At 36.5% G+C, this 72089-nt stretch overlaps 2 protein-coding genes and 1 non-coding gene across 4 annotated transcripts; 1 reads left to right on the forward strand and 2 right to left on the reverse strand.

Annotated features, from left to right (window-relative positions):
* Positions 1-5099: 5099 nt before the first annotated feature.
* Positions 5100-8171, reverse strand: LOC110889345 (putative serine carboxypeptidase-like 23). The gene is made up of 9 exons (XM_022136861.2): positions 7740-8171; positions 7421-7528; positions 7249-7344; positions 6908-7000; positions 6722-6810; positions 6246-6616; positions 5836-5928; positions 5510-5618; positions 5100-5426 (listed from the first exon to the last, which is right to left on the reverse strand). Exons 1-9 carry the CDS (start codon positions 8149-8151, stop codon positions 5295-5297), a joined length of 1503 nt encoding a protein of 500 aa, XP_021992553.1. The 5' UTR covers positions 8152-8171; the 3' UTR covers positions 5100-5294.
* Positions 8172-14628: 6457 nt separating this feature from the next.
* On the reverse strand, positions 14629-19074 carry LOC110889343 (polyadenylate-binding protein RBP47). 2 transcript variants are annotated; one of them, XM_022136860.2, is made up of 6 exons: positions 18567-19074; positions 17415-17907; positions 15989-16062; positions 15786-15916; positions 15570-15666; positions 14629-14927 (listed from the first exon to the last, which is right to left on the reverse strand). In XM_022136860.2, exons 1-6 carry the CDS (start codon positions 18885-18887, stop codon positions 14754-14756), a joined length of 1290 nt encoding a protein of 429 aa, XP_021992552.1. In that variant the 5' UTR covers positions 18888-19074; the 3' UTR covers positions 14629-14753. The 2 variants fall into 2 exon arrangements, with proteins under 2 accessions (XP_021992552.1, XP_021992551.1); XM_022136859.2 differs by having other exon boundaries at positions 17415-17910.
* A 29387-nt stretch (positions 19075-48461) lies between these two features.
* Positions 48462-48568, forward strand: LOC118485276. The gene has a single exon (XR_004875581.1). It is a non-coding gene; the product is annotated as a small nucleolar RNA R71 (small nucleolar RNA).
* The last annotated feature ends 23521 nt before the right edge of the window (positions 48569-72089 follow it).

The following is a 72089-nucleotide window of genomic DNA, read 5'->3' on the forward strand; positions in this document are numbered from 1 at the left end:
AAAGTCGGCAGTAAGACTTATAGTTTCTTAAAAATACCCCAAAATTCCCTCCCAAAAAAAGTAAAACAACTAGACAGTTCTGCGTCAAACCATGTTGTCAAAGAGTTTATGCAAACGTCCAAGTTTGATTCACACCAACCCCCAACAACAACCTTCGAACACCTTGTCCTTCTCGCCCTTCCCTCAAATCTTCCAAGGATCTGTCTATCCCAAGGATATACCCATATCCATTTTGGTGCCATACGACTAGCCCTAACCTTCCACGGAAGAAAAAGACTATCAACGCTCTCTCGTATCACCCTCGTCGATACTAGAATCGTAGAGTACCAGCACGCTTGCATCGGTACTATCCAAACCACATTAAACACCAGAACCTTCTTTGTCACCTTCTATCCCAACTTCAATATGCCCCTCAATTATCCTTCACTGTTAACAGCCCTAAAAGCCCAAATCGAGATAGTGGTACACCACAAGTCAACACTTTTCAGGCTACTTTTCACTACCAGATGGCATATTGTGTCCAAAATCACTATTTGGACATCATGGTTCCCATATCGCAGGATATCTCTGGCGAGGTTCCACTCATAGACATCGACTCCAATGCCACACCAACCTGCACCTATGTTCCCAAACAGTTATCTAGAGAAAAGCATTAAAAACTTTTACCTAAAAAATGGATAACCAACTACGAACAAATCCACCATGCACCGATTAGACAACAACAACCCCCGTCTTTGTCTGCCATCAGGATGGACTACTTAAGGTTCGTTTGCAAAAGAAGATCAAAGATAAGTTTTATCCTGTTCGATGTATGCGACTGCCAGGAATGCATGGATGACGCATATTAACTTGAGCATGAAGAAGAGACCAAAAAAGAAATGGAAGAAAGGATCCTAAAACGCCCTAAAGAAAAGATACAAAGCCGGAGATGCAAATGTTGGTATTCTCGGAGAACCGTCAGGAAAGTTTGACTACTATGTCTTGTATGGTGACTTAAAACCAAAACCAAAACCTAAACAGCTGAAACCATCCCCACCAAAGCATTCATCTACCTAGTTAGACGGATGCTTTATGCTTGGAACAACACTTCCAACCCCCAACCCCTAGCTCCCTAGAATACCAAGTTGAATTCCCGGCCTTAACCTCTTTTGAACATACACAACAAAAAAACCAACCACAGATCAGAAATCCAACCACTATTGGTGTAAATGATGTTCCAGATTCAATAACAGCTGCTGAAACCACTCTAAACTGGCAAAGTGAAAATGTTGTTGCACAAAACAAAGCTCTCAACACCATCATAACCCAACAGAACAATATCAAGAAAGCCCATGAAGACCTAACAAGCAGAGTACAAGGTCTAGAAGATATCATCTATGAGATCAAGGCCAAAATCCTGGAACGGCATAATGAACTTCTCCAACTAGTACACAACTTTCTAGGGCCGCAAAGCCCACAAGGCCTTTAGCAAAAAGAAGCTGAGATGAAATTCCTCAAAGCACAGCTTACAAGATTAGAGGGACAACATAAACAGCAAAGGGCCTCCACCATTGTTGATGACCCATGGTGACTGCCATCAGCTTCGTTTGTACAAGCGTCCTTTGATCCTCAACCATTACCAACCTCACTATTCCTACAAATCTCTCCATCCTTAAGTCTTTGGTAAAAAGAACAAGCAAAAATCAAAGCAAAAGCAAGAAAAGCTCCTCCTACAAGAAACACATCCTCTGAAAGTATCAACAAGATATTTTCCTTATGCAGAGAAAGAAGACGTTCTGAAAACAAGCCAAACCCTGATGAGCTCCAGAAATATTGCCAATCAAGGAAGAAAATCACACCTCCTCTTTCTTGAAATTCTTAACCCAAGGAAACAAAGCCAATACAAATAAAGAAAGAATCCCCAGCCAGTTGGCTAATCCAGAAATTGATTAGGAATCAATTGTTGGAAACGAAGGCGATATAGCGCCGAAAAAATACAAAAGAAAAAGGTTTGCTTCCCAAGAACTTTGAAGAAGAAAACAAAAATACCAAACTTACGAGCCAAGACAAAGTAAATATGCATGGTAAGGTCCACCTCCTGAACGAGATAGAAGACACAAGAAAGCACCTCTACCAGTTTCCAAAGTTCACCTTCTCACAAGCACATATGCCCATTTTTGACACAGGGTCAGCAACCTCCATCCTAAACCCAGCTATTCTCCCAAAAGAAAAGAATACTGGAGGGCCCATAGCCCAACGATTTTTTACAGCCAATGCAAAACTTTTATGATAAATAAAATAAGTGTCCCAATACACTTACAGCTATTCCCAACTTGCACAGTCAAACACACGTTCTTAGGATCAGATTCTCATGGAAAAGTCCTGCTACTAGGTACAAAAAGTTCACAAATCCATGGGTTTCATTTCCAAGACTCTTTTGCTTAGACATCTCATAAATCAGTTCGATAGATCCATAAATGCCATGTTGGTGTCCTCACTCGTGAAGCTTTTTAGATAGAGATAGGCTTATTCCATCCCACCCTAAACCTGCAAACAGGATGCTGAGAGCTGAAAGGAAGCAAGAGATTGGCTTCTCTCACATCTCCATGGTGGTACAGAAACTCTGTGCTCATGTTCATCATCTCCTTCAACATTGAAATTGATAACGCCGCCACCAACCATGATCTTCGATCGACCCACTTTCCATCCCCGTCAAGCATTATCTTCATTTCATGTCCAAAGGTTTTGTTTTTTTTTTGTTTTTTGTTTTTTGTCAACATTCTTTGATTTTAGCTTGTTCTTTTTTTTTTTACCAAACTTAAGGATGGAAAGGTCTGTAGGAACGGTGTAGTGGGTAAAGGTTGGGGATCAAAGGTTGTTCTTACAAACGGTGCAGGTGACAATCTCCATGGATCATCAACAAAGGTGGGGACCATTTGTTGTTTGTACCATCTTTCTAGGTGTGTAAGTTGCGCTTTAATAAATTTCATCTCAACTTTTTTTGTGGCAGGCCTTGTGGAATTTGTGACCCAGAGTGTTATGTAATAGTTGGATTTGTTCATTATGAAGTTCAATGATTTTAGTTTTATCTTCATTGATGAAACCTTCTAAGGCATGTACTCTACTTGCTAGGACTTCATAATCTTTCGTGATACTCTTTTGCTGAGCTATGATAGTCTTGAGCGCTTCATTCTGAGCAACAACTTTTTCATTTTGCTAGTTTAGTGTGTCTTCAACAATTGTAACTGAACTTGTAGCACCATTAGGACCAATGGTGGTAGGGTTTTTGATTTTGCAGTTGTGTTTGGTTGTTTGTTGGGTGTGTTCGCAGATAGTTAATGGAGGGAATTCAGTTTGGTATTCTTGGGAAATAGTAGCTGGGGTGAAGGTAAAGCAACCATCTGGTTAGGTAGGAGGGTGTTTTGGTGGAAAGGGTTGACAATGTATTGGTTTTGTCTTTGGTGGTGAGTCACCATACAGGAATAGTAGTCAAACTTTCCTGATGGTTCACAAAAAGACCAATGTTGAATCATGTATATCAACGTCGTACTCTACCAGATATGCATCGTCTAGGCATACCTGACAATTGTATACGTCAAACGGGCAGTGGGTCGGATCTTCTAACGGTTGAATCATGTTGATCTTAGAGAAAACTTCTCGTCGACTTGTCTTCCAAACCTGGCCTCAACAAGTCCATCTTGGTAGCGGACAAAGTCGGGGGTCCGGTTATTGGTGGATCTGTTCATAGTTGGCTATCCATTTTTTAAGGAAAAGCTTTATGAGTTCATCTATGGATAACTGTTTAGGAATATATGTGCATGTTGGTGTAGCGTTTGCATCAACATCAATGAGCAACACGTCACCAGTGTTGTCCTGTGATTCGTAGACCTTGATGTCCAAAGAGTGATTTTAGACACGATATGCCATCTGGTAATGAAAGGTAGCCTGAATAGTGTTAACCTAAGGGGTACCTCCGATCTAGATTTGGGCTTTCAGTGTTGTTAATAGTGAAGGACATTGAGGGGCATATTGAAGTTAGAGTAGAAGGTGACAAAGATGGTTCTGGCGTTTAACGTGGTTTGAATCGTACCAATACAGGCGTATTGGTACTCCACAAATCTAGTATCGATGAGGGCGATACAAGAGAACAATGGTAGTCCTTTTCTTTCATAGAAGGTTAGGGCTAATCTTATGGCACCGAAGTGGATATGGGTTCCTTGGAAGATCTGAGGGGAGAGAGAGGACAAGGGGTTCGAAGGTTGTGACGAGGAGTCGGTATGAATCAAACTTGGAGGTTTGCACGAACTCTTTAACTGTTGGGTTAGACACAAGACTACTAATTGTTTTACTTTTTTTAAAGAATGATTTTTGGGGTTTTGAAAAGACACTATAAGGATTAATTATGGGCATACTAGTGAAGGGATTTTAGAATCATCACATAAATAATAGATCTCATATAACTGGTCGATTTTGGACGTGGAAGACATTTTACTATTGGAATTAGGACAAGAAAGACTGATCCGGGTTCATAATTGGGTTTAGACTTCTTACGACTCTTATCTCTTCAAGCTCGTACAATTGAGACTTTATCACGACCCCTTGTCAACTTACCACTCACACAACAAGCTACTTTTAGACTCAATAAGAAAGTCAGTGTGTCGGACCAGTCCATCATGACCTTGTAAGGTTGATTTTCCGATGTCAACGATCCGCGCAAAGTCGGCAGTCACACAGCATACTAATCCGAACCTTAGAAAGGGATAACAGGAGCGTTGTGGCTCTGATACCAGATAGGAGAGGGGGTTATGGCTAATCCGTAAAAGACCAGTAAGACTTAATATTTTTGTTACTACGATTACATGCATGTAGATTAGTAGCGGAAGTTTCTTAAAGGGGTTCTAAATTGTCATATCTAATATTCAAATATATTTTGAAATCCTACACCACTCTTTTACATAATTCATATGTTCGAATTGTTGGATAAAGTTTCGGGTTTGACTGAAGCGAGTAATGAAGCTGTTGGTATGGTTGTTCATCATACATGGTTTTCGTAAATGATATGAGATTAAATAGTCGAATATTGGATCGTAGAGTTGCTTTGATACTATGTCAATGGAAAAAAAAAAAAAAAAGTAGTCTCCCTTGTAATTATTTGGTTACAATAACAAGAGTGCCCTATTGATGCTTTACTTTTACTTCAAAACAATAAATAGCTTTAGTTCATGGATTGAAACATTGAATTTGCAACAGTAAAAAAATCTATTACTTGTTCGTTCATGATGATTGTTTTTAGTCGCGATTTGCCAAGAACTATTTTAGTCGCGATTTGCCAAGAACATCTTTAACAAAGCAAAGGCTTGACGTGGTTGAAAACGAGGTACCTCATGACCCGCGCCTCGAACTGTAGCAAACGTTAAACCATCATAAACTACCTTGTACCCCGCTACCTGAAACAACCAAAACCCAAAATCTTAACTTGTTTAATATCTAAAGTATTGTACGAAGGATGTTTTTAGGCGAGAAACATTACTTGTTTGGTAGAGTCTGTCCAGAATCGCCATGGTTTGACCACTTTAAGATTCATGGCATCGATAGAATATCGTGTGCCCGAGACTGGAACAACCGCGTCCACATCTCCGCTGTAAAAAATGTGTCATGTAAGTTTTCGACGTAACCAAGGGGTCACAAGGTCAATGTACCCTTTGGTTGTAGAATTAGCTATATGTAAAGTGAGGGATATTTTTTAATGTAAACATTAGCTAGTCGTATACACAGGTTGACGCATCATTGTGTCACATGATTATAATTAACTTTTTTTTGGTCATTTAATTGTTAAAGAGTATGGCTTGAATGTACCTATAAAGAAGTATTCGAAGACCCGAAGCAATTAGCCTTTTGTATATCGGAAACATAGTTGACGGGCTATCCTTCCACTTGGCAATGAGTTTGCTGCAACAAAACAACTTATAAATCAACTTCTTAACCAAGACTAAATGATTTTGTCCAAGAAAATGGGCTGGCCCGACGGTCCAAATAATGTTTTGACCCAAACCCAAGCAAATCACCCATAGAAGTGAGAAATGGGTCGTGTACACAGGTTGACGGGTCAAACCCAAAATCGTATTAGCCACATGACCCCAACACAACGTGATTGTCACTGGTTGACACTTATACTACCCATTTAACCCAAAATGTACTTTTTTTAATGTTTGGTGGTAAAAGGAATTATAACCTTTTAAATACGGGTCAAATACGAATGATGGTACCTGCAAGTCGACCATGGATAAGATAACTTGGTGATGTTAGCATGGAAAGCGTTTTGAACATCGGCAAGATTGAGATATTTTTCGACGTATTCTCCTTCACATGGATCAACTACACTGTGGCGCTTCCTCCTAGTCGTTAATCCAGCAGGCAATGGCGTGCAAGTTGGGCCGTAGATGTTGTAGAAATCAATATCCCCAATGTCTTCTCCGAGTTCTTCCTCTAAGCTGTTGCAGTAGTCGCTGTTAACGGCGTTACTACTGCAGTTTTGACTTAATTTGGTATAAATTTCATCTGAAATTAAGGCATGGCTCCATAGATAATCATTGAACCCTTTGTTATCCGTGTCCTCATTCATTATTCCATTGCCAATCTATATATATAACCACAATGGAAAATATTAACATATTAAACATGTCCATTTTGATACTAAAGCAATTATTTCATGTTTTTTCAAACCATAGTTGTTGCTATTTACCATAATACCCTTGAGGTTAATGATTGAACTAGAGTGACCCTTCATGTTTTTCTTGGTAATCACATCAGCTAGCTCTGGGATATAAAATCCTGTAACATAAATGTACTTTTTATATTTCATATTTTATGTTACAAATACATTTTAAATAACCGTTTGAAGTTGCTTGTTCTAAACAGTAATCTATACCTGCATAGCTTTCACCTATTATGAACAAGTCGTGATTCTTGTAACGCGGGAATCGTATGAACCAATTCACCAAGAAAGCGTATGAGTCCTCGGCTGCGGTTTTGTTGAAAAGCACCGTATGATAAACCAAAAACAAGATTATAATCTATGATAAAAGTGTCAATTTCAACTCATTTACTAACTAAAAATGATTAGAAAAAATTAAAAAAAAAAAAAAAAAGTTGGTTCAAATGTATTGCCTTACTAATGAAGCAATAGATAGAAAACCATGATTAACTTTTTCTATTTCTTTATAAAAAGGGAAAGATATATGTGTATGTAATAATGAAAAGGGAGCCAACCAGTCCTTTTATCCCCTGACAAGTCATAATCAGTGCTTGTGTTGGAGTAAGAGAATCCAACTCCCGCCGGTGATTCCAAGAATAATATATTCGCGACTGGGTAACACGTCAAAACAGATATAAGTAAATCGTCCTTTTATATAGAATGGTCGTTCGATACAAAGAAATAAACCTTTGTTCCATGAGAATCTTCGTGAATAAAGTGTTTTGCCATCAGGGTTAACACCAAACGGTCCAATCTCGAGCATTGCACCAACCCCGAGAGAGGAACAACCGGGTCCTGTCTCGATATGCAAATGCATTAATAAGTAATGTGTTATATATAATTATAAAACTAAAAAGCAAGTTTAGTTTTGTGGTAAAACGATTTAGGATGTTGTATGCATACAGTAACGTCAACTTTTAACTCGTTAAAAACGCTCTTTTAAAAAAAAATTACTAGTTTAATTATCTCGTTAAACCAAAGGAAAGGCGAAGAATTGCAAAAATACCTCCATTAAGCCAAAGCACAAGTGGTTTAGAAGATGGTTCATCAAGAGCTTCAACAAAATAGTAGAAAAGGCTTCTACCATTCAAGCTATCAACATTGATATATCCCGAATATTGTTTGAATTTCGACTCTTTCGATAATGGCTGCCCCGGAAGCCCTCCATGTATGTAATCATCTTCCATTTTCCTCCCACCATTGTCAGTTTTCATCTCACTGAAGCCCATTTCACTCATCTTTTCCTCATCATTAACTATATTAACTTGGGCCCGGTTTCTTGAACGACGGAATGCCATAAGCGTTTCCGCTTGGTTGGCCCGCGAGCCATGGATGTGACACTCGCATGTTGTGACCGTTACAAGAATAAGTAGAAGAAGTTCAAGTCTTGTAACCAACAATGCGTGTCCCCTCTCCATTTCTCAAGTGACAAATGAGAGGTAGGTACTTGTATTTATTGACAAAATTTTGTATATTTTGTTTGCTAACGGAAACGATGTCGTTTGGTTGTGTAGTGTGCAAAAGAGTCGTGCTTTTTATGTCTTGAAACACGACATACATGAATGCATAGAAGGGTTTGGTTGCATATTCCAATGATGATAAGGTTTTAATAAAATTACAAATAAATTTAGTGTAAAAAGTGATGAACATTATTTATTGGTGGGGTTGATTTATCATTCACATGGAGACCTTTTGGAAGGGAGCCTATGCACAAATTTGTCATGAGTGGTTATTCCAAACTTCAAATATATTTGAATATTCGTGTATCGATGTTGTAAATTTTAAAAGGATAACTTTTTGGTATTTTGTACAAAAATGTACGTATGAATGTGTACGCATTATTTGTATATATTAATTTGTTGCATCTCATGTACGAGGAAAGGGTAGAATTGATTGTCACAAATATATCTATACTTGATAATGAACATTTTATTGTATAATTTTAGTTAAGTGTGAAAATTGATATGTTATTTATGATAATAATGTGACGATTGTTAAAACACATTAGAAGGATTTTCTTGTCTTTTAAAACCACATAGAAACTGCATTGGAATGATGTAGTATTCATAACGAATCAAAATAAGGTGCACTGGAATGATGTAGTATTCATAATGAATCAAAGGTTCGCTTAAGAGTATATATGATGATACTATAAAAATAGCAGTGTCCAACAAGCGAAAAAAGCAACATAAATTTGGCTCAAATATAACGATACGAGTTGAGCTAGCTTGCTGTCAATATTTAGTCTGATCTAGAAGCTAGCTCATATCCAACTCGTGTTTCGATGAGTTTCATTATTTTAAATTTTGATGACTTTGTTTTAAGGTACAATCCTTAAATAATAAATCAACACTACAAGTTAAGCCAAGTATGAAAATTTATGTGACTAAGTCAACAAGCAAGTTGTCATTTGCTCGAATGTTCATACCACCAAGTAGTTAGTTAACTAGTTTAATACCCGTCTGTTGGACGGCTTACGCTAACAACGTAACAAACAAAGCTAATATATATTGAAAGTGTTTGGGAACGCTTCTCCTTTTCTTCTTTTCCATGTCCTTTTTTGAAAAGGTTGCAACCGTCTAACTTTTTCTTTTCTTCTTTTCAAACCACTAAAACTCATTCTCAAAACCCATTATCCAAACACTACAAAAAAGAGCTCAAAATAAGGAATCCCAAACACCCACATTAAGTGGACACAAGTCTAAACAACATTATAAACAAAAGCACCATTTTTATTTTTAATTTATAAAAGGAAAACGAACGTGAATAGTGTACAACCACACAACAATATAAAATAAAAGTGATAGAGTGAAAAAACATGAAATGATGTCATTTTAATGCAAAAGTAAACGGTAGACAACAATGTGGGAAAGTTTTGTAACAGTCAAACATGGTTTACTCCCTCAATTTTTTCGGCTTTTGGATCGTCCTCTTTAACCTCAAAGATGGCCTTTTTTGACTTGTTGACTTGATGCATGGTGCCCATTTGTCAAAGTATCAACACTAATATATGGTAGTAAGGGGGCAACATGTGGCATGGTTTAAATGTTCTTATGTGATAATATATCCCACCGTGCCAAGATAAGTTCACCCTTGATGAAGCATTCTCAAAAGTCTTTATACGAGGGTATTTAAATACATGGCAAATATAGGATGAGTTGTAAAAAGGACAAATGTGCTTCTGAATTTACACAAATGATTGGTTTTCTAATCTTACCAAAATCTAGGCCGTTAAGCAATGCTAACCCTGCATGGAAATAAAAATGGAATCAGATGTGAATTTAGTGGGTGATTATGATATAAAGTTGAAGAATTTGGAGTTGCAGATTGACTCGCAAGCCATTTTGGTATTAAGTATACTTTTTTTATTAGTGCAACTTTTATATAAGACTATTAAGTATACATATAACTTTTAATGTTTTTGTTATTACATTAGAAAATATGTAGATAGAGCGTGTCTTTTAAAAAAAGTTATTTACTTTTGAAGGTTTTTGAATTTTCTTAATAAAATGGTTCTTTACTTGCAAATACCACTAACTCAACTAATTTAGGAGAAAATGGGTGTAGTGGGTATGCTTCTAGCAACCTCTAAATAACTAACTCGGTTAATAAGGACCAGTTGAGTAAACATAACTCTACCATCATGTCAGCATTCTTAGTGTTTAAAATCTCGATCATCTTGCATGAAAGACAAAAAATGGAATGTTAAAAAAATTATGCAAAATTATCAATATTGTCGATATCTCAGCCCTGTCACAGTGTGTCTTTATTTATATGAAAGATAAACTTTACCTGTTGCTCATCGTGCATTGGATTTAACCTGTTTATCTTACATGGAAACCAAAAAAAAGTAAAAGAATTGATTACTACTTAATAATATAAATTAAACAATAAGTAATAGGGTCATTTACCTAGTCAAGTTTATATGTTGATGTTAACCCCGACTGGTCCATAAAAAACTAATTTTCAACTATGAGACTGTCTTTCTAAAAAATAAAATAAACATAAAAATACACATCCTACAAGAAAACAAAATTCATTGTTGATTACATTTAATGAAGTAGGTTAGTAGAATATTTAATAAAATAAATTACCTTGGCAAGTTAGTTTGTGGTTTCATTCGGATCTACTTTTGCTCCATGTAAATGTATCCATTTCCACTTATCCTTTGCTATTTTTGTTCCATGTCACTCGGATGAGATGAAAAAAAAGCATAACTATATTACAACAATGAAACATGTACGTCTCCATCTCTACTGTTTAATTTATCTTACCTTGGCTTTAGTAATCGTCAACTTCGAAAATGTACTTCACTTCTATAAGTTGAAGTGCTCCGCAAGTTCTGTTGAGAAAAAATATTTTTTTTAAAACACTATTCGCGTATTATATAGATATGCTAAAGGGCAGTTGCAACCCCAACTTCCCTCGTTGCCCCATTTTGTTCCTGCTAGTGTTAGTCTGAAACTTATGAAAAGAAATATAAATATTCTGCATGTCTAAACTTTTACCCGTAGTGTTAAAAGTAAAACAAACATTTTCCAGTATTGTTAAAGTAGAACAAACCTTTTGTTCTTTCTTGATCAGGCTGATGTGTTGGTCCTGCTTGGCTACAAAAGCTTTTTTAGAAAGCTAAAATGTGATACATCAAGTGGAGGGGTTTCAATTATATAATAAAATCAATAAAATAAAAATACACTCATGCATGCATGCAACTCTAAAATCGTATAATTTGATGCATTGGTATTGTAAAATTACATAAAAAATGTCACCTCTTCGCTAATCTCTCTCAAACTGAGATTTGTAGGGCTGAAACATTGGCCGTAATAAAGGATCTCAACGCTTGGGAGTGTTTCTCTGATCGGACTAACTATAAGCCAGTCCTGCTTGGCTTCAGAATCATTGTTAGAAAGCGGAAATGGAAAGTTTCTTAAGTTGCTAATACAATATATATAATATGTATTTTGTCACTTTTGGATCATACACTTAAATTCCGCACCATGTAGAAAATCAGAGTTACCTTGCATGCAAACTCTGCTATTAAAAATAGGTACTGCATAGCACGAAATATGTCTTGTGAGAAATCTGCAGTGTTTGTCTTGGTTATGTGACCAACAAAATGAAATACGTTTTCATGCTCCCTACGTATTTTATACACATTATGCTTGGAAGTTACATAGACCGCTATCCCCACTACTTGCTGAAAAGTTGGGCTAACCACCCATTAGGAGATAACCACCAAAGTTGTGGAGATAATGGATAGGAAAATGTGGAGCTAACCACCCATTAAGGAAACCGCTAATAACCGCTCTGAACCGCCACAATAGCGGTTAATTTTGTGAGTTTAAGTGGCTGAGATTTAATCTCAGCATGAACCGACGGTGGAGATTGATTTCAAAGGTAACTTCCACTTAATGGGTTCCATATATATATATAATGTCAAAAAAAAAAAATTAATGTCAAAAGTAAAAGCTAATTAAGAAAAAGTTCCATGCCATAACCCAACGATTTTCATACTTTAATTTGTATTAAACCTTAAAAATTGGGTGCTCCTTTTTCTTTTAGTAAGTGTTAACTAGATCTAAGTTAAAAACATATTTTTTAAGTGTTAAGCCTATTTTTGGTTTAAAGCAATCACAAACTTTAACCGATCTAAACGGTCAAAAAGATGGCCTACCATACAACCAACGGTCCACAATTGTTGTTCCTTTAGTGAACACAAACCCATTCCTTTTGACCATCTCTATTTTCAAATTTAAACCACTCAAAACGAATCACATCTCCAAATACTTGTCTATGAACCAAAACTATAGATCTATCTAGCTCGGTTTCACAAGTATTACATGTAACTAGTCGTACTTTAGAGTATGCGTTTGGTTGATCTGAACCCGACCTGACTTCAAACCAAAACATGCTACCAACCAAATTCTTAAATATTTATGAAGGGAACAAAAAGATAACTTTACATAGTTTTAAGACCATGTGTAGTGGTTAACACCCCACTCTTGGACATTTTACGTCATGTGTCAGCCCAGTCAGCAATAGGACATTATGAGGCGTTTTCTAGAATGGGTGTAGTGGGGATGTGGGCATTATGAGGCATTATGTTTGTAATAAAATTAAATAAAAAAATCAAAAAATTTGATTGGTTTTACAAAAAGGAAAATGAAGATGATTGGACACAAGAAATGAAGTTGGGCGTGGAAAATAAAACGCCTAAACCAAATTTTGCCAAAAAAACGCCCCGGGGACCGACGTCGGGCGTGGTTGGGCATTATTGGGAAAAAATGCCTACTTTTTTTATCACATTTTTTTTTACTTTTTAAACCAACTTCTCCCACAATTATTAAACCATAACTTTTTCATACATTGATTAAAAAAAAACTAACCATAAAAACGAGCATTTTATTCTCTTTAATTTGAGTATAATATTGCTATAGTTTTTCCTTTTAATTATAAAAAAAGAGTAAACTTTCGCTTTGCTCTCTGTGGTTTGGTCACTTTAACGGTTTTGCCTCAAACCTTTCAAAATAGCCATTTTACTCCCTGATCTTTGAAGGTCTTCATGATTTTGCTCTCAATCCCTAACTCCATCCAAATTGTTTATTAACTGAAAGGGTATTTTGGTAATTTCAAATATAAAACTGAGGGTATTTTAGTAAAACTATAAATAAAAGATTATATTATATATATAATAACAATACAGATTCATCTTCTTTCTCTTAAGATACAGATTCATCTTCATCTCCATCGCTGCCACACATTCCAAACCCTACCACCACTACGGCATTGCCCCGTCAATTATACAGCATTCCACCACTACGCCACACATTCCAAACCCTACCCCCATTCCATTTTCAAATGTGTAGCCGCACACCACAAACCCCCGCTCGTCTTCTCTGCCGGCGACCGGAGAAGTTCCGGCCGGCCACCGGCCTTCTTGTTTCTCCAACACACCAACCCCGCACAACCATCCCTTCCCCTCACCTACTTTCCTCTGACGATACACCCCCAACTTCCCCTGCAACCCCCTTTGCCCCGTCTTACACACACCACAGCGAGAGAGAGAGAGAGAGAGAGAGAGAGACGCGAAAGAGAGATGCCGGCGACGTCACCTGCTTTTCTCTGATGATACACCCCCAACTGCCGCTGATTTTCGATGATGATGATGTTGCCGTTGATTGTTGAGGACGATGATGATTTACTGATACTGTTGGTGTCGACGGCGAAGGAAGCCCCCGGTGGCAGCCTCTCAACTGGATCTTGGGTTTCGAACCAAGGTTGTGGTGGTGGCCAGATCTGTGGAGTTTGCGATGGTGGTTGAGGACTGGTGGTGATGGCGGTGGCGGGCTGGTGGTAATGGTGATAGCGGTTTGGTGGAAATGGCAGTGGTGGTAGTCGATTAGCAGCAGAGGGAGGGGATAGGTTGCAGGTGACGAATGGTGATGTACTGGTGGTTTGATTTTCTTTTCTGAATGAAGAATGGGTTTGATGATACATAACAGACAAAAATAGATTTATCAATAAACAAATTGATTTTAGGAATTAATAACAAATATTTTAATACTTACATTTATAAAATTACTGAAATGCCCTTTTACTTAACGAATACTTTGGAAGGAGTTAGGGGCGGGAAGCAAAATCATGAAGGCCTTCAAAGATCAGAGAGTAAAATGGCTATTTTGAAAGGTTTGGGGCAAAACCGTTAAAGTGACCAAACCACAGGAAGCAAAACGGAAGTTTACTCAAAAAAAAATTAACATGTGTGTTCTCCACCGTATCCACCCCTAGTATAAACAAACATACACAGCAAATTACGCAGTGTGTGTAGTAGCATATAAACACATCTATGTATATGTATGTTCTGTGTTCATATGTATATCAGTATTACGTATATGTAGAGAAAGGACCCATCAAAATTCCAGTTGCATTCATAGATATTTATATCCCATAAAGAAACATAATATGTCTTTAAAATCTCAGCATATGGTGTTCAGATTCAATTTAAATACCAGCAGTAAGATCAGCTAACAGACTGCTGATGGTTGTCATACCCATTTGATCCATAAGCTGATCCATCTGCACCTCCATACATACCTCCATCCTGGTTCTGTTGCCCACCCCCGCCATAACCGCCACCACCATAACCGCTGCCATAACCTTGCTTCGCATAGTAGTTTCCGTTCCCGCCCATCCTCTGGAATAAAACAATACACAAGCATATAAAAATGATCAGATGAAGTAAAATAATTATCTTGATATATCTTGCAAGTTAATCAGCATCAACTGTAGGGTCGAGCAGAAAACCAAAAAAAAAACAATTTAACTGAACCACACAAAAAAAATGAAAAAATAAAAAACTGAACCGAAATTTACGATTCGGTTACGGTTTTGCATTTTATGAAAACCGAACCAAACCAAATAACCAAAAAAATCATTTTTTAATGTTTGTTAAATATTGATTTAGGAATTATTAATTTTATCCATTGCCTACAAGAAATAACAAAATTTAACATAAAAGCTAAATGATTTCCAAAGTATTATAAAAGAAAATGTCTTAAAAAACTTCAGAGAAACATAAAAATAGATTAGATGGTTAGGTTTATGTGAACAATATTAATTAAAAATGTTAAATATAATAACTTAATTGTCAATATCTAAGAAAGAAATTTTATTTTTAAACCTTACGTAATTTTGTTTCGAAAACCGAACCACTGCTAAAACCAATAAAAAAAAAAAAAAAAACCGAACCGAATCGTGCAAACCCCTTCAACTGTATTTTACATGATGATAGTCAACTGAAAAGTCAAAACTGAGTCAACAAAAGCGAAGAAATTACCTGTCTGTTAGCAGGAGTTTTACCCCATGATATACGAACCGTCTGTTTCCCAATCACCGTGCCATGCATGTTCTGAATTGCATCCTCGGCGCTGCTTCTATAATATCAAAATTCGAACGATAAATGAGCTCATTTTTAACAAAATCAATACTTCAAAATATGAGGTAAAAAAAAAAAAAAAGATAACATATATTTTGGACACTGTAAAGACTGTACCTGCTCGCAAATTGCACGAAACCACATCCTTTTCCAACTGGTATTTTAACAGACAAAATCTCACCACATTGGGAAAAAGTTTGCCTCAGGTCGTCATCGGTGACTTCAGAGTCGAGTCCTCCCACAAAAATCTATGCAACAATAAGGCGTGTTAGTAAAGCTGTTAGCGGTTCAAGTTATATAACGAAAAACCAGCAACTCACTGTCGTGTTTGAAGAATCGCCATCAGACTGAACAGCACCGAATGAATCATGTCCCCCGGGGGTCAATAGAACAGCTACAACATACGACAAAGATTACATTTATATGTATATGAATGAATAGTGTGGATATAAAAAGATGAGAAGGTGTGTGAAATTCAAAGCCAAAAGTGGCAAAATGAGTGGTTGATTAACAGGTCAAATAGGGGAGAAAAATAGTATTCATCATATCCAACAAAAATGATGGCAATCCATAATATGGGAGAAAAATAAATATACGTGGCAATCATGACTCGAAGGCCAAAGCAGATAACATGGATAAAGCTCGAGTAAATAGTTGTTTTGTGTTAAGATTATTTCCACACAACTCATGGTAAATGGTAAGTTCAATCGTTTATATAAGAGAAATTAGTAAATTGGAACATTCAAATATCAATAACTTTTTAAACCTATGATATATTTATAGTTCATGCCTGCCGGTTGTTTTCTCTTTGCAGTAAGTCAATAAACAACTTCTTGAACCAACGAGTCACAAACGCCCAACCCCTGACCCGTTTGATCCAACTTTTAGAAAACCCTTTGGACCCGTACCCAGTTTGACCTCAACACTTTTTAACTCGTTACCCAACCCACCATTTTTTTGCCATTACTCAATACATTGCACAGTGTCGCAATCTTCCAAGTAAATAATACACATTTGCGTATAATAAGGTTTAAAAAAACGGAAACGAGTTTCGAGGCATTTTCTCTTTGCCTCACGAGGCGTAAGCCTCGAGGCGGAATTAAAAAATAAATATAAAAATTATATACCTTATAAAAATAATAATACTAACTAAATTCATCATCAAAAACACTCATAAAAAAGACATAAATTGCTTGAAATTGACACAAAAAGCCAAAAACATCAGAAACCCCTGAGGCGCAGCGCCTCAGCCCCTCTGGGGCGCACGTACAATAGAAACCCCATGAGGCGCGCCTCAGAATCGTTTTTTGGGTGTTACGCTTTGAGGCACGCCTCAACCGTTTTCTAAAACCATGGCGTATATAGAGGCTATGTAGCACAAAATTAGTCACAAGTATAGGTGCCAAAATAGGTGGCTCGAACAGGTCAAAAAGTGAAGCCTAATGCAGGTCAAGTCTTGAGTTGGTGAGAAAAACTTTTTATATAAAAAATAAGGACTCTTATGAATAAATAGTGCAATTAAAATCTAATCTTATGAATAAATAGTGCAATTTATATAATCTAATCTTTTGAATAAACGGCTTAGGAGGTTTTACACATTGAAAAAAAAAAAAAACATTCTATCCATTAACCTATTTTAATCACATTACCTATTTAAGAAGCTGTTAAGAGACATAACGTAATCCGACCGATTCATAAGTAAATAAGTTGAAATCAAAAACAAAAAAGGGGACCAGAAAGACATACCTTGAGACGGATATTGTTGCTGACTATACTGTTGTTGCATAGGTGGCTTCTTGGGTGTTGCAACGCCAACACGCATGGGCCTGCTTGAACAATATTGTCCGTTCATCTCACTCATAGCCCGTGTTCTCTCACTCTCATCACCAAATCTAACAAACCCATAACCTTTTGAACACCCAGTATTCGAATCAAAAACAACTTTCGCACCTTTAACAGATGGATATCTACCAGCAAATGTCTCATACAACATTGCATCCGTCACATCTGGCGCCAAATCTCCTATAAATATAGATAAATCTGAACCAGTGTCTGCACGTTTTTCACCCGAACTAAAGCTTGCCCAGTTCAACCGAAATACTTGATCTGTGTTTGGCATCATGCTCCCGTTGTAGGTTTGAAGAACTTTCTCAGCAGCTTCGTGTGTATGAAACTCGATGAAACCATAACGCTCTGATTGGCCCGTTTGCTTGTTCCGTATCAGCTTTATAGATGCCACCTGCTAATTTCATGATATCAAAACTTAAATTCAAAGAAAAACATTACAATTATTATTAAAGTAAAATCATAATTACAAATTAGAATAACAAAATCCGATCCGATTCGAATAACAAATTAGAATTTCGAATATCCAAATCGGATCTTTACCCAAAATCGGGTCCTTATCCAAACCGAATCCGTATTCAGTTTAAAAAATGTCAAAACCGCATTACCCAATTCGAATAATTACATATAAAATCGAAGATTCGAAACAGCATTAAATTAACTAAATAACATCAAAATACATACATAGAAACTATGTGTTACATATAAAATCGAAGATTCGAATAAACCAAATAATTACATATAAAATCGAAGATTCGAAACAGCATTAAATTAACTAAATTACATCAAAATACATACAAACTATGTGTTACATAATAAATCAAATTACAGGTGTTATAGATAAATTAAATAAAAAGATTGAATAAACTAAAATACTAATTTTGGCATAATGAAAACATCCCCTAAACAAGACTGAAAAACTGTACTATTTTATTTCTCAATTTACAACAAACGAAATATTCCACATATAACAACAAAAGTACATATATTCACAATAATAGAAACAACAACAACAAGAAGAAGAATCAAAAGTCAAAAAGTCAAAACCCTAACCTCGCCAGTTTGAGCAAAACACGACTGCAAATAAGTCTCATCCATCCAGTGTTGCAGATCACCAACCCAAACCGTCTTATTATCTTCACTCGTGGGTTGAAGATGACCACCTTTTTGTTGCGTATGTTGCAATTGTTGTTGATACTGCTGCTGGTAATACGGCATGTAGTGTGGCGGTGGTTGTTGGTACATCATTGCAGGATACTGCTGCATCGCTAGCCATTGTTGTTGTTGGTATTGCTGCATCGCTAGCCATTGTTGTTGTTGAAGTTGTTGCTGTTGTGGTGTTAACTCGTTGTTGTTGCCGTTTGTTGGTTGCATCTTGTGATGTTTTGTGTGTTGAGATTGGTTCTTTTGTATGTGGGTGTTGCGGTTCTTGTTATGGGATTCGGTGATGGTGGTGTGGGAGGAGGAAGACGGCGGAGGGTGGCCGGAGAGAGGAGACGACGGAGGGGTTTGTGAAGAGATGGATAACGAGAAAGAGAGATGAAAGACGGCTTACGAATGGTGAAATAGTATGTGAAAGGTTGTATTAGAGACCTTTTATTTATTTTGTATGTGGATTTTAAGTCCTTGTAGTTTTATAAAATGTAATCATAACCTAAATTGTATAAAATCTATCCTTTTTAAGGTTGGACGGTATGGGGACTCTCCCACCCCGACGTCGTGCCCCCTCTCCATTTCCCTCACTTCGTCGATGTGCCTCCTTCGTCGAGATCGTCGAGGGTGTGATGAATTCGACGGGCCTCCCCTCTCTCACACTCATATACATACAACATACACATATATTTTAGGCTCATCCCTCATTTCCTTACTTCCATCCTCTTTGCCCCATCCTTACACCCGATCTACGTGACGGATCATCCTCCAAGGATGGACCTCTATCATACCACATAACCTAATACTTTTAATGTAACATGTTCTTTTAATGTTAAATTAAATTAAATTTAGATGCGAAAAGGATTTTCAATCTCATTTTTAACCCTTTGGTTTTCTCACCTTTTTATTCTTTAAAAAAATGCAAGAACACACTATTTGTTTTTAATAATGTGTGTTAGAAAAGTTACAATTATAAAATTTTGGTTGATTTTATTGTGACAAACATAACACTGTTTTGTGGTATTCCTTTGATGAAGTGTGACTTATGTAGAAATAATATCTCTAACATTGTGGTTACTACGAATTTTGAAGTTTTCCTTAATTAGTTTTATTGAGCTTATTGATATAGCATACCTTCTACGAACTTCGCTTATAATTAAGTTAATGTACATACGATCGTCATAAATACTATTCTAAGTATATCTATTATAGTTTCATCTCAATATATTTGTATAAAGGTATCTTGGTTATCTCGTTTCACAACCAAAAAGTGTTCCTTGGTGATCAAATTGTTTAATTTTGAAAATAGAGATATCATCTTTTATTTTAACATGTTAAAAATGATAACACAACGTCTGTGTGATTTAATTTAATTGACAGACAATATAAGATCGATATTTAATATAAGGAAATAAGGAATAAGCTTTCAAATCAATATTTTACAACATATAATTATAAGCTATTCTAGGGTCTTGACGTGTAAGACCATATCAACAAAATTAAAAGCACATAAACTGCAACATCACTATTGTCGGTCTAAATTGATCATCAATTGCTAAACTATATAATGAGCACAAGCGCACCCAATTTACAAGATCAAAAAGACGTGTTGTATAAATCATTGTAACGTCCCTTATATATGTATCGTATAAATCATCATATCTACGAACTTATATAAATTTTACATGTCAAACTCTCAGTTAAAATCCAAGTTTCATGTTTTAAATAATAATAGTTATGTTATTTTAAGTAATTGAAAATATGATCTAGAGCACTAACTAGAGTTATGAGATGAAGTTTCTAGTATATTAAAGTCTTATTAAAAAGTAGATACAACTAAAACCAAAAGTATAAAAGAACATTTAATACATTAAACACATAACTATCATAAAAAAAAGGCATTTATTTATTTCATATTGTTTTCAAAAGCCCTAACAAGCTTTAACTTTAGAAACTACCCAAACTCCAAAATAAAAGTTAAACCTCCAATATTCACACAATCTTTCTTATTTTTCAATCAATGCTTATTACTTTCAAAAAGCTTATGTTAAACAGATAAAAAGCTACCGAATCAACTTTACAAAAGTACAAGGGAAAATCTTGCCAAAGTAAGATAACACAAAGGGGCGAAAATGTAAATATGAATACAAGAAAAGGGGTTGTTGGATCTGGGAAATTGCCCTAGTGTTTTCCTGCTGCATTGTTTTTCACGAGGATTAATTACAGCCGTTGGATTAAACGATCGGTGATTTTTGGCAATCAACCGTACCTATTGAAGGACTTATGTCTGATTAGCCGACAGCTACGTGTTGTGGGGCCCAGACTCATAGATCTTGATCTGACTTTTAATAATCCTGAAATAGGAATCATGACCGTTGATTGATACATCGACGGCTAGGAGATAGATCAAGGGGAATATTAAATAAGGTCACCGCGTCGCATGTGATCAAGATTAGAGGTGTGGCATCTTCAAGGCGGTTTAAAAAATAAAAACAAACTTTTGAGCTTTTAAATTTCAAAGGTGTTTGGAACTTTGTTTGGATTGGATTCCTAATAATTTGTTTTTAGTGATATTTGTTATAAGTTTAACTAAAAGTGGATTGATTTAAAATTTGTGTTTTGTTAAGTATTTAAAACTAAAATCAGGGGTGAATGGATTAGAGTAATTAAACGTGTTGAAAGTCAAATATGCTGTTTGAAATATAAATTAAAAAATTACACAAGACATATTATTTGTAAAATTTGTTAGTCAATGTTGAATGGACGCGTCTTCTTTACACTTAGGAAGTTGGAAACAAAATTGATAAGAAAAGACTTGTAATTCATATCATAATGAAGGTATGTAATGAAAGAGGATCAAATAAAAAGTTTATTTTGGTTAGAAAAAAAGTTTATTTTGGTTAGAAAGAATAGGAAATATTTGGCAAAATTTAAAATAAAGTGAAAGTTATTTTAGTTAATTTTATCTAATCTTCCCCCTTCTACTCTCTATAACTTCAAAACCCACCATCTTCAACCTTTTCTTCACTTTCTATCTCAATAATCACTACATTATAGTGCGATTTTCGTCACCATCATCAATCAATGATTTAAACATACAATCAACGTTTTCTTCAACTTTTTTGCAGAAACACGGTTTAATTTCATACAATATCTCTTTTTTTTCCTGTGATTTTGAAGCGAATCACTCGATTCGTTCAATTCGATCGCTGATAAGTGTTTCTAACATTCAAATTTCGTCAATCGTTGAAGCAATCTGAAGAATCAGCTTCGATCTATGTAAGAAATTTTTTAATTGCATTTTTACGATCTGGGTTTTTGAATTGAGTCATTGCGTTTTACAAAGTAATGAAAAAACACCGTTTTTTGTATTTTCAGTCCATTGGCTTTTAGAAACAACATATTTTATTGTGTTTTTAGTCCATTGCGTTTTAGGTAAAACACATTTTTATGTGTTTTCAGTGCATTGCGTTTTAGAAAGAACACTTTCTTTTGTGTTTTTAGGCTATTGCGTTTTAGAAAAAGACATTTTTATGTGTTTTTTGATCCATTGCGTTTTAGAAAAACATATTTTGAAATGGAAGAGGATCAAATAAAAAGTTTATTTTGGTTAGAAAAAAAGTTTATTTTGGTTAGAAAGAATAGGAAATATTTGGCAAAATTTAAAATAAAGTGAAAGTTATTTTAGTTAATTTTATCTAATCTTCCCCCTTCTACTCTCTATAACTTCAAAACCCACCATCTTCAACCTTTTCTTCACTTTCTATCTCAATAATCACTACATTATAGTGCGATTTTCGTCACCATCATCAATCAATGATTCAAACATCCAATTAACGTGTTCTTCAATTTTTTTGCAGAAACACGGTTTAATTTCATACAATATCTCTTTTTTTCCTGTGATTTTGAAGCGAATCACTCGATTCGTTCAATTCGATCGCTGATAAGTGTTTCTAACATTCAAATTTCGTCAATCGTTGAAGCAATCTGAAGAAATCAGCTTCGATCTATGTAAGAAAATTTTTAATTGCATTTTTACGATCTGGGTTTTTGAATTGAGTCATTGCGTTTTACAAAGTAATGAAAAAACACCGTTTTTTGTATTTTCAGTCCATTGGCTTTTAGAAACAACACATTTTATTGTGTTTTTAGTCCATTGCGTTTTAAGTAAAACACATTTTTATGTGTTTTCAGTGCATTGCGTTTTAGAAAGAACACTTTCTTTTGTGTTTTTAGGCTATTGCGTTTTAGAAAAAGACATTTTTATGTGTTTTTTTATCCATTGCGTTTTAGAAAAACATATTTTGAAGTGTTTTTTAGTCCATTGCGTTTGAGGTAAAACACATTTTTATGTGTTTTTAGTCCATTGCGTTTTAGAAAGAACACTTTCTTTTGTGTTTTTAGGCCATTGCGTTTTTAAAAAAAAAACATTTTTATGTGGTTTTGGTCCATTGCGTTTTAGAAAAACACATTTTGAAGTGTTTTTAGTCCATTGCGTTTTAGGTAAAACACATTTTTATGTGTTTTCAGTCCATTGCGTTTTAGAAAGAACATATTCTTTTTTGTTTTTAGGCCATTGCGTTTCAGAAATAAAATATTTCTTTATGTTTTCTGGCCATTGCGTTTTAGAAATAAGACATTTCTTTGTGTTTTTTGTCCATTGCGTTTTAGAAAAAAGTCATTTTTACGCTTTTTGTCCATTGCGTTTTACGCAACTGGGTTTTCGAAAATTTTTTTCGAAAATATAACAATAGTATACTCGTTTTAAAGATAAAATAACGTTCATTTTTTGGTGCAATTTTTATAAAAGAATAATGTCGTATGAAAGAGTTATTAACATTTAAAAAAAAATGGGGGGGGGGGGGAAGATTGGATTTGGATGAGAGAGAAACTATTGCACTGGATTGACTAGAATGATCCTACACAAACTCACGCGCCTCTTTTTTTTTTCTTCAATTTCACTCATTTAATCTTAGCGGTTGATTAAATCAATTGATGGTCAAGATTACTTCCTAGCCTTCCTAGCAAAAAAAAACTTCATGACCTTGTATGTAATAGTAAAAACTAAGTTTTCCAAACTAAGAGTAGTTACCGTGAATAATAATGAATGTATGTAATAGTAAAAACTAAGAGTTTTCCAAACTAAGAGTTTTCCAAACTAAGAGTATTTACCAGTGAAACTGAGGTATCTTTAAAAGGCTAAGCGCATGTTGCAAAGAACGTAAATAGGCTGGAAGCTGCCCGGTAATTGATTAGTGGAATTTGCAACTCCATGCAAGAAGCCTAGTGGTCTTTGATGTAATTATTTGTTATTCGATCCACCTGTGGATCTTTTATACACTTTGGTCTGTATATTATTTTGAACTTTCGAACAATTGTATTTTGTAATGATTATTTTATACTCCCAAGACTTCCACTTGTGTTAATTGTGAATATCTATATCAATTTGTCACGCATAAACCCTAAGTCCGGGCCCACCGGGAAATCAGAGTGTGACAGGTTGGTATCAGAGCCAACATTTGAGTGAATTAGACACTAACCTTTTGTGTCTAAATTCAAATATCACATTAACATAATCCTTAGACTTTCCCGAGTCTAGGCATTAACCTGGGACCATTCATATCTATTTAAGTTATGTTATTCATTTTGATGTTTAACAAGTAACTATGCCGCCAAGAATTAGAGGAAGAGGAAAAGGCCCCATGCGGGGAGGACCATCAAGACAAATACCATCCCAATCCCATAGTTCGGATCACCCGCAATACTCGGACGAGTCACACTCGTCATAGCCACCAAGACATTCTGTCTCACACCATTCCTCACACACTCACCACTCACACCATTCTCATCACTCTCGTTCCTATTCTCACCATGACTCATTTGACCCTAACCAGTTTATAAACTCACCACCCCTAGTAAAAAACCAGCAGGACAATGATTCTGATTCGAGATGCCGCCATCAGGATCCAATTTGCATCCTATTGAATTGTCGAGTGATACTACATCTTATGCAAGTTCACCTTATTAGGGTCCCGATGAATGGGACTAATACTTTAACAGTTTACTTTTGTTAACACACCGCCATACCCACATCCGCAAACACCGCCTCCTCCACAAAAGGACGAGCAAGCGGAGCAGCAACCTAAACCACCACCACAATCGAGGAAGCCTCGCAGTGGTGCAGGTATATCTGTACATGTCGGGCAATGGTCGGGATCGCTTCTACCTTTGCCTCCAACTTATCATACTATACAAGAGGACCCACAAATTGGTGGACCCTCTAATACTGAACCTGTTGTTGAGCCACCTCAACAACCACCTGTGGGTTTTGATAACCATATTCCTACATATCCAGATATGACTGGATATGATACATCTTACACGGAAGCCCCTATGGATTTCAATTATCCGGCTCCGTCGTACGACCCCTATTTACAGGCGGTTGTTCATAATGCCCTTTATCCGTCACCTTTTCCTCCTGCTTATCCAAATATTGGATATCCTAATTCTGGATACCAGTATCTGGTTGTTCCACAACCACAACCACCGCAACAACTTGAGGCTATTAATCAAGCCTTAGAACGAGTGGAACAGATTCAGCGACATGCTAAAAAGAATGAAAGGAGAACAAGCCAGATCTTCAAGAAACTTTCCAAAATCATCAAAGGAAAGAAGGATGAATGAAGATTGTATTTTTATCTTTTATTATAATTTAAATTCCAAAAGTGCATGCTGGACATGTCATTATTGTATTTCCTTTCAAAAGTCCCTATGAGGACCACTATTGGAATTTCTCATTTTAATCATAAATTTGAATTATCATATATATATATATATATATATGTATTTAATTTTTCAAGCGATCGTCTCGATCTTAATTCGAACTTTATCGATCTGCGTGAAATTCAACAAAAACTTCTTAATGGTTTGATTAGCCATATGGCAAGCCTACATTATTGGCAATGATACTGGTACTGTGACAATGAGGAATCACACTTACCAAAGAGGTGGAGGACATATGTCCAAACCTTATTCCTATAGTCGAATGAGACTACGGATAATGATATATATATATATATATATATTATCAAACCATTAAGACAAAGTTCAATTATTATTCTTATATTAAGATTCAATATAATGTTAATATTTCTGGGAGCGTGGCAATGAGGAATCACACTGACTGAAAGGTGGAGGACATATGTCCAAACCTTATAGCCTATATGATCGAATGAGATCATGGCTAATAATATTAATATCATCAAATTTGATGATCATTCAATTTTAACATTCAATGTAATGTTAAAATGATTTGTCTATGAGCAATATTTATTTATTGAATGTAACAATGGAAGTTGTGACCATATGGCACACTGTCCAAAAAGGGTGGAGGACATATGTCTAAACCCTATAGCCATATGATCGAATGAGATCGCGGCTCATAATGTTATCAATCATTTAGACATAACTTCAACGATCATTTTCATTTAACATTCAATGTAATGTTAAAATTATAATAAGGTAGTGTGACAATGTGGAAGCACACTGACCGGAATAGGTGGAGGACATATGTCCAAGCCTTATAGCCTTTATGATCTAATGAGACTGCGGCTAATATTTAAACTTATTTAACATTCAATGTAATGATTAAATCATATTTAGCCAGTTGTGACAATGTGCACACTGGCCGAAAAGGTGGAGGATATATATCCAAACCTTATAGCCCTTATGATCCAATGAGATCACGGCTAATATCATTATCAAGTCATCAAATTCGATGACCATTTTTATTATTATATTCAAATATATTACACTGAGCAATGATCTATTATTGGCATGTAGTCCAAAGTTACTATATATGGCGAACCAAAATTCTGGTGGAGCCGATAGTGGGCGTGCTAACATTGGACACGCTACTCGCGAAGTGTATGTGTGTGTGTGTGTGTGTGTGTAATTTGTTTACTTGAAAAAAATGATCAACTAAAATAGATAGACTAAAATACCTATCGATGCATAATTACTAGTATGCTTAATTTTTAGTTGTAATTTTTAATCGATGCATGTATATATATATATATATATATATATATATATATATAAAGAGTAAGTCGCAATGCTCGACATTTTTGATCAATCTGTTTGTGTGATTGTTTGTATTAGTTCTTATTCTATGATGTTAATACCTGATAAATGTTTCCAATTCAGATGTCGAACGAAGTAAATCAGGAAAACCGGAATAACGATAATAATGGGAACCAAGTGAATAAAAGTGTCATCGAACATATAGTGGCATAAGGAATTATAGATGCTATGCCATATATTATCAAGACTATTAAGGAAGCAGGAAATAATAATTCTGTAATTGGAAGTAAACGTCAAATCACTGAACCAAGTTGTTGGATCGTCGTTGACCCTGAATGAGTCGATCAGAAGAGTCGTTTATCCAATTCAAAGGCGGAATCAGTGAATTAGATGCTCAAACTAAATATAATGCTTCACTTTATTGATTTTGACAAAGTTTACAACCTGGAAGCAATTTTGCAGCACTTCGTTACAGAATCAGAACCGTACCAAATGAACTAACACATGCACTATATATAGAGTTCCAGGTTCGCTTATGCGTACATGCCCTTCAAGCGAACCTGAATGACTAATAGTGGTTCGCTTATGTGGTTATGCACATAAGAGCGGACCTGTAGTGTTGGTGTGGTTCGCTTATATGGACAATGTCCATATAAGCGGACCTCAATACTAAATCACCATTTCTCATTTCTCGAACCTCGTGCACACAATATTCTATCCTATCCTAATCTAATACATGATACAAGACGAAGTCAATAGACGTAGTGCACCAACAGACTCCCCCTCGGATATTGACGAAGTCTTCAGTGACCATTCTCTGTTATGCCACCTCTTCAGTCTTGATCATCTTGCCATCTTGCTCAGATTGTAACAATGTAAGCACCTTTCAATCTTTCTCTTTAATCATCTTTCTCTCTTTGACTTTTTCACCAAGATCTCATCATTAGCTTTATCATCAACTTTTTCATTGTCAGCTGGCTCCCCCTCTCGTCCAGCTTCCGTGCTTTTAGGATCGACACCTAGCTTTCCAGATACAAGCTCTTCCAGGAACGATACCTGACTCTTTGTATGCTTTCGTTTTCGTTGAGCTCGTCTTCAGACTCCCCCTAAGACTCGGCTTTCGGGATCGTAGTCTGGATTTTTCCTGTAATCACTCATACAAATAATAAGTAACATCATTTTAAAATCATCAATCAGTAACCGTAATCTGGCACTATACAACTTTCTAAAACACTCCCCCTATCAACAATATTTCTGATTTTGACATTGTTAAAGAATCCAACTCCCCCACAGATTATCATTTAAGTTCAAATTAATGACCTTGAAGATATTTCACAAACTGTTTTTGAACTTTTATAGAAATTTCAAGTTTCAAATTAATGAACTTGTTTTATTTTCAGAAACACAATCAGCTTACTTAGATTTTGAAACTCAGCAACTCAGACATCGGTTTATCGAAAATAAAGCAGAAATCAAAATCTTTTTGTATTTTCTGAAAATATAAAGCAGTAAAGAAATATGTACAAACATATTTACAGACAATATTTTTGTTTGAGTATGCGACAGAGGATCATATCAGTTTTTGACAAATTACTAGTACCGTTGAGCTTAGTTACACATTAAGAATTAAACAATTCACTTAGATTGTCGATATACTGATCCACTTAAATTTTCATACAAATTTCAACTAATTCAGGATACGATTTAGATGTTTTTAAGAACTTAAACTCATTCATGTGTCCCACCTCTTGAATATACTCCCGTATCCAGAATCCCAGATATTCAGTCTTACAGGTGAGTATACCACAGATGATATCTGTAAGGGGTTAAATGCGAGGGCCGTGAGAGCTCAGGTCGATACTTCCGTATACGCAGAGAGATGATGGCTTCGACTTTTCGGTGTGTCCCCTTTAGAGGATCTTTTGATTACAACAGCAGTGACTATCAATTTTATTGTTTCATCAGCTTGCTGATGGCGATGCTGTGTTTCAAGCATTTTTGCAGAAAGTATTATTCGGGGACTAGGTCAGTACTTCCATACAACAGAAGTCCCGAAATAATACCCCAGATATCACTGAGTATAAAGACCTAGTATCTCAGAATATGGGACCTTTCAAACGAGATTTCAGGGGTTACCTATATATCCAAGTAGTGTTCCCCACGAAATAAGCAAGTGTTTGAATTTAGGTTTATATCCCGAAAAAGTTTACTATGTGTATAAAAACCTATCGGCATATCATCAGTGAGACTGTTTAACGCTTATTAATTCTTTACAATTCTTTAGCATACTGTAACTGTCTACTGATGTACTATCATTTCCTCTTTTTACGCAAAACTCAATTTTTTTTTAATTTTATCATGTTTTTGGCTTTTTCAAATTTTCTAATGTTTTTGTATTTTCTGACAATTTTTCTCCCCCTAAAATGCAAAACCATTAAAAGAAATTTGACAAACCGACACTGATAGCTTTGTCTCGCCATCCATGTTCTACTAACTGTGCACTGAATCATAGTAAAATCAGTAATTACCCCTGTTAGTGCACTACATCTGTTGATTACGTCTAGGTGTCTAGGATCAGGTCTTATGTCGTATTGTATAGTATAGGGCACAAAATACGAGAAAACATGAGTCTGTATGTGATTTATAGTCTAGGATCGCTCATAGGGTCATAGAGTTCTTAGACCGCTTATTTGACTAGTGTGGGTCGCTTATGTGTACATGTCTGGACCGCTCATATGGACATGTGACACATGAGCGGACCCAGCAGCCTATATAAAGGGGTCTTAAGGGCGATCCTCATAACGGGTATCCAAATTCCACGCCGAAGCTCTGCCGGTGTGACGATCGAGCTGTAAAACGTTTGATATCAATAAAACAAGCAGTTAGAAAGGAGAACAAGCTACTTCTACTTGCATTTCTTATTATTCCGCATCTGAAACGCAAGAGATAACCTCTGAACGACTCGTTCGGGTCTGCAAACGATCCTACAACCCCCATGATTTACAACACATTGATTTTGCCCGTTAGAAAAACCGTTTTTCAATTTGTGACAGTAATCATGCTTGTTCAGCCGTGAGGGTTTCGGCATAGTCCATCAGCACTTATTCTAACAAAATTAACCACAACCATCACAAACATCAACCACACGAACAAACAACAAACAAACAAACAACAAACATCACAAATTGTTCAAATTTTCACAAAACAACACACAAACTCCCTGTTTGACCAAATCAGAGTTCATCTTCTTCCTACTCTAGTGCCAGGCTACTCTTATTTGCATTCTGACAATCTTCTGCACCATTGAGTACCTGCACATTCAAGCTTTATCAAATTCGCAAACAATTTGACACAAACAAAATTTCAATCAATAAAGATGCCGATTCATGCTTCGCGATAAAGGAAGCTCCGGCAATTCCAACCGTTTAATCAAACATTGTGTCCACCCAAGCCTCATCAGCCTTGGGTGTAACCTTGACTCTAGCAACCTGAATCTTAAAGTTTTCAGCCTTGAGTGGTGGAAAATTTTCATCATAGGCAATCGAAATTGAATCCTCAGCTTTCTTCACCTTAGAAAATGAACTTTCTATTTCTGTTTTCGATTTCCAGATTTGTTTTTGTTTCTCATTTTTAACCAAATCAACATGTTTCTTAACACTCCATGCTTGACCATTTGGTGTTCCACGTTTGTAAACATGTGAATCTTTTTGAACACTTTGGTTTTGAACAACAACTTTTGGTTTCCAAACCTCTTGGGGTTTTGTCATATCAACTGATGTTTTCCAACTTTGTGTTGTTCTGAACCTGGGTGTGTGAGAATTCCAGATTTGTCTTGAATCGAACCTATTCTGGTTAGATTTCCAATTTTGATTCGAAGCAAACTTGTTTGTGTTGTACCTCCAAGTTTGTTTTGAATCAAATCTGGTTAACCTTTGTCTCACATTCTCAGATTTTTGTTTCCCAGCATCAATCTTCATTTGATCAACATCCACAGGTTTTAGATTTGGACACTTGCGTGCAAGATGTCCTTTTTGATCACATTTGAAACATGTTCTCATGGACACATCTTTGACCTGTGGTTGTTGCTTTCTCTTTTGTGCTTCAAATTCAGCATTAGACTGTCTCATTTTGAGTTCTTTTTCTTTTGCTAAACTATCTCCTTGAACAAAACTCATTTTTTCTTGATAATTTGGCGTCACATTTTTCTTCCAATTTTGTTTCCTTTTATAACCCAACCCAGCCTTCATGTTTTTCTTTTTGACACCCGGTTTGTTATAAAAAGTTTTGTGACCTTTACCAGCAAACTTTGAAATCTCAGATTTTTCAATCTCAACCATTTTGAAAACCTGATCAACCTTTTCTGAAATCACATTCTGAATCGGGAATACAACATCTAAGAACAATTTGTCTGATCCAGTCATGGTATAAACCAATCCCTTTGAATCATCATTCAAATTTTTCTTGGATTCTGTGTTTTTCAGATATCCATCATGAAAGTTTCCCTCATCTTCGTCCCGTGAGTCAGTTTTACCAGTATCACCCGACTTTTCTTGAAAAACACTTTCAACAACCTTACCTACCACCTCTGAATCACTGATATCATCAGATTTGGTGTAAATCACATCGATGTTGTCGGGTAACTGGTCAACCATGTTGATTACTTTTTCCACCTTTTCGCCATCATAGAATGTATAATTATTCTCCAACGGTGGTGGAACTTGATGGTATTCAGACCCTATTCCCTTTTTATTCTTTTCAGACTCTTTCTCATCGGGTGTGATGTTGAAAATACGTTCCAGAATATATGAAGATGAATGATAGCTTTGCAATTTATTGACCAACTTTTCTTTGTCTGCCAATTCTTGTTTAAGCTTAGCAACATCATCAATATATTGGTTTACCACTCTTTGTTTATCTTCAAATCTAGCTTCAAGAAATTTAGTGTTTCTTTGACAAGCACATAATCTATCATCTAGACTTTTGACTTTACTTTTTAAAGTTTCATATGCTTCTTTTACAGTTTCATATGACAATTTCATTACATCATATTCTTTTTGCAACTCTTGAATTTTGATGTCTTTTGGAACACATTCGTTGCAAACAGCTGAACACTTTTCTTTTAAAACCTTGTTTTCTATTTCAAGATCATCACATTTTTGTTTTAATTTTTCATTTTCTTGTTTCAAAAACTTTTCAATTTCACTCATCTCATGACATTTTTCTTTGAAAATTTTATTTATTTGAGTAAATTCAATATCTCTGTTGTTGAGTTTTTCATCTTTCTCAATACAAGCACTGCACGTTTCCATGCATTTCTTGCATTGCTGTTCAACTTCATTATCAATTTTATCAGAAGTATCAGTTTGAATAATTACCTCAATGACTGGTACTTTGGTTTCCTCAGTCTTCTGAATCTGATCTTCTTCAACGACTTGCACTTTGTCTTCAACACCTTCCTCGGCTTTCTTTTCAACCTTCTTCACTTCACTCACCACCTTCTCACTTTCAGTCACAATCTCTTCGACTGTCATCTTCTTTTTCTTCTCCAGACTAGCAAAAATTACTTTCTGAATGCCTTCTTCAACTTGCTGTTTGTACCTTGGATTCTCTCTAAGGCCTTTGCACCAAACATCCACAGTAGGAATAGCAGCAACTAGTGCATCAAGGTCAACTGTCTTTGGATCAACAGTTGGGTTTCCCTGAGGATCAACATAGCATCCTTTATCTTTGCTCCACCTACCTGCCCATGTTGCTTCTCTGTAAGCATTATACACATCATCCAATCTCATACGAGCATGTCTTTCTTCTCGAGTCAGTGTTACTTCAGCCACCATTGCTTTAGCTTCTACTTCAGCAACCTCTTCGTCATGTTGACTCCAATCATAACCTTCATCATCATAGATGATTAAACCAGGTGATTTTGCCTCTATCAACCCCTCTTTCCAATCAAGATTTTGAACCATAGATTCATAATCACCATCTATATTATCCATATTTTGATCACAAAATGACAAAGCAGCTCTCTTTTCTTTGGATGATACTCCATCAATTTGCTTTCTGATTGGCTGATCAGTATTCTTGTGATATATTGCCTTTTTGTAATAATCCTCACGAAACGGATTTACACTTTCATCAGCTTTGTTGTTTGGACATTCTCTTTTAAAGTGACCTCTTTCCTTACATTTGAAGCAAGTTACTTTGTTCTTGTCAAAACCCATCTTCGTTTCAGGTCCTTCCAAACATCTTCTACCAGTGATCTCCATGAATCGTTGTGCTCTTCGAATGACACTTGCCATGCACCAACGAATATCCATGAGTTCCATTTCTTCTGGATCCACCTGATCGTAATCCTCTTTTGTCATGTTAGGATTTCCGATCTTTCCTGCGATTAATCCTTCGTAAGATACCAGAATGGAGGCTAAGAAACTCATATGCTGTTGAGCAAATTCATTGTTTAGCAATGGAGAGTTTTTCCAATCGGAGTTGGAATTTGCAGTTGATGATCCAGATGCAGATGATGCATGATATCCCGAATCATAACTTGAAGATGTATTCTTTGATGTGTCACTGGTCTTTTCTGCAGTAAAACCCGTTTTGATTCTTGGAGACTCATTGATTCTTGAAGACTCATTGTTTTGTAACAACCCTCTTCGATAGTACAACCCAACATTTTGTTGATAATTTGAACTTGACATCTTGTTTTGTTTTTGAATCAACAGATCATGCCCCTCTATCTTCTCTATCAATTGATCCAACGTCAATTTGTCAAAATTAGCATCATTTTTCAACACAATCACATATGTTTTCCAATCATCTTCATGAGGTAAAGCTTCAACCAGTTTATCTACCATCTCTTCTCTTTCTTTGTTAATTTCGAATCTCTCCAACTCAATCTTTAAGTGACAAAAATGTTCAATCATTTGACGAACTGTTTCATTCTTCATGCAGCTAAACATGTCAAACTCCTTTTTCAACAACGAAATTTTGTTTTTCTTGATATCTTTCCCTCCTTCAGCTTTCACTTTTAATGCTTCCCAAATTGACTTAGATGTTTCACCATACTGAAGCAATGAGAAAATATCCTCTCTGATAGATTGTTGAAGTAGAGTTTTCATTCTTAGTTCTGCTGAATGCTCTTTCTTATCATCTGCTGTGAAATCTTTTAGTGTGATCAACTCACGTCTTTCATTTCTTGGTTTTACATATCCCAAAGTTAAACAAATCCAGCTATCGTACGCATATGCTTGCACCCAATTTTCAAATCTTTCAAACCACCAATGATAGTCTTCGATATTCATGAGCTTATGTGGTTTTGGTGATTTCCTTACACGTTATCGTAACTCAAACTTTCCGATATCACTTTCGTAGCATTCTTTGGTGTAATTGGTGTATCTTCTGAAGTGAACGCGTTATAGAACGTGTTGTAAAACTCTTCACCATAGTCCGACATCTTTACTCACCTGGAAATCAATGACCTGGAAGCAAACAAACAAACTGAATCAGTTAAAACAGTCTCAAGTAATTTTGAAATACACTAATACTCGATTGTCGTGAAATAATCTTGACACTTGGATGAAATCAGATTGAACGAATGAGCGAAAACAAATTGGTCAAATAAGCGGACCACGTTGACAAATGAGCGGATCAAATGAATTGACAAATAAGCGAACCAATCAAGTTGACCGAATACGCGAACCCATCAATGTATGAATAAGCGAACCAAACAAGTTCAATCGAGCGGACCAGTTAATATTCGTAAAAGCGGACCAGATGTTGTCTGCTCGAGCGGACCAGACTTGTTCGATTCGAGCGGATCTACCTGAAAAGCGGACCTACTGTGCCATACAAGCGGACCAGTTTGTACGTTCGAGCGGACCACAGGAGCGGATCTATGTGTTTTCAAGCTGACCTAGGCAGTTTTTGGAGCGGACAAGAATCAAAGCCACAAAAGCAGACCAAACATATTATCGATTAACCGTAAAAGCGGACCTACATTCGAAGTGTATTTTGACCATTTTTAATCCGAATTTTAACTCGCAACTTTCAAGGGTTCGTTATTGTCCACTAATACACGTCCTGTGAAAAATTCGTCCGATTTTAACCGTGGAAACTTGTCCAATTCGAAAAAGAAGGTGTAGAAGATAGAAAACGGATCAAATTTGAGCTGAACTCTTCCTCCTGTGCTCTGATACCACTTGTTGGATCGTCGTTGACCCTGAATGAATCGATCAGAAGAGTCGTTTATCCAATTCAAAGGCGGAATCAGTGAATTAGATGCTCAAACTAAATATAATGCTTCACTTTATTGATTTTGACAAAGTTTACAACCTGGAAGCAATTTTGCAGCACTTCGTTACAGAATCAGAACCGTACCAAATGAACTAACACATGCACTATATATAGAGTTCCAGGTTCGCTTATGCGTACATGCCCTTCGAGCGAACCTGAATGACTAATAGTGGTTCGCTTATGTGGTTATGCACATAAGAGCGGACCTGTAGTGTTGGTGTGGTTCGCTTATATGGACAATGTCCATATAAGCGGACCTCAATACTAAATCACCATTTCTCGTTTCTCGAACCTCGTGCACACAATATTCTATCATATCCTAATCTAATACATGATACAAGACGAAGTCAATAGACGTAGTGCACCAACACAAGTCATAACGTGAACGAAAATCACGGACCACTGATCCAAGCTCCAATTCCAAAGAGAAGGAGAACCATGTCATATGGTTGTTCTTATAAAGAATTCTTGGCCTGCGAACCAATAGAATTCTCCGGCAACGAAGGAGCCATTTCAGCCTTGCGCTGGATAGAAAAGACAGAAGCAGTCATAAAAATAAGTAAATGCACATATGAAGATCAGATTATGTTTGCTTCTAATCTTTTTAAGAATGCAACCTTAGAGTGGTGGAATACCATTCTCCAGTCTATAGTAAGCGACAAAGTTTATAATATGGAATGGACTAACTTTAAAGAGATAGTTGAAAGGAAATTATGTCCTCCTCATGAAAAGGAACAAATTGCCAATAAGTTCCTAAATCTTAAAATGACTGAAATAGACTGTAGGGAGTACACTACCATATTCTTTATATATGCTAGGATAGTACAAACCTTAGCCTCACTTGAGCTAGTGTTAATCTCCCATTACATCTGGAGATTAATTAGTGAGATCAGACATGTAGTCAAGGCAGCTAGGCCACAAACAATAGAAGAAGTGGTAGAACTAGCCAACACCTTGACTGATGAATTGGTACGTACACAAGAGGAAAACAGAGAAAGAACCTAGTTCAAAGGCTTACCCAAGAATTTCGTTCTGGTAATTCTTACCGTGGGAAAGGTACAGGTTCTTCCTCTTCACCCAACTGCAAGTATTGCAAAAGGAAGCACTCAGGAAGGTGCTACATATACTACAACTTCTGTAAAATGTCTGGACACAAGGAAGAAGACTGGAGGAAGAAAACTAGCTCTAGCAACAACCAGCAAAGCCAAGGCAACTGAAGGACCCAAGAAGAATGCCAGGGCATTCGTTCTGACAACTGAGGAAGCCAAGATGATTCCGGATGTGATTGCTGGTACGTTTTTATTTAATGATGTTTTTGCTAAAGTATTATTTGACTCTGGTGCAAACCATAGTTTTGTCAATACTTCTTTCTACGAACTTCTCAACCAACCATTAACTAAACTTCAACAAGACTGTCTAGTGGAGACGGCAAATGGAGATTCTATTAAGATAAGTGAAATCTTGCAAGCAACAAGAATAGAAATTCTGAACCATAATTTTTCTGCTACTCTCTTTCCAATGAATCTAGCCGGATTCGATGTCATATTAGGAATGGATTGGTTGGTAGCCAATCATGCCAGTATTTTATGTGATCAAAAGTCTGTGCAAGTAAGTACACCAAGCGGTGAAAAGATCACAATTAAAGGAGATAAGCCAACCAGGTCAACAAAATTCATCTCTGTGATGAAAGCTGCAAGTTATGCAAGGAAAGGAGGAATAGTGTATATGATTTCAGTAATCATCAACACTAAAGGAAAAGAATTAAAAGATATTCCTGTAGTATCTAAATTCTCAGACGTTTTTCCAGAAGAATTATCTGGATTACCGCCAGATCGAGAGGTTGAATTTAGAATTCACCTAATACCAAGGACGGCACCGATTGCTAAAGCACCATACTGACTAGCACCAACGGAAATGCAGGAACTGAAGAAACAGTTGGACGAACTACTTGAAAAAGGTTTTATACAACCTAGTTCATCGCCATAGGGAGCACCGATGTTGTTTGTCAAAAAGAAGGACGGATCAATGTGTATGTGTATTGATTACCGAGAATTGAATAAGGTTACGATTAAAAATCGATACTCACTACCGAGAATCGATGATCTATTCGATCAACTTCAAGGAGCTCGATTCTTTTCTAAGATCGACTTACCCTCAGGATATCATCAATTAAAAGTACAGGAAGAGGACATTCCTAAAACTGCTTTCAGAACAAGGTACGATCATTATGAATTTACAGTCATGCCATATGGTTTAACCAATGCCCAGCTGCATTTATGGACATGATGAACATGATATGTAAATCATACCTTTATAAATTCATAATTGTCTTTATAGATGATATTCTAATTTACTCTAAGAGTAAAGAAGATCATGCGGAGCATCTGCATACACTTCTGACATTGTTGAGAAAAGAAAGCTTTATGCTAAATTCTCAAAATGCTAATTCTGGTTACAAGTAGTGCAATTCCTTGGACATCTGGTTAATAATGAAGGAATTCATGTGGATCCCACAAAGATCGAGGCGATTACCAATTGGAAAGTCCCTGAATCACCAACGGAAGTAAGAAGTTTTCTTGGAAAGGCATGATATTATAGAGTTTCATTCAAGATTTCTCTAGAATAGCCATTCCATTAACCAAACTGACCTGCAAATTAGTTAAGTTTGAATTGGGACCAAAACAAGAGGAAGCCTGTAGGATTTTAAAACAAAGGTTAACCAACGCACTTATACTCGCGTTACCAGAAGGAACTGAAGACTTTATAGTCTATTATGACGCGTCTAAGTTAGGATACGGATGTGTACTGATGCAACGCCAAAAGGTTATAGCTTATGCTTCTAGACAACTTAAGAAACATGAAGAGGATTATACGTCCCATGATCTAGAGTTAGGAGCTATAATTTTTGCCCTTAAGATTTGTAGACACTATCTTATGGTAGTAAGTTTGTTGTCTTCACAGATCATAAAAGTTTAAGATATGTTTTTGGAAAAAAAGGGAATTAAATATGAGACATAGACGATGGATGGAGGTTCTTAGTTATTATGATTGTGATATCCAGTATCATGCAGGAAAAGCTAATGTAGTAGCTGATGCTTTAAGTCGAAAGTATCATGAAAAGCCAAAACGAATACGCTCTCTCAGATTAAATCTGCAGATAGATATAAATGAGCAAATTAGAAAGATACAAGAAACAACAATCAAGGACGATGCTGAAGGTTTAAAAGGAATGATTAAGGAATTAGAAAAAGGAACAGATGGAATTTGGAGATTCCATAAGAAAAGGATCTGGATACCTATTCAAGGAAACCTAAGAAACCAAATATTAGAAGAAGCCCATAAGTCTAAATATACGATACATCCCGGTAGTGATAAGATGTATCAAGACTTAAGAAAGAATTTCTGGTGGATAGGAATGAAAAAGGATATAGCAAACTATGTTGCTAAATGTCTAACCTGTTTACAGGTTAAAGCTGAACATCAGAAACCTTCAAGGTTGTTACAACAATTAGAGATGCCAATTTGGAAATGGGAATTGATAACAATGGACTTTGTTACCAAATTACCCAAGACACGAAAAGGTAATGATACAATTTGGGTGATTGTAGACAGATTAACCAAATCTGCTCATTACTTACCTATGAAGGAAACTTTTAGTATGGAACAGTTAGCCAAGTTATATGTAAATGAAATAGTTTCATTACATGGAATCCCTTTATCTATTGTATCTGATAGAGATAGCCGTTCTACATCTCATTTTTGTACAAGTTTCCAAAAAGCAATGGGAACCAGGTTAAATCAAAGCACAGCTTATCATCCTCAAACAGATGGACAAAGCAAAAGTACAATTTAGACAATGGAGGATATGCTTAGAGCTTGTGTAATTGACTTTGGAGGAAATTGGGACGATCATTTACCATTAATAGAATTTTCTTATAACAACAACTATCATACCAGCATTAATGCTGCTCCGATTGAAGCACTTTATGGATGAAAGTGTCGAACTCCAGTCTATTGGGCAGAAATTGGAGAAAAGCAACTATCTGGACCAGAGATAGTGCAAGAAACAACAAACAAGATTATTCAGGTCAAGGAAAGACTAAAAGCAGCAAGAGATCGTCAAAAGAGTTACGCAGATAACAGACGAAAGCCATTAGAATTTCAAGTTGGAGATAAGATATTGTTAAACGTTTCTCCATGGAAAGGAATAGCCAGATTCGTTAAAAGAGGAAAACTAAGCCCAAGGTATGTTGGACCTTTTGAGATTATCAAAAGAATAGAACCAGTAGCTTATAAGCTACAACTGCCAGAGGAAATGGCAGGAATACATGATGTGTTTCATGTATGCAATCTCAAAAAGTGCTTAGCAGACGAATCATTACTGATAACTCTTCAGGACATAAAGGTAAATGAGAAACTCAAGTTCGTAGAAAAACCACTACAGATTGAAGATAGAAATGTCAAGAATCTCAAACACAAGAGATTAGTTCTAGTCAAGGTAAAATGGGATTTAAAGAGAGGACTAGAATACACATGGGAGCTCGAGTCAGAAATGCAACGGAAATATTCACACCTGTTCCAGTAAATCTCGAGGACGAGATTTAAAACAAGGTGGGGAGGATATAACAACCCTTGAAAAAAACACCCTAAACACTCCTAAAATACCCCGACTACTCGTAAAGTACCTGAATAACATTAATTTTAATAAAAATCAAATAAAACAAATAAAATGGGTCGCTCGTGGGCCGCGACCAACCTGGTTATGTGCTTCGCGGGGCGCGACCCATCTTGCTTGCCGGACAAACCGTTGTGCCACGTGTCCCTGTGCGTGTTAGGTCTACTATCTTGAGTCGCCAAGGCTAAGCCCTAGCCTAGGACTCTCACGGACCGCGAGAGAAAGAGAAAGATGGCTCGCGGGGCATGAGCAAGTCCGAGTCCAGCCTATAAATTGAGCTTCTCAGCTTCATTTCAAACTCGTTCATCAAATCTTTCTCTCTCAAATTTCTTGTAGGCGAAAATTATTGGGTATAATACCCCTACAACACGAAGCTCTGCCTCGTTGTAAGTATTTTAACCCCCGATCACTAATCTGTTACCCTACCCGATTGATCTAGGGCTCCGTAACGCATGTCAAGGCTCTTCCTGACTCAATTCGTTGGAGTTCTGTCTCGTGTTGTATGGCTAATGTGATTTGAGTTATCTTACTAACACGTGTGCATTGTTTATTTTTAATAGATAATAACCAGGAAAAGCAACAGGAAGCCTTAGTATTACCTAAGTCAACAATGTGTGTCATTCTCTTTTTCTACCAAACTATTTTACCAAAACCTCAAATGTTTTCAATTATACTTAACAGTGATTGAGTCTATGTATTCTATAATTGCTGCCGGTATGTGGAGTTTTGTATACACTACTTGTAATCCGTTACTATTGGACGATGAATTAGCCAATGAGTAACATGACCACAGCCATGGAACTGTGAACATGACAATTACTGAATGAGTATATTGGTAGATATAAACATTGTAATCACACTCAATACTGAAAAGTTATAAAATCTTATTTTGATTAAACTGGGATGCACTCGCCAGTATTTCTTGCTGATAAAATCCTTTTAAAACGCGTTTAAGGTAACTTAATGTGAAGCTAAATAGAAGCCAGCAAGGGAGCACTAAAAGCTTAAAGAAGTGGCTGTACAAGTTACCTAAATAAAAAGGAATTTATGTTTTCAATGATTAGGGTTTATCCCTATAAATGTATTGTGAATGAAAGTTGGGTTTTATACCATTTATTTATTATAAAAGTTTGGTATTTTGAAACTCTGATAAATATTTCCTAACTACGGTCCTGATGTTTAAATTCCGCTGCCAAATTAATAAACACCGATACCACTCGACTATTCTCGCGGCTCCCGCTCCCGGGGTAGGGGTCGGGGGCTGCAACACAAATCACGGGTCTGGAACTCGTACTCGAAACTTCTGAGAAGATTGTTCAAATCAGAAATCATATGGCGGCAACATGTGATCGCCAGAAAAGCTATGCCGACAAGCATAGGAAACCTTTAGAATTCGCCGTGGTCGATCGTGTTTTATTGAAAGTCTCACCGTGGAAGGGTGTAGTTCGTTTTGGGATACGCGACAAGCTCAACCCGCGTTATGTTGGGTCGTTCAAAATTTTTAAAGAACCGGTAAGGTAGCTTACAGACTTGAGCTGCCTGATCAACTTTGTAATGTTCACAAAGTTTTTCACGTCTCTAATCTAAAAGTGTTGGTCCAACGAAACACTTAAAGTTACTTTCCAAGAACTGAAGATCGATGACAAGCTACAGTTTATCGAGGAACCCGCGAAATCATGCACTGGGAAGTCAAGGTTCGTAAACACAGTCGAATACCAATCATGAGAGTTCAATGGAACTCAAGAAGTGGACCGGAGTTCACAAGGGAACGCGAGGATCAGATGATTGTCACAACCCCCGATCCCACCCTGGGAGCGGGAGCCGCGAGCCTTTCAGATGGTATCGGTGTTTATTAATTTGGCTGCGGAAATTTTCATCAGGACCGTAGTTAGGAAATATTTTATCAGAGTTGAACACCAAAATGTTTAAAATAAATAAATGGGATAAAACCTAAGTTTTCCTGATAATACATTTAAAATAAATAAGAGGGACAAAACCCGATTTTCATTTGTAATAGGTTTATAGGGATAAACCCTAATTATTGAAAACAATTCTCCTTTTTAATTGGGTAACTTTTATAGCCACTTTTCTAAGCCTTCAGTGCTCTCCAGCTGGCTTTTATTGGCTTCATACTAAGTTACCTGACACGTGTTTAAAACATTTTATCAGCAAGAAATACTGGCGAGTGAATCCCAGTTTAATCAAAACATGTTTTATCATAGTACAGCATTGAGAGCGATCTCGCAATTACATTTGTTTATATTTCTACCTTAATTACCACCCATGGTACTGTCAACCCGACTTGTAGTCATGTTACTACTCACAGTGTAGTAACAAATTTTGTATACAAAACCCCAACATACCGACGATAATTGTAGATTTACAAATACTCAATCACTTTGAAATATAATTTAAAACATTTGAGGTTTTGTAAAAACAGTTTGCAAAAAGGTTGACAAAAAGAAGATTACTCACATTGCTATTTTAGGTACTTCCTGGTGACTTCCTGGTTATAATCTATTAAATTAAACAATGCACATGCGTTAGTATAATAACCATATTTACATTAGTTATATCCTCCCCGAGACAGAACTCCAACGACTGAGTCAGGAAGAGCCTTGACATGCGTTACGGAGCTCTAGATCAATCAGGCAGCGTAACTAATACGTAATCGGGGGTTATAATACTTACAACGAGGCAGAGCTTTGCTAATTAGGGGGGTATTTGGCTATAGTTCCTGTCTACAGAAATTGAGAGAAAATAAAGAAAAGTGAACGATTGAAATGGCTGCTTTCTGTCCCTTTTATAGCTGATCCGGGAGTCTGTCGTGCCCCGCGACAGCCATCTTTAATTCCCTCGCGGCCCGCGAGGGACTGTTGGGCGATGTGAGGGTTGCTGAGTCATCGGTGTAGCCTCGACACATGTCAACACGTGTCACTTATTGTATGTCCGGCAAGGCAAGGGCCTCACGCCCCGCGAAGGATATGCCTTCGTCTGTCGCGGGCCGCGAGCGGCTTAATTATTTATTTTTCATTAATATTAAGGTTGTTCGGGTCCGTTTCTCACACACGGGATGTATTTTAAGACGTATAGGGGTGTCAGGGGTGTTTTAGGAGAGTTGTTATATCTTGGGTATAATTCCTGAACTATTAATAAAATATATAATGCACTCACATTAAGTATAGTAACCCAATTCAACTTTATCAATATGTCACGAGACAGAACTCCAACGTACTTAGTCGGGCAGAGCCTTGACATGCGTTGGTGGGTCCTAAATCAATCGGACAGGGTATTGACCCAGTGAACAACCTCCCAAGAGTGAACTGCGTGAACAGATCTGGACCCTTGATTTCCTTTTTAGCTGTTAAGGGTAGGATTGTAATTATTTAGAAAATTAGATTTAAATCATTATTTTAATAATTGAATTAAGTTACATCTTTCCTATTTTAAATTCATTATCCACATTATGTTTTATATATTAATAAGATAATTATCAAAACAAACAACAAATCACCAGATTTCAATTTTAATTTTTATTTCAGATTTCATCACCAGAATTCAAATTTTGATTTTTAAGATCTATGTAACCTTCATATTTCAACGGTATACACATGTGTACTTGGATATAAATAGAACAGTACACATGTGTTCTCAGCATCGTACATATGTGTAATTAGCTACTGATGTGCGTGAAGTGTGTTATATTTTTGATGAGTATTTAAGCCCCTTTTTACACTTTTAGCCAAGTTTTAAATTTATAAAACACGATATTTACTAACACTAAACACACATATGGGCAAGTGCACCCATTGTGGACGTAGTATAGTGTTGGTAAGATACCGAGGTCGTCCAAGGACACAAGAGCTGTTAATACCGGTTTATCCTCAACGTCTAATCAAATCAAAAGGTTAGAAAAATGTTTTAAACTAAGAAAATAAAAAAAAACTAACTAAATGCTGAAAATAAAAATAAAATAAAAACAGATAGACAAGATGAATCACTTGGATCCGACACGTGTATTAGTATAACCTTTGATTATTTTCGCACTTTTGCACTTGTTTAAGAGATTATCTTAGTTATTGTAGTAGGCCCCTCTTTTGAAGGCGACGTTACCCTCAACCCAGTAGTTTGAGTCAGCAAGGATACAATCCTAAAGGGTCGGATTATTGAAAGATAATGAATTAAGTTATTAATGCAAATTGTGGTAGGCCCCGCTTCTGGCGGTGACGTTACCCTCGGCTAAGTAGTCTGAGTCAGCAGGGATACAGTCCTAAATAGCCGGGTTATAGTATTAATAGTAGTTAACTTATGAGGGGGTCAAAGAGTTTGGATCCCCGCCATCCAATACCTATGGGCATTGAAGGAGATCCTACTAAATTTGACCCAGGTCCCAAGCAGGACCTCTAAACGCTGAACAAGGGCAAGACCCTTACCAAACCGTTCCCTTAACCCCCGACCAGGTAGCCAACATACCTCCATATAGACCGTGGAGATATGAATGGTGAAAATCTTTTATTTTATATAGACAGTAAAATAATGCCAAGACACCACGGACAAACGATAAGGAAAGATCACCTTCAACATAAGTAACTAGTTATTAAAGTCATTAATACAAAACCAAATAAAAAATGCAAAAGATTAAAAATAAAAAGTATTATACTAAACACTTGTCTTCACCAAGTGATGTAAGAGACTTAGGCAAACATGGCCTTGATTGTCAAGAACTCTTACGATCAATCTTGGATCCCGAGACGACTCACACACTCTATGATGGACAATGGATGATGGTGTTATGGTGGTGGTGGGTGGTGGATGAAGTGTGAGAGAGGTGGTGTGCCAAGGGATGAGAGAGAATGAAGCCAAGCTCCTCTATTTATAGGCTGAACAGAAGGCTGGACACGGCCCCGTGTCCGCTGGACACGGCCCCGTGCCCGTCTGACATTCTCTCACTTCATTAATTGTAATTGCGAATTACAATTAATGCGCCTGCTGTACTTTCACCACGCCCCCGTGCTCGCTGGACACGGCCCCGTGGTGGGCAATGGAAGCTTCTACTGGTTTGTCTTTTCTGCTGCTTCCTGGGCACGCCCCCGTGTTCGCTAGACACGGGGCGTGTTCAGACTCTGTTTCTTCTCCTTTGCCTTGGGAGATGCCGTTGAGGGTCCGGGCAGTCCACTTTTGTTCCTTTTCTTGTATTTATGGTAGAATTAGCTGTCTTTTTGCTTCTTTTGTGATTTTGAGCTCATTTCATCCTGAAAATACAAAAGGAAGACAAAAACACTCTTTTTCCAACATTAGTACTTAAAAAGGGTTAGTTTTATGCCTTAATTGATGTGATTTATATGTTGCATTTTACACACATCAAATACCCCCACACTTGAACTTTTGCCTGTCCTCAAGCAAAACTCTTTAAATGTGGCTTACACTCCCAAATGGAATAGGTAGAAGAGAAGTTTTTTAGCTTGTCCTAGAGTGTCGGGAATCCAAGGTTTTTATAGGTTTTATTTTTATTTATTTACAATCCTATTCGTTATGATTTATTTTGAACTTTTCATAAGATGAATTACTTATTTGGGCATAGCATGCCTTATTAAAATTCCATATATATACAAGTTCACATACCTCACGGGAGATCACTCAACACTCGGCCGAAGGTGTATATTTTAGTGAATCACTCGAGAGCGGCACGGAACTTACGTCTTCCATAGGCTTGCCAAGCAATCAATCCTCCTCCTTTTTAACTTTTTACCTTTGTAAATATCAAGAGGACTTTTGGGGTGAAGGCTTGGGTTTAAAGGTGGGTGGTTGGTTAGTGGTTAGTAAAAAGGGCGAAAATCGTAACAAGCATCGGTTTTCGTGAAGTACCTTGTTTTTAGTGACTTTTTATTTTGAAGTATTTCTCCAAACAAGCTTTTGTAGCTTTTGACTTCATCATCATCATTTTTTTTAACGTCACATAAAAAGGTGAGTTTACGAAAAAGCGAACTTGTTACTAAAATAAAATAAAAAAAATTAAAAAGGTTTTTTGGTGGGTAAAAAGGGTTTTGGGGTAATGAAATGAAAGGTTTAGGCTCAAAGGGGCTATCTAGGGGGATTTTGGGTAGGTAAAAAAAATGAAAAATAATGGTTTTGAAAGAAAAAATGGTTAGTCCTAATGCCTCCATCATTTACTTACTTGGGTTTAAGTTGGTAAGGACCGGGAATGTATCGTCGTGGCAAGTTCTAGATTTGTAAAGACCGAGCGGCTATTCACACAAGAAACGAAAAATGAGCATTTAATCTAAATATGTGTATTTTTATGCTCAATAAAGGCTCAAAACTCACTTTTGTGGGAATGGGTTTTTAATGTGACCGAGCATATATAATCGAGTTTTTAACTAGACTTGTTATACCGTTTCATAATTTTCTTATGTTGGTTCTTTTTTATCACGACGCTATCGGTTGTAAACTTGTAAAAATATAACCTTTTTAGAACTTGTTATCCCCAACTTAAACTAAGACAAGTAAATAAAAAAAATGAAAACGTTTTTGAAAAAATTTGGGGTGTTTAGCGGTTCCAATAGAGTTTTGTGTAAGGCTTGTGTTTAGGATTTTGCAAAATTTCAAGGTTTTAGCATCCCCCCCACACTTAAATTACACATTGTCCTCAATGTGTCCAAAAATAAAGTTTTTGGTTGATTAGAGTGTGTTAAAAAGCAAAGATTTATGTTACTGGCATCCTGGACACGACCCCGTGTTGACCGGGCACGGCCCCGTGGTCAAGTGCCAGTAACAAAAATTACAGAATTAAAACAGAAGCCTGGACACGGGGGCGTGTCCGCTGAACACGGCCCGTGTCCAGTTACCTGAACTGGGTGATTTTCTGCAGGGGCTCAGCACGGGGCCGTGTTGGTTGGGCACGGCCCGTGTTGAGCCTTCTGTGATGGAGATTTTTGTCGGGTTGCTCTGTTCTTCGTGCATGGTTCCATTTTTCTCGTTCCCCTTTTCATCCATTACCACCATGAGTGTGTTTTATTCTGCAAAAACTAAAAGATTAAACTAAACTAAGGATAGATCCGCGGAATGCCTCCGTGGTGCGCCACGTTTATAAGGGTCCTTGGCTAGACCCGATTCCCGGTTATATATCTTCTGAGTGGAGTGCCTTGCTTCCCAAGTTACACCGTCGGAGAGCGGCATCCAAGCTTGAATCAATAACCTTCATGTAGTTGACTGGGTCGTCGTCCTCTATTCTCTTCCCAACTCCGAACTTCACCTCATCGTCCTCATACCTCAAAGTTAGTGTCCCGTCATTCATGTCTACCACTGCTTGTGCTGTGGCAAGGAAGGGTCTCCCTAGTATAAGGGGGACCTCGGTGTCTTCCTCCATGTCGAGTATGACAAAGTCAACTGGATAAACGAATCTGCTTACCCTTACCAAGACATTCTCGATGACACCTTGTGGGAACTTGACTGATCGATCAGCGAGTTGTATGCTTATTTTTGTAGGGCTCGTGGTACCCAAGCCAAGCCTTTTGAACATCGATGAGGGCATGAGGTTAATGCTAGCCCCTAAGTCGGCCAAGGCATTGTGAACGGGTGATTCCCCTATTGAGCATGGAATCGTGAAACTTCCGGGATCGATTTTCTTTTGGGGTAGTTTATTGAGTACGAGGGCAGAGCATTCTTCGCCTAAATTAACTAATTGCAAATTTTCAATTTTCTTTTTATGTGTAAGGAAGTCCCTCATAAATTTAGAGTATTTGGGCATTTGGGTTAGGACTTCGATAAAAGGAATATTGACATGCAATTGTTTTAACAGACTTTCGAATTTTGCGAACTGCTCATTGGTCTTTTGACGAATTAACCTACCGGGGTACGGAACTCGAGGAGCCTTGGTAGGCTCTGGTGATGGGGGAGAGTTCTTTTCCTGCAGATGTGTTGGCATTGTTTCTTCCGTAGGTGGAGGTACTTCTGCAGGCCCTACGGTGCGGTTTCGTAGTGTGATGAGGTGAACTTGCGCCTTTGGGTTTGTTTCGGTATTGCTAGGTAATGCGCCTTGCGGTCTCTCGGAAAAATTTTGTGCTAGTTGATTTATTTGTTTTTCTATGTTTTGAATGCTAGCTTGTTGAATCCTAAAATTAGATTCTAATTGTAGAAATCTTTCTGAGTTTTTCTTATCAGTGTCAGAGACGAGGCGAGATATAGTATCTTCGAGCCTTTCTCGTCCACTTTGTTGTTGAGTGAAATTTTGTGACTCATTTCTTGATTGCTGAAAGTTTGTTCGTTGGGTTTGTTGGTTACTACTATTGCTGGTTTCCCTCCAACCAAGGTTTGGGTGGTTTCGCCATCCTTGGTTGTAAGTTCCCGTTGGAGGACCCGACGGCCAAGGTCTATTATCAATGTAGTTTACCATTTCTTGTTGATCGTCCGTTTCTTTCATGCAACTCCAATTTTCATGTGACCCACCACACCCTTCACAAGCCATAACCGAGACTGTTTTTGTCATTTCTAATTTTTTTATTTTTGAAGAAAGGGCCTCGATTTGGGCTTGTAAAGAGGTGCTTTCGTCGACCTTATGGGCGCCCGGGGCGATAGACTTATTTCCCCGGGGAGTGTGCCATTGAAAATTGGTTTGAGCAATTTCCTCAATCTGATTATATATTTCGTGTGGGCGTCGATTACCTAAAAGTCCCCCGGAGCTAGAATCAAGTGTCTGCCTAGTGTGTGGCAACAATCCATTGTAGAAAGTGGATACTTGTTGCCATATTGCGAGGCCGTGATGGGGACACTTGCGTAATAGCTCCTTGAACCTTTCCCAAGTTTCATATAAGGATTCCCCGTCCTCTTGTGAGTATGTATTAATTTCAGCCATTAATTTAGCAGTTTTAGAAGGAGGGAAATACTTATATAGAAACTTTTGGGCTAGTTCATCCCAGGTGTTTACCGATCCAGCTGGGAGGGTGTTGAGCCAAGCTTTCGCTCGGTCTTTTAGTGAGAATGGAAACATACGGAGGCGGATGGCGTCGTTTGATGCTCCATTGATCCGAAAGGTATCACATATTTCTAAGAAATTAGTTATATGTAGATGAGGATCCTCGTCCGCAAGCCCGTGGAAGGTTGCGGAGTTTTGGAGCATTTGTATCAAATGCGGTCGAAGTTCGAAGTTATTGGCTTCGACATTCGGAGCATTGATAGCGGCGCCTAGATTACCTACAGTGGGCCGTAGATAATCCATAAGGGTACGTTGGTCCGCCATTGGGGGTGGATCACCCGAAACCTTCTCTTGGTTTTTGGCTTTTAACCTTTTTCTGAGAAAGCGTTCGGGTTCTTCTAGCGGTTCCTTTATGTCTTTATTGGAACTGGAGCTCATACACTACGCGAAGATGGCGTCGGGTTCCAAGTCCTGCAATAAAAACAGAAAAGAATGTCGGTCAGAAGGTTCACCACGGCCCCGTGTTGAGCGAACACGGCCCCGTGGTCGGAATTACAGTGATTGTTTTTCAGATCCCAGTTACTGGAAGTTGGACACGGCCCCGTGTTGCACCGGCACGGCCCCGTGGTCAGCCTTCTGTAACTTGAAAAACAAAAACTGCCAGTAACGTTGCTGAGCACGGCCCGTGTCCGACCAGGCACGGCCCCGTGCTGAGCTCTGCAGAAGCTGACAAATCAAAAAAAAAAATCCTAAAAAATTAAAGAAAAATAAAAATATGATTAGGCCGTTGATTCCTAACTTTCTTAAAATCCTTGTGTCCCCGGCAGCGGCGCCAAAAACTTGATGTGCGTGAAGTGTGTTATATTTTTGATGAGTATTTAAGCCCCTTTTTACACTTTTAGCCAAGTTTTAAATTTATAAAACACGATATTTACTAACACTAAACACACATATGGGCAAGTGCACCCATCGTGGACGTAGTATAGTGTTGGTAAGATACCGAGGTCGTTCAAGGACACAAGAGCTTTTAATACCGGTTTATCCTCAACGTCTAATCAAATCAAAAGGTTAGAAAAATGTTTTAAACTAAGAAAATAAAAAAAAAAACTAACTAAATGCTGAAAATAAAAATAAAATAAAAACAGATAGACAAGATGAATCACTTGGATCCGACACGTGTATTAGTATAACCTTTGATTATTTTCGCACTTTTGCACTTGTTTAAGAGATTATCTTAGTTATTGTAGTAGGCCCCTCTTTTGAAGGCGACGTTACCCTCAACCCAGTAGTTTGAGTCAGCAAGGATACAATCCTAAAGGGTCGGATTATTGAAAGATAATGAATTAAGTTATTAATGCAAATTGTGGTAGGCCCCGCTTCTGGCGGTGACGTTACCCTCGGCTAAGTAGTCTGAGTCAGCAGGGATACAGTCCTAAATAGCCGGGTTATAGTATTAATAGTAGTTAACTTATGAGGGGGTCAAAGAGTTTGGATCCCCGCCATCCAATACCTATGGGCATTGAAGGAGATCCTACTAAATTTGACCCAGGTCCCAAGCAGGACCTCTAAACGCTGAACAAGGGCAAGACCCTTACCAAACCGTTCCCTTAACCCCCGACCAGGTAGCCAACATACCTCCATATAGACCGTGGAGATATGAATGGTGAAAATCTTTTATTTTATATAGACAGTAAAATAATGCCAAGACACCACGGACAAACGATAAGGAAAGATCACCTTCAACATAAGTAACTAGTTATTAAAGTCATTAATACAAAACCAAATAAAAAATGCAAAAGATTAAAAATAAAAAGTATTATACTAAACACTTGTCTTCACCAAGTGATGTAAGAGACTTAGGCAAACATGGCCTTGATTGTCAAGAACTCTTACGATCAATCTTGGATCCCGAGACGACTCACACACTCTATGATGGACAATGGATGATGGTGGTGGATGATGGTGTTATGGTGATGGTGGGTGGTGGATGAAGTGTGAGAGAGGTGGTGTGCCAAGGGATGAGAGAGAATGAAGCCAAGCTCCTCTATTTATAGGCTGAACAGAAGGCTGGACACGGCCCCGTGCCCGTCTGACATTCTCTCACTTCATTAATTGTAATTGCGAATTACAATTAATGCGCCTGCTGTACTTTCACCACGCCCCCGTGCTCGCTGGACACGGCCCCGTGGTGGGCAATGGAAGCTTCTACTGGTTTGTCTTTTCTGCTGCTTCCTGGGCACGCCCCCGTGTTCGCTGGACACGGGGCGTGTTCAGACTCTGTTTCTTCTCCTTTGCCTTGGGAGATGCCGTTGAGGGTCCGGGCAGTCCACTTTTGTTCCTTTTCTTGTATTTATGGTAGAATTAGCTGTCTTTTTGCTTCTTTTGTGATTTTGAGCTCATTTCATCCTGAAAATACAAAAGGAAGACAAAAACACTCTTTTTCCAACATTAGTACTTAAAAAGGGTTAGTTTTATGCCTTAATTGATGTGATTTATATGTTGCATTTTACACACATCAGCTACATAATACATACATAGAAACAATACCAGTAAAACTATTTTATATTTAACAAATTACAAGTTCCATAATGTTTTCCAAACCAAAAAAAAAAAAAAACATATAATTACAAGTTCCAGTTTCTTAAAAACAAAAAACATAATATTTTACAACTATTCGCCACGTTGTATGCTGAATCATCCTTATCGACCAAGCAAACAAACATATGTGAATTATCCTTATCGACCTGATACGTGAATCATCCTTATCGACCTTCCATCTCCACTTTTCTCGTTAAAGACATCTCCTATAATAGCACAAAAAACTCAGCAACTAATAATTTGCATAATTCACAAGTGTACATTAACAACCTTACACATTCAATACACAAAAAAATTTGAGATATCACAAAAACAGACGCTATACACATGTGTACATCGCGTTAAAATCAGAATACACATGTGTACATCCCATTAAAAATAGAGCAAAATCAGAATACACATGTGTACATCGCGTTAAAACCAGAGCAAAATCAAAAAAATTGAGCAAAAAAATCAGCAACTAATACTTTGCATAATTGACAAGTGTACATCAACAACTTTACACATTCAATACACAAAAAATCTGAGATATCACAAAAAACAGATGCTATACACATGTGTACATCGCATTAAAAACAGAACAAATCAGAATACACATGTGTACATCGCATTAAAAACAGAGCAAAATAAAAAAAAATTGAACTCCAAAAAAAGCTAAACAACTTAACAATAATAACAATCTTCAGAACCTCATAACAATCTTCAGAACCTCAATCAAACAATAATAATTTTCAGCATCAAAACAATGAAAAATTGCAAACTTTTTTTTTTCAATAATCAAACTCACAAAAATCTTCAGAACCTCAATCAAACAATAACAATAATAATTTTCAACATCAAAAACAATGAAAAATTGCAAACTTCATACCTGGTCGGTGGTCGGTCGGTGAAAAACATATGGTTAATAACATCCAATTTTGATCTTATAAGCAGAATATAAACATACTTATGCAGAACATATAATTACACTTACATTTTGACAAGGGTGTTGAGACTTTATAAACATTACTATTTTCAGAATCCAACACAAGAACCTCCCCAGATGGAGTCACCACCACAGAATAACCACCTTCATATTTCACCATTGACCTGCTAGAAACAGTTGTAAATCAAACCACCCAGATCAAATTACCACCTCAAAAATCTTGATTAAAACTTAAGCCAAGAAAAAAGGATTAAACTGAACAAACCCGTGCTGATTTTGGTGTCAGGTTTTAAAGACCACAACCATTTGAACAGCGTAGACAAGGTGTTCGACGCATGAGATCAAAATTGCAAACTTCACCACTTCGAATCTCATGAGATCAAATCGGTGGTGGTTTGGGTGTGTGGGAGTGCGGCCGGATATCGAGTGATGAAGGTGGTCGGCGTTGCTCCGGTTGCCGGAGCCGGAGAAGAGAACGAGGGAGAGAGCAGGGTGTCGGCTGGTTAATTTTGGGGTAGGGTTTTGACAAATTGAAGAGGATAATTGATTACTTGATTTGTGAGAGATTTATGCAATCAATTTAAGATTGAAATTACAAATATACCCTTTTTGTATTTAATTAAATGGAAAAAATTAACCACATAATTACCATCATGCCACTCATTTAAATCTCAAGATCATAAAAATCAAGAGCCCAGATCAGTTCACGCAGTTCACTCTTGGGATTTTGTTCACGTTTGAACCTAATCCTCTCTCTCTCTCTCTCTCTCTATATATATATATATATAGGGGACCGCTAAAATGAAAACCACCTCCAGTTGTAAGAATCGAGAGAACCACTTTCTGGCCATTAGATCTTCAAGATCAATGGATGAGATTAAAAGTAACTAAAAATAATATTAAATGTTTTTTGTCTTTATTGTTTTTTATTAGTTTTTGTATTATTATATTACTTTTTATTTTTTAAACATAATTTTTTTATTAAACGCATTTTTAAATTCAGATTTTTTTAAAAGATTTTTTTAAAAGATTTTTTTATACTTTTTACAATTTAAGTTTTACGTTAAACTTTTTACGTTTTACGTTTTTTTAACACGCCGTTTTTCGCCCGGCTTTTTCAAGCATCGTTTTTTTTAACGCGTCGTTTTTTCAAGCGTCGTTTTTTTAACGCGCCGTTTTTTACACGTTTTTTTAACACGCCGATTTTTACTCATTTTTACGCTTTATGTTTTACGTTTTATGAAAAACTTTTTACGTTTTACGAAAAACTTTTTACATTTTACGTTTACGTAAAACTTTTTATGTTTTATGTTTTACGAAAAACTTTTTATTACGTTTTACGAAAAACTTTTTACGTTTTACGTTTTACGAAAAACTTTTTACGTTTTACGTTTTATTTAAAACTTTTTACGTTTTACGTAAAACTTTTTACGTTTTACGTTTTATGTTAAAAAGTTTACGGGTTAACTTTTTTTTTACAAAAACTTCTTTACGCAAAAACGAACGCACCCAGAAATCGCAAACTCGGGAGATGTCTCAGATATATCATTATCATCATCGACTAGGGGGGAAAAATTAAAAACCAACAACATTAAAACAAAGTCTATCTCGAAAAAAAACGGGGTTTGGCTCAGAATAACTGATAATCAAAAGGCTGCAAAAGAGGGGTTGCAGGTTTAAAAAACCTACCATCCGTCGTCCTTGCCGCGCCATTGTCATCAAAATCGACGTTTTTATTTTTTTCATCATCGCCGCCCGCATCTAACATATCAAACCCACAAAAGTCCACTGATCAAAATCACCAGATAAACAAGAACACATGAAAAAATCAAAGAAACCCAACCAAAAAATCAAACCATCAAACCCACAAAGTCCACAGAGTTCATCAGACCCACATAGTCCACAAACCCAACCAAAATAAAATTGAAAACCCCACCTTCACTGACCCAACTCAAAACCATCATCGAGCACCCACCACCTCCGACATCGAGCACCCACCACCTACCATCGAGCACCCACCACCTCCGACAATGACACCAACCCCAACGCCACCAACCCACCTCTGCCCTGCACCACCCAAAAAAACCCCACCGCCACCAACCCCAATGCCACAAACCCCAACGCCACCACCACCGCCACCACCACCACCACCAACAACCGTCACCCACCTTCATCATAAAAAATCCCCAAAAAAAATCCAAATTAAAAAATAAGAAAGATAAGTAGATCTATGTGATAAAGAGACATATAGAAACAGGTGGGTGTGGGTGACCTGAATAGATGGCGGCGGAAGGAGTGGAGGTCACTTGTGACGGCGGAAGGGGTGACGGTGGAGGTCGCCGTCCACCACCATGGCGGCGGAAGGGGTGACGGGGGAGGTCGCTGTTCAGTTTCAACATTACCAAACACAAAAATGAAATCCTTTCATCATTAATAATGTTGTTTTGTATTACCAAACACAAAATGGAGGTAGTGGATGCACAAATGCAAGCCATATAGGCCTGATCCTTTACAACTACTCAAAAAATGGAGGTAGTGGAGGAGCCCACTGCTCAGCCCTTTTATCAAAGATCTAGATCTGGTATCATTAATGAAGATGCTGGAAGGGATTTCACTTTAGAGATCTAGATGGGTACAGAGAGAAAGAGAGATAGATGAGAGGATTTTAAATTTTGCTAAAGAGATGAAGATGATAGAATTAAATAACAGATGAGAGAGGAGAGAGAAGAGGTGTAATTAAAAAGTCAGTGATTTAAATGAAGAGAGAGGGGGGATTTGACATTTGGGGTAAATGACCAAAATACCCCTTTCTCTGATTGGTTGAGAGTGGTTCTCGCTGTTCTTACAACTGGGGATGGTTTTTATTTTAGCGGCTCCCTATATATATATATATATTATATAAATATATTCTTTTAACATCTTCTTTCACCATATATATATTTTAGCAAAATATAAGGAAAGTATATATAATATATTATGTGCTATTTCCTTTTATTGCAGTTACAGATGAGCTTTTATACTAGATTATGGGCTTGGTGTTTTACAAATAATGGCTTTATATTTTCTCAGCTTAGCTTATATTCTCAGGGCTCATGATTGGATAATTATTCGGGATATTTGGTGGAAACTGTGGTTGTGACCGTGGCTAGAATTAAAGGTTCATATAAGATCCTGGGATGCCTCGTTATTGATTCTACCATCTTTCCCTAACCCAGGTGTCCTTAGGGTTTCTTTTGGGTTAATTAAGTTTAATGGTTTGAAAAATCATTTAGAGAGATTCTAGGTAAACATGTAGATTTGTTTCCTTTGTTATATAAAAGTTTGTTTTTCTACAGAAGATATTTGATTATTATATTATATATACTATCGAGAAATTTTATCCTGCGTAATCAAATGTATACAACAAATTTCAATTTCTTACATATATAATACCAAATTATAAGAATCCGATTGTATAATGGTATTAAGTATTCGACTTATTCTCGTAACTTTATTTATTCCTTTATACTAACAAGGGTAATAGTATATTGAAATAAATTTCTATTAAATTTATTGAACATAATATTTTGAAATAAAAGGGTATGTCACTTAAAAGAAATCAATTTTATCAAAATATAAATTCTCTGGATACATTAGAAAAACTTAATTTTGAACCAGAGGGTTACATTAAGACTAATTTCTGAATTTTATCATATTTATTTGTTATAGTAGATATACAAAATTTGGTGTTTCTAAATTTTGATTCTAAATATTTTAAGTAATGAAATAGTATCCCTGTATCATACTATGCATATAACTTAAATATAATTTAAGGGATGAATTAAATTATATAAATAGTAAAATCCTTAAGCCATTTCCTGTTGATATGAATATCTAGTTATACAATACCAAATATTTTTATACATATTTCTATTTTATATAAAATATCCTTTATCTAATTAATACAAGTTATAAAACATTTTATATATAATTGCATACTTTTCATATGAAAATTTACATGTACTTTTATGGATATAATATAACACAATTATATGGAAGAATATTTTTATAGGGTGATTATGAAAATCCTGTTTCAATATAATTTTAAATAATAAACATGTTGTAAATATGTAAAAATATTATATTTTAAGATTAGTTTACTTATATATTTTGCCAAAAGTTCGACAAAAAATATATATTTAAATCGAATAAAATTTTGGATTATATCATAAATCATAAAACATACTACTTGCATTGAATAATATTTTATTTTATGATATTTTAGTGACATCATACCTAAAAGGTGTTATCTTATATCTTTGATTAAGATATCAATGTCAATATCATAACATTATTATAACTTATGTTGAATTGTATTCACATAAATATATCGGTATGTTGTGTATCAGTAAATTTAATATTAATATATTATGAATATATTTCCTTCATATATATTTATAGCGTAACATACTTTAAGATACAAATAGGGATTATACATACTGAGTTAAATGACATAAAATAATTTAGGTATAATAAATATTATCTTCATATTTATATTATGACATTTTTCGAAGTATCATACCTGAATTACGTTATTGTATATTGATATGGAGGTATTAATGTTAATATCGTAATATTATTATGATATAAAATTCATATTGAATTATATTCATACAAATATATGATATACATAATATATCATAAGAATTGATAAGACATAACATTATTATATCACATATATATATATACATAAAATTTTAAATATAGCATAACTGTAAGATACAAATATGGGTAACATATAGTGGGAATTCAAAATTTCGGTAAACGATATAGAAATCATAATAGACATATTAAGAATTTATACTCACAGGATAACACATAAGATATTAATTTCCTAACATAAATGTTTAAGGTTTAGGTATTAGAAGAACACCTAAAGGACTTAAACCAGTGGCATAGCTCTGATACCACATTCTGTCACAACCCCCGATCCCACCCTGGGAGCGGGAGCCGCGAGCCATTCAGATGGTATTGGTGTTTATTAATTTGGCAGCGGAAATTTTCATCAGGACCGTAGTTAGGAAATATTTTTATCAGAGTTAAAAATGTTTAAAATAAATAAATGGGATAAAACCCAAGTTTTCCTGATAATACATTTATAATAAACAAATGGGACAAAACCCGATTTTCATTTGTAATAGGTTTATAGGGATAAACCCTAATTATTGAAAACAATTCTCCTTTTTAATTGGGTAACTTTTATAGCCACTTTTTTAAGCCTTCAGTGTTCTCCAGCTGGCTTTTATTGGCTTCATACTAAGTTGTTGGTGCATCCGTCTGTCGCCTACGTCTTGTATCAAGTCTTGTGTAGAATAGGCTAGAATAGGGCACGAAATCCAAGATACTGCATTTGAAGGTGATTCCGCTCCAAATGACATATTGACATTTGGAGCGAAACCCCTTATCATGCTGGTTCCGCCCGTAATGATTAGAGTCTGATTCCGCCCTAAATGGCTCAAATCTGATTCCGCTCGTATGGTGATTCCGCTTGTATGTGTTCGAGCGGAATTAGATCATCTATATATAAGGTGTCATTAGGAGCGAAATCAGTTAGTTGTGTGTGTGTTGTCTTCTGGTGAGCCAAGAAGTGCTGCCGAAGTGTTGTCAGGCTTGTAAATTGATTGCAGATCAATAAAAACAACAGATTAAAGTGAATACGGTTGAGATTGCACCGAAACATTAGTTTCCGCCTCTTGTTTTGGGTAAAAACTCTTCTGATCGACTCATTCGGGTCGGAACACGATCCTACAAGTGGTATCAGAGCTCAGGAGGAAGAGTTCTTGCCATTTCAGCTGTGTTTTCTGATTTTCTACTCCTTCTTCTTCAAATTTGAAAATTTTTCACGGTAAAACAGGCTAAAATTTTCACAAAACAGCGTAATCATGATTTGATAAACCCTTGAAACTTTCAGAATTAAAATCAAAGTAAAACTTGAAATTTTTAAGGTTCTGCTTGAAAATGATCATGTACATGATGACGTCAGCAACATTTTGGTTTTGATTCCGCTCGAAATCAGCTTTTGATTCCGCTCAGAACTTAATTCCGCTCCAAAGGTTCAACTTGATTCCGCTCAGAACTTGATTCCGCTCCAAAGGTTGAGTTTGATTCCGCTTCAGTTGAACATTCAACAGATTCCGCTCCAAAGTATCACTTTGTGATTCTGCTCCAAAGTATTACCTTGAGATTCCGCTCGTGAAGTTCAATTGGAATTCCGCTTGAAACTCAATTTTGATTCCGCTCCAAAACCTGATTTCGCCTGAACTTGAAAATTGTGAACTTTTAAATTTGAATAATGGACAACGAACTTTATAATGCCTTTGCTGGACCAATGAACATTACTCAGAGTGCTTTACTTGAAAATGAAACCGGGACTTCACAGAAACCGCCTAAGCTCTTGGATATTGATGATTACAATGCGTGGTCCGAACGTTTTGGCAATTGGGTTGAAGCTTATCACTTGGATGCATGGGACCACACTGAAGAACCATATGTAAGGCCCACAAAAAATGGTATTCAGACAACAATCAGAGAAATGAGTGCTGATGAGAAAAAAGAAGTATAGAGATGAAAAATTGATGGTGAGTCTGCTTCAGCAAGCAATCAAAGAGGACATTTTGATCTTGCTTCAACATGATGGAAGTGCTTATTCGATCTGGACTGAATTGGAAGCAAAATTTGTAGGAAGTGATGATATACTTAAAAACAAGATGTCTCTCATGAAGAAAGAATTTGATTTTTTTCGGGGTTTAAAATCTGAAAACACCAAGCAAATTATTGAAAGATATTGTAATTTGGTGAGAAATATGTCGAAACTTGGCATTAAAAAGGATACTGATGAATTGATTGAAAAACTTGCAGATGCGCTACCACATGAAATCTGGGGAACTTTTCTGATGATGCTAAGAAACAACAGAAAAGAATATAAAAAGCTAACACTAGGAGAGTTCATCAAACACCTGGAAGCTCAAGAGATGGAACAGCGAAAGATTGCCAGGATGAAGAACTACGATGGAGAACAAGACATCAGTCTATATTTTAAGAGTGGTGTTAGTGAAAAGACAAATCTTTCTCCAAAGGTTGAAACAGCTTATAATGCAAAAGGTTCGTCTGAGAAACCATCTCAAGGATCAAGCAGCACAACAGGATTCTCTTCATTTCCAACATATGATCCACAGTTCACTACAACAAAGAGTGGCAAAGTTCTTCAATGCAACATTGCTTTAAAGCTTGAAAATGATCAGAATTATACTGAGGAGGTTGCTAAAAGTCACATGTCTTTGTTAGTTACAGTGCTTGAATCCTATGGAGGATTTGTTGCAGGAAGGATCGGAAATCCAATGCTCACGAAAGAGGATTACGATCAGATTGATGCCGAGGAGATGGAATTAATGGATATTAAATGGTGCATGGCTAGTGTGTTGAGACGGGCTGAAAAGTTCAAACAAATTACAGGCAGAGATGATTTTCGCGAGGCACGTGTTTCAACTTTAGGTTTTGATAAGTCTAAAGTTACTTGTTTTCGTTGCAGGGAAAAGGGGCATTTCAAGAGGGAATGCACAAATCGAGAAGCGAGTGGAGCTCAAAATCCTTTTGGAAACAACGACTACCACAAAAAGGCAATTTATCATCAAGTCACACCATAGGCTTATCAACAACAACAACAACAAGCACCGCATCAGGCACAAACTACACATGGGAGAAGTGTGATTGAAGATTCAAAAAGAGCGTGTCTAGTTAATCAAGGAAAAGATGGTGATTTTAGTTGGGATAAGTATATTCCAATGGAAAGCAAAGTGTGTTTGGCAGATCAAGAAGATGAAAAGTTGGCTGAAGGTTTCAGTTGGGACAATTTTTGCCCAGACAAAGAATTCATGGCCAACGAGATGTTCTAAGAGATGTCGAATGTTAAAGCTTTTATTGCTAATGCTTACGATCTGAAATGGGCTGAAAAATGCAAAAAAGTCAGAGAAGCTGAAGAAGAAAAATGGAGAAAAATTGAAGAAGAAGAGGAAGAAGAAAGGTTAAAAGCTGAAGCTGAAGCTGAGAAAAAGAAAAGAAATGAGTTTTTCCAATCAAACAAAACAATCAAAGACGTTCCAGAATTTGAGATCAAAGTTGATGCTGAAGCAGTCAAAGTTTCTGAAAAGTGCTTGAGTTGTGATTCTTTGATCAAGCAAAACAATGAATTATTGTACAACATAAAGAGATTGAAAGAATCATATGATACTTTGAACAAAGAAATCAACAAGTACACTGATTCAAACTGTGAACAAGCTGTAGCAATGAATACACTCAAAGGAGCTTACATGAGACAGCTTGATGATGTCAACTTCTACACAAAGAAATGTGCTGATCTGGAATTGAAGCTGATAACATAAAGAATAGAAACTGAGAGAGTTAAAAATTTATTGGATAGTTACTCATGTTCTACTTTTGTTGTTGACAGGATTTATCCGATTGTGGCGAGTTTGAAGACATTTGAAGAAGTAAAGATTTTGGAAGAAAAGAAATCCGTGACAAAAGACGAAGATGAAGTGAAAATTTCTGGTAAGAAACCAAGTGTTGTCTACAATAGATGTCCGCCCCCGATCGAAAATGGATATTCGCCTCGAAATCCAAATTCAGAAAGAGTAAAAAAGGCAATTAACTTACAATGGGAGTCTGGGCCATCAGATAACTTGCCGGAAAATATAGATATCACGTATACATCGTCTGACACTGATCATGAGTCCAAATTGATAAAAAGTGTGGTCGATCAGGTGTTAGATAAAGATGACAGTGAGGAGTCAAAAACAGAGTTCAAACCTGAGTCAAAGTCTGAGTCCGATGCGTCAAAGCCAACAATAAAAAAGGATAAACTGGTTTATGATAAAGAATTTTTGCTATCAAAATCTAATTTGAATGATGAACCGATCAAAGTAGCATATACTTTGAAAGATTCTGACAAGTTATATTCTGATGAGATTTTTCCAACAAGAAGTGTTAGATTTGATATGATAAAAAAGGTTTTCAAAATTACAGAAATTAATATTTCTGAAATAAAAGATTTAAATCTTTCTGGAAAACCTAAGCAATACACTTCAAGAGACCAACAAAAAATTAACAAGAAAATGGGTTACAATTGTGGTTATAGTTTCCAAAAGAAACCAAACCATAATCGTAATTTCAAAAAGAAAGGTCCTGGATTTAATTAAACGACAAATTATAAAAATTGAAAAGTTTATAAACCAAAAACTGTGTTTGTTTCAGGAGAAACGACAGAGACTGAGAAAGAGCAAACATTCAGAAAGCAGATGAATCAAGAGTTCCTTGCCAAGAAGCAAGAAGAATTGAAGAAGAATGTTGTTCAGAAAAAGACAGAAACAAGAACCTGTTTTCAGTGCAAAACTGCTGGGCACATTGCTAGAAACTGTCCTAAAACATTCAATCCAAAACAGGAAGTCTCTGGTAAACTGAAAGAGAAAATTGTTGAGAAAACTGAACTTACAACCAAAATTTTACAGGCTTTGAAAATTCAACCTTTGAAGTGGGAGAATGTTCAAAGAATGCCTTAAAAAGAAAAGATAATTTGAAAAATCAAAAATGGGTTGTTAAGGGTTCAAGAAACATTTATGGTGATGAATCTGATTCCATAAAATCAGAGGAGCCGCAGGTTGTTGTGAAAGATGAGAAGAAAGTTCTGACAGTGGATGATGTGAATTTTCCACCACTGAGTGCTAAAAACTTCAAATATAAAATCAGAAAAGTTGAAATTTCAAATCAATTCTTTCCTAAAAAGAAAGAATTGGATGTTGAAAAAGCCTTTAACCCTGTTGTGAAAAACATTTTTGGTAAAATGATTGAGGGGAAGGCTAAAGGGGTAAAAGAGTTTTATCAAGCTAAAAGGAAAGATATAACCCCATATGAGACTAAAAAGGTTACACCTAAGGCTGGTCAGGCTTGGGTGGACATATTTTTTGTTGAATAGAAACCTGACTTGCCGGAGCTCCCAAGTTGGTAATCGCGGAGCATGAATCGACATCTGTCTTGAAAATGTTTGTTAAAATTGGTTTGAGAAGTGTGAATTGCCGGAACTCCCAGGTTGGTAAGTGTGGAGTAGGAATCGGCACCTTGAGAATTCAACCAACAGATGATAATTGGTTGAAAAGGTTTGTGGCAGGTGTTTGGTTTTTGATCCTACAAGTGGTTAATCAAGGTCATTAAGTTGAACTTGATATAACTATCATTCAAAAGATAGGTAAACAATGTGATGAAATGACCCCATACCTACAAATGGTAAAATCAACAAGACTTATTTTCTGAAAAAAACCATTCTGATTAAAACAAACTTAAGAGTTTTGAAATCTTAATGCGAAAATAGTTTGTTGTGAGGGGGAGTTCTGATTGTTTATGCCAAGTGGATGGAGAATTAAAGTGATTCGATATCAGTTGTCATGTTCTTATACAGTTTATCTTAAATTTCTGTAAATGTTTTTGAATTTTAGGGGGAGTAAGAAATTTTCAGAAAATCCAAAAACATTAGAAAATCTAAAAAGCCAAAAACATAATAAAATAAAAAACGAGTTTTTGTTGCATAAAAGAAGAAATGATAGTACATCAGTGGACTATCACAACACGCTAAAGATATGTAAAGTCAAAATGTAATAAACAATCTCACTGTGGATGTGTCAGTAAGTTTTTACACATTTAATAAATTGTGAAGAGATATAAACCTAAAAATTAAAACTTGCTTAATTCGTGGGGAACAACTTCTTGGATATATAGGTAACCCCTGAAATCTTGTTTGAAAGGTCCCTCTTTCTGAGATACTAGGTCTTTATACTCAGTGATATCTGGGGTATTATACCGGGACTTCTGCTGAATGGAAATTCTGACCTAGTCCCCGTATAATACTTTCTGCAAATTACTTGAAACATAGCAAAAGCCCTCAGCAATTATGATTAAACAATAAAATTGATAATCATTGCTGTTGAAGAAAAGATCCTCTAAAGGGGACACACCGAAAGTCGAAGCCATCATCTCTCTGCGTATACGGAAGTATCGACCTGAGCTCTCACGGCCCTCGCAATTTAACCCTTTTACAGATATCATCTGTGGTATACTCACCTGTAAGACTGAATATTGGGATCTGGATACGAGAGTATATTCAAGTGGTGGGACACGCGAATAAGTTTAAGTTGTTAAGACACTAATCGCATATCTCGAAACAGTTGAAATTTGTGTGAAAATTTAAGTGGACCAACATACTGACAATCTAGGTGAATTGCTTAGAACTTAAAATGAAATCAAGCTTAACAATGTTAGTGATATGTCTCAAAAACTGATATGATCCTCTTGCACGAACTCACAAAATTATTGTCTGTAAATATTTCATCTCTGCATTTTCTTTTATTCAAAAATCCAAAAAGAGTTTAGTGTGTTTTAGCATAAATTTTGAAAAATCCAAAAAGATTTTTGACAATTGATGTAGAAAAGCTGATTTTTGAAATTCCGAGTGCTAAACATGAAGAAGAGGTTTGGGAGAAAATGTATGAAGATGTTTTGTTTACAAGCGGTTTTCAGAGAACAAATCATTTTGAATATTTTCTGAAATAGTTTCTAAATTTTAAAGATTTAATCATTTTGAAACTTATGTGTTGGGTAGAGATTGTGCAGATAACCTGAGCTGGAAGAGAGCCAGGTCACGATCTTGGAATGAATCATCAATGTGTGAATTCCAGACTACGATCCCAACATACTGAGAGGGGGAGTCTGAAGAGAAAGTTGAGGAAGCAGCTAGAGCCGATGCTGATTCTGAAACTGTATTCACAAGAACTGCATTCATGCTAGGAAGATTGAAGAGAAAAGATAGAGTGTGAGAAATCTTTCAGTGACAAATACTTCAAGGAAGAACGAAAGACTGATGAAGACTGAAGGTTGACAATCGAAGACTCGACACTGAAGACTCCGTCAACATCCGAGGGGGAGTTTGTTGGTGCATCCGTCTGTCGCCTACGTCTTGTATCAAGTCTTGTGTAGAATAGGCTAGAATAGGGCACGAAATCCAAGATACTGCATTTGAAGGTGATTCCGCTCCAAATGACATATTGACATTTGGAGCGAAACCCCTTATCACACTGGTTCCGCCCGTAATGATTAGAGTCTGATTCCGCCCTAAATGGCTCAAATCTGATTTCGCTCGTATGGTGATTCCGCTTGTATGTGTTCGAGCGGAATTAGATCATCTATATATAGGGTGTCATTAGGAGCGAAATCAGTTAGTTGTGTGTGTGTTGTCTTCCAGTGAGCCACGAAGTGCTGCCGAAGTGTTGTCAGGCTTGTAAATTGATTGCAGATCAATAAAAACAACAGATTAAAGTGAATACGGTTGAGATTGCACCGAAACATTAGTTTCCGCCTCTTGTTTTGGGTAAAAACTCTTCTGATCGACTCATTCGGGTCGGAACACGATCCTACAAGTGGTATCAGAGCTCAGGAATTCGGTGTACCAAATTGGGTATAACTCCTGAACTATTAATAAAATATATAATGCACTCACATTAAGTATAGTAACCTGATGTGCACAAAATGCAACATATAAATTACATCAATTGTGGCATAAAACTAACCCTTTTTTAGTACTAATGTTGGAAAAAAGTATGCTTTTGTCTTCCTTTTGTATTTTCAGGATTAAATGAACTCAAATGAACAAAAGAAGCAAAAAGACAGCTAAATCTAACATAAATACAAGAAAAGGAACAAACGTGGCATGCCCGACCTCCCGATAGCATCTTCCCGAAAGCAAAACAAGAAGACAGAAGACTGAACATGCCCCGTGCTCAGTGAGCACGGGGGCGTGCCCAAGTGTCAGCAGAAAGACAAAGTGATAGAAGCTTCTACTGCCCACCACAGGGCCGTGCTCAGCGGACACAGGGGCGTGGTCAACTGTTGCAGACGCATTTAATGAAATTGCGAATTGCAATTAATGAAGAGAGAGAGTCGGATGGACACGGGGCCGTGCCCAAGCTTCTGTTCAGCCTATAAATAGGAGTGCTTGGAGCTCTTGCAACTCATCCCTTGGCACACCACCTCTATCACACTTCACCCACCACCCACCACCATCACAACACCATCATCCACCACCATCATCCATTGTCCATCATAGATTGTGTGAGTCGTCTCGGGATCCAAGATTGATCGTAAGAGTTCTTGACAATCAAAGGTCATGTTTGCCTAAGTCTCTTACATCACTTGGTGAAGACAAGTGTTTAGTGTAATATTTTTTATTTTTAATCTTTTGCACTTTTTAGTTGGTTTTGTATTAATGACTTTAATTACTAGTTTCTTATGTTGAAGGTGATTCTTCCTTATCGTTTGTCCGTGGTGTCTTGGCATTATTTTTACTGTCTATATAAAATAAAAGATTTTCACCATTCATATCTCCACGGTCTATATGGAGGTATGTTGGCTACCTGGTCTGGGGTTAAGGGAACGGTTTGGTAAGAGTCTTGCCGTTGTTCAGTGTATAGATCCTGCAAAGGACCTGGGTCAAATTTAGTAGGACCTCCTTCAATACCCAACGGTATTGGATGGCGGGGGTCCAAACTCTTTGATCCCCTCATAAGTTAAACTACTATTAAAACTTTAACCCGGCTACTTAGGACTGTATCCTGCTGACTCAGACTACTTAGCCGAGGGTAACGTCGCTTTCAAAAGAGGGGCCTACCACATTATACATTAATAACTTAATTAATTATCTTTCAATAATCCGACCCTTTAGGATTGTATCCTTGCTGACTCAAACTACTGGGTTGAGGGTAACGTCACCTTCAAAAGAGGGGCCTACTACAATAACTAAGATAACCTCTTAAATAAGTGTAAAAGTACGAAAATAATCAAAGGTTACACTACACACGAGTCGGATCCAAGTGATTCATCTTTTCTATCTGTTTTTACTTTTATTTTCTTTTTCAGCATTTTTAGTTAGTTTTATTTTTCTAGTTTAAAAAAAATCTTTTTCTAACATTTTGATTTTATTAGACGTTGAGGATAAACCGGTACTAAAAGCTCTTGTGTCCTTGGACGACCTCGGTATCTTACCAACATTATACTACGTCCACGATGGGTGCACTTGCCCATATGTGTGTTTAGTGTTAGTGAATATCGTGTTTATAAATTTAAAACTTGGCTAAAAAGTGTAAAAAAGGCTTAAAATATACACCTAAATTATATCGCACTTCACACGCATCATAACCCAATTCAACTTTATCAATATGTCATGAGACAGAACTCCAACGTACTTAGTCGGGCAGAGCCTTGACATGCGTTGGTGGGTACTAAATCAATCGGACAGGGTATTGACTCAGTGATCAGGTGTTACAACACTTAAAACGGGACAGGGCTTTCTTATTATTATTATTTAAAGAAATAAAAATATAAGAAAATAAGAGGGGGGGGGGGGCGAAAAATATAAGAAAATAAAGGGGGGGGGGGGGGCGAACGAGAGCAGAACGGGCCAACGAAAAAAGAAAAGAGCAAATTGTGAAAGTTCCTTTGTCTCCTATTTATATCAAATTCAAAACTTGAAATCAAGTTTGGTGAGCCACGTATGTATACAGCACAACACATATTGAATTCAATATTAGATTTGTTTTTAATATTATATACAGAAACGGGCTCAGGAGAAAATGCTCAAAAGTGTGAGAACGGTGAGAACGCATCATGGCCCAACACGTGGCGCGGGACACGATCGGGGTCCTAGGGTTTTTTTTTTGTATTTTCAATCTTCTTTTATTTTCCCAACGCGGTATAATATTTTCTGGCGTTTAAGTTTTTTTTTGGCATTAATTATATTTATTAAACTTTTTTGGCGTTGAATTAATTGTTTTTGTGTCACATAGATAATTTTCTGGCGTTATAGCGTTTTCGGGTCAATTTTTTTGGCGTTTTGTATAATAATTAACTACGAGTCATTAATATTTGCATAAGATTGATTACTGTAAGACCAAATTTTTTTTGGCGTTTAGTGAATGTTATGGCGTTTAATACATTTTACAAGGTGCTTTGCCAGCACCCGTTCTCACAGTTTTCATACTACTAGCGTTTTGGTCTTTGTAGTTTTTGGCGTTTTATATAATACTGTATTTTATTTATAGAGAATTAGATAATAAAACAACATATAACTTGATATCAAAACAATTTAAAATGAAAATAGAAAAAAAATAAAAAATGGTAATCTAATTTCTCTTCCGAATCTTCACTGTCATCAGTCTCTTTCTTCTTGAATTTGTTTTGCCGTTTTGAACCTTTTTTGAATACTTTAGCTAGATGTCAACTTTCCTACATAAACCCCGTCTTTTTCAGTCGAAGCTGCTTAGTGGCATCCTGTGTTTTGGTGTGATATTCTTGTTTGGTGGCATGTCATTGAAGATTAACTCTTGCTTGATGCTATTTATAATAATGGAGTCCAAAATAGCATTTTACACTTGTGCTGATCCCTTTATTCCATGCCGATATTCATCAAGAACAAAGCTCACATGATGGCATTTCACTGTTATCAGTCTCTTTTTCTTGAATATTTGTCCATCTCATTCAGCAAAATATTATTGAGATAACCCCCTCAGAAGAAGAATCCATTTCAGTGAAAGCTTTGCCATCTGTGGTTATTTTAACCAACATTTTTTGGCGTTTTGACGTGAGTAGTTTCTAGAGGATATGACGTTTGTTTTTCTGGGTGTGATCAATTCAATGTGTATAGACCCCTCTCTTATAGGAGTTTTTTGGCGCGTGGTTTAGGCGGGACTTTTTTATTGTAATAAATGATAGTAATAAAGTAACTGTCTTTTCAGTTAGTTACTGTTTTTGTATTTACTGTGTTGATCAGCTTTTTATCAGTTTTATTGGTGATAGACGTCCCATCTTCTAAGTTTGACGTTTTTTTAAATGACGTTATGCAGACCAAGATGACAAAATACAATAACGGAGTAAATAAAATATTAAGCAGGAAAAAACATTTTTTGTTATTTTTGGCGTTTTGTGAAGAATAAACATTTTTAGTATTTTTTTGGCGTTTTGCTAATAAAGAGAGAAATCTATCATTTAATTATCTTAAAAAAAAAGATTACACAGAAAAAAAAGAGGAAAAAAATTAAAAGCCTTCGTCAGAAGGTACTTTATCCGAAAAGTATCCATCACTTGCGTCATCTTCTTCCTCCTCGGAGTCTTCATCTGGATCTTCATCCATGTCATCACCTTCACCTTCATCAGCTTCTTGTTCCTGAAGATTCTGAAGCCTCCATTTGAACATGTCTTGCATTAACTCCAATTTTGAGTCTATTTCTGTGTTGGTACAAGTGGCGTTATGCAATTCTTCCATGAAACCAAGACGCTGCTTTGTCATGATGTTTTCTAGCCAGTAGACTTCCTACTCTCCGTAGTCGTATGTAACGGTCACCATGTCTGTTTCATCATCAAAATGCCATGATGTCATGACAGGGTCCAGCTTCACATCTGCTTTGATTGGTCCAAATTTCCTTGTTAATGCTTTCATAAGCATATGTGTTTCATGGCATTCGTTGTCTAGAGCGATGCCAAGGGATAAGATTCCCTTCTGTATCTCTTCTTCCATCTCCAGAATTACCCTGACCGTCTTAACATTCACCCTCCTTCTGTTGTCAAAGCGGAGGACGAATCGCCTGATTGCCAGAGTGTATCTCTAGGAAACGATTGTTGCCATTTTCTGCGTTTTGGTTAAGTTGGTGTTTTTGGTTAAAGATGATTTTTTGCAGAAATGTATAGATTCAAGTGATTATGGAAGCTATGTTTTACCTCGTTTATATAATGATATTTTTGGCGCATAATTTAGGAGGGAATTTCTTCTAATAAATCTTAATAACTGAAATTCAGTTACTGTGTTGTCTCATCTTCCTGTAATATCCAACGCGTTTTATCACTAATTTTTGTCGTTTTGTTTTTAATGGTGTTTTATTTTTTTTAATGGCGTTTTATCATTTGATGGCGTTTTGAATATGAGCGGTAAAAGACCCTTTTGCCCTTAATGAAACGCGTCCCACATAATAAAATTGATGTTATTTACGAAAACGCCACCGCGCAATCTAGTCCATGGATTTTTTTGATCTGACGACCCATAAGCGTTCTCACAGTTTTCTCTAAATCCTGACCCATTATATACATATTCTACATAAGCATTTATAATTCACATTTCTAGATTCTTTCCACCTCTGTCCTTTTTGGCCTTTTGGCTTCATATAATTTATTATAGTCATTATTATTCCATAACTTAAAAAAAACAAAATAATATATAGTTAAGCGATATTTTAATGTGCAAGATCCAATGGTGGTGTTTAAACTATATTTATGACTAAATAAATCATTAGAAGCGCTTATAACTTTTAAAAATTTTGGGAATGTTACAATGATGCTCAAGTATCCTCACTTTTTCAAAACTGATGAACCTGAAACTAATGCACTAGTGAATATCGGGATTAAATTTCCTTCCAACTTGGGGATGATGTGATACTCGAGGAAAACCCACAGTCATTTTAACTTACCGTCTCACTTCTCCGAGATAGCTTATCAAATTTCGGGACGAAATTTCTTTCAAGTTGGGGATGATGTGACATCCCGCAACTTCAGGTTACTACTTTAACCTAGCCACAGTTAATTTAGACATACACTCATAGCATTACATTTAACTAGGGTTAGTTAAATGAGTCTACGTTGGTAGTTCGGGGAATTACTGGAACACAAACATAATAACTCTCGAACGTCGGTGACTAATGCGAAAAATAATTGTAAACGGATGGTTTATACGAAACTTGTCTCCTACATGTCAAATATGTGAACATGATAGTTTAATTGTAAATTAAATGTCATTATGTCCTCTTTGTGTGAAAGTTATATAGTTAGGGGGTGTTTAGAGTATTTGTGAAACTCTAATAAATTACCCCTAACCCTAAAACCTCCCAGAATCACTGTACGACAATTTATTTCTCTCAAATCACTCTCCAATCATTTTGGGTTTGCTACACAACTCTCCACCCTCAATCATGATCTTTCCAATTCTCCTAGAATAATTTCTATATCCATGTAAGGTATGTGCTTGTGTTATACTTTATTGATAACTTGTTCTTTTGATTCATATAAACCCTAGATGATCCAAACAATTGATTGTGTGTAATTGACCATGCCAGATGAATATGTAATTGCTGTAGACTGAATGAATGTGTAGTGATTGTTTGATGTTAGTGTTATTATGGAGATGATAGAACTGTTAGATTGGCTGATTTGATTCCTGACACTGCTGATTTCTGCGACTGGGGGTTTTCGGTTCGTAGAAACACTGAAAAATTGTTCTTTTTCTAATTTTCAAACTTTGTGAAGTCATAAAGTTTGTCCGAATTTGTTAAGTAATGAGAGTCCTTGTCCGAATTTACTTGAATTATAAAGGGTCCGCATCTGTTGATTATAACCATGTCTGCATTTGTTGATTATAACCATGTCAGCATTTGTTAGATTATAAACTTGTCCGCATTTGTTAGATTATAAACATGTCCGCACTTATTGAATGGTTATATGTGATGTGATGTGGTAGTCTCACTCAAATTTAATCCAGTTACATCTAATTAGCTAGCAGTAAGTGGGTATCGAATACATGGAGTTTGTGGAAAATGTGTTATCTAAATAGCTTTTCTAAGTGACTAAACTAAGAGTAAATTATGATTTTAGCCCCTGTGGTTATATCGCTTTTACCCTTTTAGCCCAAAAAGATTTTTTTATCACCTGAGCCCCCAGCGTCTTTTTTTTCTAACCTTTATGGCCCCTAACACTACCCCCATCCATTAAATGTTAGGGCCAAAAGGGTTAGAAAAAAAAGACGTTAGGGGCCAAAAGGGTTAGAAAAAAAGATGTTGGGGGCTCAGATGTTAAAAAGTTCCTTTTTGGGCTAAAAGAGTAAAACTGATATAACCACAGGGGCCAAAATCGTAATTTACTCCTAAATTAAACTTACTACAAAAAGTAAATTTCAGAATTTGGATTGATTGGTTTTAATTATCTAAATTGAACTAAATTAAATTTCAAATCAAATTTAAGTTTTGTAAACAGATTAAAAGATAGCGACCATCCCAAGTTTCAGGTTTTAAGTGATACTAATGTTCATGCTCAACTAGAAAGAACCACATAGAGATAGCTCATGTTTGGTTAAACGTTTGTGATAAAAGGGAACTAAGTACTCGGATTGCTAGAATGCGAGGTTGTTACCCGATGACCAATTAACAAATATCCAACCCTAATCCCTCCCACGATATCTCAATTGCCAACGACACCAAGAACGTATGGTTTAGAACTATGATCAAACACAAATTAACACTTTACAAACGAATATCCAAACACCATTACAAACTAAACAAACATGCCAAGTTTATTATTCTAGAAATCTAGCATAAACAAAAGTATCTCAAGCAAACCTTACACTTAGGATGACCACCAATGAAATTAGCCACTCATGGTGTGGTGAATCATCATAACATCCAAAATGTTTAGAATCTTTGATCACACTCAAGAACATCCCAAATTCTCCTCCAAGCAACTCCAAAACGAATCCAATGATGGGAATAATGAAAAGGCACCAATTATTGTCCATAAAAGAAGGAGTTACAAAAGTTGCTGGGCTCCACCGTAATTTACGCTAGCCACTGTAAATTACAGCGGCCTTAAAACTGTTACGCCCAATGTCTACGGCCTTACGGTGGGAGAAAAGTTCTGGGGCTACCGTAATTTACGCCCTCTACCGTAAGCTACGGTAGGCTTTCAGCAAGCAATTTTGTTTTCTTCATAACTTTCTCGTTTCAACTCCGTTTTCTTCGCTATTTTCACCCACGTTCTCGTAATTTCGTCATCTATCAT

Source organism: Helianthus annuus, chromosome 12, assembly GCF_002127325.2.
Source record: "Helianthus annuus cultivar XRQ/B chromosome 12, HanXRQr2.0-SUNRISE, whole genome shotgun sequence".
In the NCBI taxonomy this organism is placed as follows: Eukaryota; Viridiplantae; Streptophyta; class Magnoliopsida; order Asterales; family Asteraceae; genus Helianthus; species Helianthus annuus.

What these genes read in the sequence shown, in the direction of transcription:
- LOC110889345 (XM_022136861.2), bottom strand. Translation starts at nt 8,151, where the DNA reads ATGGAGAGGGGACACGCATTGTTGGTTACAAGACTTGAACTTCTTCTA. An exon ending in TTAACCTCAAGGGTATTATG is followed by an intron (nt 6,617 to 6,721) that starts GTAAATAGCAAC and finishes TTATATATATAG; the next exon opens with ATTGGCAATGGAATAATGAA. An exon ending in CTTCGAATACTTCTTTATAG is followed by an intron (nt 5,619 to 5,835) that starts GTACATTCAAGC and finishes CATTTTTTACAG; the next exon opens with CGGAGATGTGGACGCGGTTG.
- LOC110889343 (XM_022136859.2), bottom strand. Translation starts at nt 18,887, where the DNA reads ATGCAACCAACAAACGGCAACAACAACGAGTTAACACCACAACAGCAA. An exon ending in GTTTTGCTCAAACTGGCGAG is followed by an intron (nt 17,911 to 18,566) that starts GTTAGGGTTTTG and finishes TCATGAAATTAG; the next exon opens with CAGGTGGCATCTATAAAGCT. An exon ending in GCAACAATATCCGTCTCAAG is followed by an intron (nt 16,063 to 17,414) that starts GTATGTCTTTCT and finishes CGTATGTTGTAG; the next exon opens with CTGTTCTATTGACCCCCGGG.